Genomic DNA, 72,089 nt, shown 5'->3' with positions numbered 1-72,089 from the left:
ATAAATAAATTATTTCAGAAATAAATTATTTCAGAACTCAGCATTGTGGGAATAATGAGCTCCATGATATTAGACAATGCTGGCACTTTGTAGGAAGAGTTCTGGAAAATACCTGCATAGGTTCCCATATATACTTAACTTTTGTTTTAAATCCTCAGGGCTTTGTAAGTTCCATTTACCAGCTCATATTTTTGGTGCTTATGTGTTAGGATTTTGTAATATTATTTACTCAGAACTCATGCTGCCAGACTGAAATATGTAGGTAGGGAAAAAAAAAAATCAAAACAATGCAAATAAATATATCTCAGTTTGCATGTTAGTGCAAAAGAATTCAGCATATCCATCGTCAACTACAAAAGACTCCAGACTACTGCGTGTAAGGCACACAATCAATACCTTGAGGAACCCAGCTGTGCTGTCTAGGAAAATACAAGATTTTCCTTCAGAAAATTTAATCTAGTAATTAGAAAATTTGGATGTTTCCTGGTTTCACATTGTATACACAAATTTTTGAAGGGAGGATATTTCTGAATTTTCAATTATCCAACATCCATTGCATTTTAAGTGAATGTATGAACTAATCTTCAGCAGTGATATTAGATATTGGAACATTCTCTTAGGATAATGGATGGGATCATACATAACTTATTTACAATTGTATTAATTGTGGAATTCATAACTGGGAGTTTAGGAAATGGATTCATAGCACTGGTGAACTGCATGGACTGGGTCAAGAGAAGAAAGATCTCTTCAGTGGATGGAATCCTCACTGCTCTGGCAATCTCCAGAATTGGTGTGCTCTCATCAATACCCATCAGTGTACTGCTATCTGTGGGTTATTCAGGTTTGTTGACGACTTCAAAAATGATGAAAATAATTGTTTTGACCTGGATAGTGACCAATCATTTCAACCTCTGGCTGTCTACAAGCCTTGGCATCTTTTATTTTCTCAAGATAGCTAATTTTTCTAACTCTATTTTTCTTTGCTTAAGGTGGAGAGTTAAAAAAGTGGTTTCTGTAATCCTGCTGGTGTCTCTGATCTTCTTGTTTTTAAATATCGTATTTATAAACACACATATTGATGACTGGAATGATGAACATGAAAGAAACCTGTCTCAAAGTTCCATTTTGATAAACTTTGTACAATGTTCCAAACTTCTCTATCTCATCAATTCTTTGTTCATGTTCATCCCTTTAGCTGTGTCCACTTTAGCTTTTTTCCTGCTAATCGTCTCCCTGTGGAAACACCTGAAGAGGATGCAGCACAATGCCAGAGGGTCCAGAGACGCCAGCACCACAGCCCACGTGAAAGCCTTGCAAACTGTGACGGCCTTCCTGCTCTTACATACCATTTTCTTATTTTCTCGAGTCATACAAATATCTAGCTCTGAATTAATAAGCAATAAACTTGTCCTTTGTATTGGCCTTGTTATTGGAGCAGCTTTTCCTTCGGGCCACTCATTTGTCCTGATTCTGAGAACCCATAAGCTGAAGCGGGCCTCTTGTTCAGTGCTGTGGTGGCTGAGGTCCAGGTCCCAGGATGCGAGGACCTTAATTAATTTTAGGGATCATTGTGAATATTCTTGAAGAACAAACTTTTACATGTTATAACTTTTGCTCTCCTAATGTTCTTCTATGGTATGTCAATTTTTGAATTTGACAAATATATGTTTGGAATAAGCACTAACCGCATTACAACCTTAGCGGTCCATTTAAATGTATGTATGTTAATATACTTTACACAGGAGCATATCAATATAGACTGTAAAGGTAAGAAGTCTTTATGAAATATTATAAGAAGTATTATGAATTTTTTGTTGATCATTAACCTTGTGGAGATTTTAAAATGAGAAACCTACAACACAGAAGATGTGTGTGTATGCAGGCATATGAGGCATAGTTATTAAAAATAGAATGCTATGATATCATGCAAATAATAGTAAATTTTAATGTAGAAGGTGAACTAAAAGTTTTAGAATAGAAACGAAGAATAAACTGAGACTCTTGGAAATCAGATACTCCAAATGCTTGATTTCAAAAGTACATAAGTTTCAAAACTTTAAAAATCATTCCTCCAAATCATCAGGCTGCTTTATTCCAAGTATCCTACCTATGTGTTATTAGTTTCAAATTAGTTTTGGGGACACGTTTAACATTGTTAGGAATATCTTATTTACATTTGGAAATGTATTAAAATTTTCAATGTATTTTTCTAGTATGTGCCACAATTCATTTTAATTTAAATGCACAATACCAAATCATGGCTGATGATTGTCTTTTTAAAAAGTATCTTTTTATCTTTTACTATAACTGTTAGGGCATTTTCATTGTACAAAATAATGGATTTCATTGTGACAATTTTATACATGAATATAATGTACTTTGATCTTATCCACCCTTCTTGTTTTCTCTCTTCCCCCTTCCCTCCTCTTGTTTCCTTACCCTTCCCTAATAGTTCCCTTTCTGTTTTCATGTCATCCTTTTTAAAAAAAAAATTTCTACATCCTACATATGAGAGAAAACATGCAATACTTGTCTTTTTGAGTCTCATTTATTTCATTTAACATGATGATTCATTCATTCTATCAGTTCCATTTTCCTGCAAATGGCATGATTTAATTCTTCTTTATGGCTGAATAACACTCCATTGTGTGTGTGTGTGTGTGTGTGTGTGTGTGTGTGTGTGTATAAAATATACTACATTTTCTTTATTCATCATCCACTGATTGGTATCTAGGCTGATTCCATAACTTGGATATTGCAAATAGTGCTACAATAAACATGAGTATACATGTATCTCTGTAGTATGATTATAGTATGATGACTTTGATTCCTTTAGGCATACACCCAGAAGTGGTATATCTAGGTTATTTGTTAGATTTATTTTTAGTTTTTTGAGGAAATTTAATACTGTTTTCCATAGTGGCTGTACTAATTTACATTTCCACTAACAGTGTATAAATATTCCTTTCCCCCTGCATATTCCCCCTGTAATTGTTATTTTTTGTTTCCTTGATAATAGCCATTCTGACTTGGGTGAGATTGAAATTCAATGTAGTTTTGATTTTCATTTCCTTTGTGGCTAAAGACGTTGAACTTCTTCTTTTTTTTTTTTTCTTGGTATAACTTGGCCATTTGCACTTCTCTTGAGAAATATCTGTTCAGCTTTTTTGGTCCATTTATTAATTGGATCACTTGTTTTTTGCAGTTAATTTTTTAGTTTGTTATATATCTTGAATATTAATCTACCAGGTAAAGAGCTGGCAAACATTTTCTTCCATTCTGTAGACTCTGCCTCTGTTGATTGATTCCTTTGCTATGTAGAAGTTTTCTAATTTGATATAATCCTACTTGTCATTTCTGGTTTTTATTCCCTGAGCTATTGGAGTCTGTTAAGGAAATTGTCTATACCTGTATCTTAAAGTACTTCCCCTTTGTTTTCCCTCAGAGTTTCAAAGTTTCAGGCCTTACATTAAGGTCTTTGATACATTTTCAGTTGATTTTTCCACAAGATGAGAGATATGGATCTAATTTAAATCTTCTATAGGTGCAAGTCCAACATTCTCAGCACCATTTACTGAAAAGGCAGTCTTTCCTCCAATGTATATATTTGGCTTTCTTGTTAAGAATAAGATGGCTGGAGTTTTGTGAGTTTATTCCTGGTTCCTCTATTCTATTCCTTGGTCTATGCATCTATTTTGATACCAATACCATGCTGATTTTGTTACTATGGCTCTGTAGTATATTTTGAAATTGGGTATTGAGATATCTCTGGCATTGTTCTTTTTGATCAGTATTGCTTTGGCAATTTGGGTTCTTTGTGCTTCCATATGAATTTTAGGATAGTTTTTCCTAGGTTTGTAAAGAATGTTATTGGTATTCTGATGGGGATTTCATTGAATCTGTAGATCACTTTCAGAAGTATACCCTTTGAGCAATATTTATTCTTCCTAACTGTGAACGTAGAATGCCTTCTGTCTTCTAGCATCTTCTTCAATATTTTATAATTTACATTGTTAACTTCCTCCGGTTTATCCCTGAGTATTTAAAAAAGGCTATTGTGAATGGGAATGTTTTCCTGATTTCTTTCTCAGTGAGTTTATTGTTGGTGCACAGGAAAGTTGCCATTTTTTGTTTGTTTTGTATCCTGCTGAATTTGCTTATCAGTTCTAAGAGATTTTTGTTGGAATCTTTACATTTTTCTATGTACAGAATCATATAAACAAAGATAATTTGATTTCCTCCTTTTCTAAGTTTATGCCTTTTATTTCTTTCTCCTTACTGATTGCTTTGGCTAAAGTTTCCAATGCTATTGAGTAAGAGTGGTGAGAGTGAACACCCTTGTCTCATTCCTGATTTTAGAAGAAACACTTTCAGGTTTTCCTCATTTAGTATGATGTGGGCGATGGGTTTGCCATACATTATGCATTTATTATGTTGAGTTATGATCCTTCTATTTATTCATGGTTTTTATCATGAAGGGATGCTTAAATTTATTGAAGAGTTTTCTGCATCTATTGAGATAATTATGTGATTGTATCTTTGATTCTATTTATATGGTGCATTGCAAGTATTGTTTTGCAAATGTTGAACCAATCTTTCATCCCTGGAATGAAACTGACCTGATCATGGTGTATGATTTTTTTAATGTGATGTTGAACTCAATTTGTAAGTCTATTGTTTTCTTTCTTGTGTCCTCATTAGGTTTTGGTATCAGGGTAATTCTGGTTTCATAGAAATGAATTTGGAAGAATTACTTTCCTTTATATTTTATGGAGTATTTTGAGGAGCATTTCTGTTAGTTCTTCTCTAACGATCTGGTAAAATTCAGTTGTGTATCTGTTCAGTCCTTGTGTTTTCTTTGTTGGGAGACTTTTTATTGCTGGTCCAATCTCATTGTATACTATTTATTTATTTAGGCTTTAAACTTTTCATTTCCTCTTGATTCAATATTAGGTCAGATGTTTCAGAAATTTGTCCTTTTTTCCCTAGATTTTCCAATTTATTATTTTGATAATTTTCAAAATATTCTCTAATAGTCCTCTGAATTTCAGTGGTATCTGTTATATCCCCCTTTGTCTCTTAATTAATTAATTAATTTTTTCTATCTTTTTTCCTTTTCCCTCTCTTTTGGTTACTTTTATCTCAGTGTTTGTCAGTTTTGTTTTTCTTTTCAAAGAACAAACTTTTTTTCACTGATCCTTTAACTTGTTCTTTATTCTCGTTTTCATTACTTTCAGCTCTGATCTTGATTATTTCTTTCCTTCCACTGAATTGGGGTTTGGTTTGTTCTTGTTTCTTGAAAGCCTTGAGATTCATCATTGGGTTATTTATTTGAGATCTGTTTTTCCAATGTAGGCACTTATAGTTATAAACTTACCTTTTATAATTGCTATCACTGTGTCCATAGGTTCTAGTCAGTTGTGTTTGCATTTTCACTTAATTCTAATAATTAAAAAAATTTTCCTTTTATTTCTTTTATGTCCTACTTCTTATTCAAAAGTATTACTCAATTTTCTTGTGTTGTATAACTTTGGTAGTTTTTCTTATTGTTGATTTCTAATTTTATTCCATTACAAGTTATTAAAATGCAAGAAATTATTTCAATTTTTTGTATTTATTAACATTTGCTTTATGGCCTAACATATGACATATTTTGGAGAAAGAGTCACATGGTAAAGAAAAGGATATGTATTCTGCAGTTGTTGGGTGAAATGTTCTGCAGATGTCTGTTAAGTCTATTTGGTCTATAGGGTAATTTAACTCTGATATTTGTTTAATTTGGGCCTAGATGATTGCTTTATTGGGAAGAGAGGCATGGTGGGGGCCTATCTCTCTAAGTCCTGTAGTATTTGTTTTATATAATTGGATCCTCTGATGTCCGTTTATGTATATTTACAATCATTATATGTTCTTGATGTTTTCCCCCTTTATTAAATTGTAGTGACTTGCTTTCTCTTCTGATTTTGACTTGAAATCTATTTTGTAGGATATGAGTATTGCTATTTATGCTTGCTTTTGGATTCCATTTGATTGGCATATTACTCTCCATTATTTAATTTTCAGTCTGTGTATATCTTTGCTGATGAGGGTGAGTTTCTTGCAAACACTTTCTTGGTTCCTGTTTTCTTTTTACAGACTACATTTGATTCATTACACAAATGGGTACGACTTCTCATTTTGATGGTTGTACATGCTGTAGATTCATATCATTCCTGTTGGTTCTTGTTTTCTAATGCAATTGACTTGTGTACCTCTTTTAATTGAATATTCAGACCATTTACATTCAAGATTTTTTATTGGAGGAAATGTACTGGTTTCTATTACTTTGTTTTCTTTTTCTTTGGTCATTTTAAAATTCTATGTTCATATCTTTCACTCTTATTCATCTTAGAGTTTTGATAGTTTATCGAAATTATCATTTCTGATTTTTTCTATTTCTTATTTACTTAAATATTCTTTTATTGAGATTTATTCATTCCCATGCTTTTTTTGTGTGTGTTTATCTTGCTTCCTCATCTGCATGTAGGATTTCTTTGAGTATTTTCTGTAATTTTGGTTTAGTGGTCATGAATGCTTTTTATTTATCCTTGTTTTGGAAGATCTATACTTCTCCTTTGATTCTGAAGGATAACTGCTAGATATAGTAATCCAGGTTGCAGTTAATTTCTTTCAGAGTTTGGAACATGTCACTCCAAGCCCTCCTATCCTTTGCATTTTCTGGTGAGAAATCTACTGTTAATATGATGGACTTGCTTTTATAAGTGACTTGGTATATGCAGTAGTTTTGTAGTTTTTGGTTTTCTTAGCTTTATTTTTAGAAGTATAATATGTCAAGGTGTCATGGAGAGGTTCTAAAAATCTCCAGTACCTGGATACTCATGTTATTCCCAAGATTTGGGATATTTTTATTTATTTTTATTTTTTAAAAAAATTTTTACATATTGCATTTTGATTCATTGTACACAAATGGGGTACAACTTTTCATTTCTCTGGTTGAACATTATGTAGAGTCATGCCATTTCAGTAATCATACTTGTATATAGAGTAGTGATGCTTGTCTCATTCCACCATCTTTCCTTCTCCTGCCTCTTCCCCTCCCCTCATTTTCCTCTACACAATCTAATATTCCTCCATTCTTCCCTTAGCTCCCACCCCCTGTTGTGTATCAGCATTCACTTATCAGAGAAAGCATTCAGTCTTTGGTTTTGGGGGATTGGCTTATTTCACTTAGCATGATATTCTCTAGTTACATCCATTTACCTGCAAATGCCATAACATTATTCTTCTTTATGACTGAGTAATATTCCATTGTGCATATATACCACATTTTCTTTATCCATTCATCTGTTGAAGGGCATCTAGGCTGGTTCTGCAATCTAGTCATTGTGAATTGAGCTGCTACAAACATTGATATGACTGTGTTACTGTAGTATGCTCATTTTAAGTCCTTTGGGTATAAACCAAGGAGTGGGATAACTGGGTCAAATGGTAGTTCTATTCCAAGTTTTTTGAGGAATCTCCATACAGCTTTCCAGAGTGGCTGCACCAATTTGCATTTCTACTAGCAAAGTATGGGTGTGCCTTTCCCCCCACATCCTTGCTAATACCTGTTATTGCTTGTATTCTTGATAATAGCAATGATTTAGAATATTTTCAGGTAGGTTTCTGAGTCAGTTTCTGTGAGGTAGCCTGCACCTCTCCTTCATCCACACCTATGGTTCTTGTATTTCATCTCTTAATCATGTCCCATTGGTCTTTTATGTTTTGTTCATTCTTACTTATTTTTGTATTTATTATTATCTAAATAATAAAGTCCATTTGCTAGTTCATCCATGTTATCTTCAAGGCCTGATGTTCTTCCTTCCTCTGTATCTAGTCTATTGATGAGTCTTTCAATTGAGTGTTTCATTTGACTTCCTGAGGTTCATTTCTAAGATTTTTGGCTGATTCTTTTTCAGGATGATCATTTTCTTATTGAATTGCTTTTTCATATCTTGCATTGTCTTCTTCAGTTCTTTATTTGACTCTTCTTTGAATTCATTGATCGTTTTAACAATCAAATTTTTGGATTCTTTGTCCTGCATTTTATCCTCTTCTACATGCATGGATTCAGTTATTGGTGATTTTTGAGCTTTTGGAGGAGTCATGTTGCCTTTTTGTATGTTTGTTTCTGGTGTTTCTATGTTAGGATTTTTCATTATTTTTAGAGTGGCTATCCTTTTCAGTACTATGTGAGGGTCTTAGTGGGCAGCATTCTCTTGATGATGTACCCTGGAGTTTTGGTTTGTTGTGTAATGTTGAGTGTAATTCTCAGTGGATTTCATATTGTAGTTTTCCTGTGGTTTCTCAGACTTGTGCTTGGGGGATTTTGACTCTGTGCATACTGTGTCAGAACCTGAAGGACATATCTTCTCTGTAGGACTTGTATGCTAATTTGGAAAGGTATCAGAGATAGTGAGGTATACTTTCTTTGGTTACTCCCCTCAACTTTTCAGCATTGTACATTATGACAGCGTTTGGGAGCTACTGATGCTTGGGTCCCTCATGGATGTGGTAGCCACAACAGTTGTGTGATTTCCAACAGTTGTTGCTAAGGGAGTGAATGTTCAGTTGAGGATCTCCAGCCCCCACTCCCCATGTGTGTCTATTTGGGGTCAGGTAACTGGGGCTTTTGTTTTCCCTATTCTTTAAGTTGAGGTACTGCCAAGGTTTGAGCAGGATGATATTTTGGATGAAGTAAGATACAATTTCTTCTGAGGTGGACTTGGAGTACAGCTCATTATCAAAGCATCCACTCAATGTGTTCAAAGTTCTGCCAGCACCTCTCTGAGGGGAGACAGCCACCATGGGTAAAAGCAATAACTTATAAGCAAACCAGATGAAAATATACAATAAAACTTTTTAAAACAACATCTACAACACCACTGATAAATAGAGAAGAAAGGAGCAATAATAATGAAGAATAAGCTAAAAAGTTAGACATCAATGGCAGTAAAATTAATACTAAAATAAAAAAAATAATGGGGGAAGTGAAGAAAGACCTAAGAAGTAATGAAAAAAGGAAGAAAGAAACAAGAAAAGAAATAATAATGAGAAAGAAGAAAGACAAATCCAATTAAAGTTTCAAAATACATAAAATTTGATAAAATATAAAAAATAATGAGAAAACCCAACAACAACGAAAACAAAAAAACAAACAAACAAGACCAAAGTTTCCTCCCTGTCTGAGGTATTTGAAATGGAGACACTTCTTCCTGGGTCTTCTAATTTTGAAATCTGCCAAGTATGTTGAGGGTGTAATGAGTTGAAGTTACAGTCTGGTGTGTGCTTTCTCAGTTCCAGTCTAAACAGCCCAAACCAATTAGGGCAATTTTTAGGGTGAGTTTCACCCCTTTTTGATCACTGGTGAGAGCTAAAGCAAAGATGTCCACAGAACTAAATTTTCTCTGGAGCCCTCCATCTTCACACCAGGAGTGGGGACTCAGCAAGAATGGGGGTTGCCTACCATCCCCTCCCCAATGAGTCTGTGGACTAATGGTGTTTGTGCACCCTTTGTCCTGAATGTAGTTAAAGTGACTGAGCCAATAGGATCTGTGCTGGGTTGGGGAAATGTGGAACCCGAGGAACCAACTTCAACTGGTCCATGCGATGGTATGCTCTAGGACCCAGTCTCCTCTTGAATCCACCCTCAGCTGACCTCACTCTTCATAACAGAGGTTGAACTGGCAAAGCATCTTCTGCTTCCCTTCGCCTTGCAGATAGTGCATTTCACTGTGCAGAGTTCTCAACAGATTTGTGTCACAGTAACTTCCCTGGGCCCAAACTGACTTTCCAGCTGGTACCTGCTAAGCCAGTAAAGAGAAGGTAGGTCTTGGATATATAAAAAAGGTAGGGGTTTCTCAACTTCCATACGGCAAGTTCAGACAAGAAGAACCTTCTTAAGATGTCTTCCCTTGGTGGCACAGTGTGAGCATGCTGGGAAGCATGGAAAACAACTCCTCATGCAGAATCCAGCCTGTATAAGGCTCCTGTCTGCTTAGCCTGCACATTTACCCTGTGCACATTTGCCCTTCAGCATGCTGAAGTAACCTTTCCCCTTCCCTGCCCAGTCCCTTGAGCATTTGGTGTTGGTGTGCTCCATTCCTCCTACCACTCTAAATATCAACGTATCTGGTTTCACCTGGTCACTGACAGGTTGCTCTCCAGCGCTTTCCCATGACCCCCACACCATTAAGGTTAAGATTAAGTGAAGTCCTAAGGGAGGAACGCTAATCCAACAGAAGTGGTGAGAACAAGAGAGACACCAGGAGTACACAGAGAAGACCAAGTGAGTTCAGAGAGAACTGGTCCTGAGAGAAGGAGGAGAGAAGGAGGCCTGAAGACCAGTTAGCAAGAAAGGCCTTGCCAGAATCTACCAGAACTGTGAGGACATACGTCTTTGCTGCTTAAGCAGCAAGTCTGTGGTATTTTGTTATGGAAGCCAGAGCACAACATTACAAAGAAAGTAAGATGAAAAGATTCATGCTGAGCAAACGATATGCTAAGTATTCAAAGAAAATAAGTAAGGAATGGGTGTGAATAAAAAGGAATCATTTGATACTTTGTAGTTAAAAGTAAGTAATTACAAAGATTCTACAAAAAATGAACTACACTTTTAAATTGTTCATATTTACTCTACAAAAATCATTATTTAATAAAATTGGTTATTAAAGCAAAAATATACATAACACAAACTAGAAGGTTTGATTAAAGAGGTCTTGAGAGATGCCAGTCTTTGGATTAGGAGAGAGTGATGTAATTCAGAAATGGTTAGAAAGAGAAATGCTGCACATATACAGATGTATGTTACTTAGTAAAAATATAATAAGTAGTCTGCTAAAAAGAGAACCGGGGAAAAGGAATAACAAGTTCATCAGAAAAATAAAAAGCAGATAAGGTGAGTTAGAGAAGAAAAGAGAAAACATGACTGATGGTCACAAGTAGGGACATTCTAATGAGGCCAGTTACCAGAAATCCCTAAGTGAATTATTAAGTCAGTCACTAAAAGGGAGAATCCTCAAATTTAAGACTAACCCATTTTTGTGTGTACATATATGCAATATTATATAAATAAGATCATTTTGTACATTTATGTGTTTTATGTTTTTATCTTGTACATAAAGTGAAGTTTAAAAGAAATAATTAAGAAGGTTGAAAATGTGGGAATAAAGTTGTAAGGATACAAATGGACTATTAAGTGTTTCCAATATTTTCTTTCCTTTTTGGTTAGTGATAACCCCAAGGTCATCATGTGCATTTCGGTGTACAAACAACTAGCTTTTGTTAGATGAGAGGCAGATAAAATTTTATCTCATTAATCACTAAGCTTTTGCTGACTTCTTTAGCTTTGCAATATGAAACTGAATTCTGAACTAACATATCAAGTAGACAAAGGTCAGTGAATCAATGCTAATATCAGATGAAATACTCATTACGTTGAAATGAATCAATATTTAAAATGATACTTCAATGAAAAAAGCAAGCATCACTAAGCGTGATACAGGAATTAAGGCCATGAAGTCTTTAAAAAATGTACTATTGAAATAAATGCATCAAAATTTAAAAATGAACTAATATTAAATCCACATACTATAAAATTTTAAAAATATTATACAGTCTGATACATCAAGCAGAATGAGTAAATTTAAAGATGATGTGAATGGCACACCTAATAAAGTTTATTCTAATAGATAAATATAGTCTTTCACCAACAGACAATATATGATCTTTTCAAAGAAATAGTACCCTTTTGCAAACATGGACCATTAATGAGGCAAAAAATTCTCAGTAAAAAAAAAAGTTACTTAGTTTTATTGTATTACAGACAACTATACTCAGTGCTCTGCATGTATTATCATTTTGCAATCCTGAAAACAATGACACCACTTATGGTACATAAGGAAATGGAAGATAAAAGAGGTTAAGAACCTCAACCAGAAAAGGGAAAAAAATCATAATGTTAGCCCAAGCAATCTGATTCCCAACCTTGCATTGCAAAAGACCTAATAATCCATATACATTGCCATCCTTTATCTATGAGGGATTGATTACAGTCCTCAACACAGGTTACAATTTTGTGATACATAAGTACCATATGTAAAATGAGATTTTATTTGCATATAGCTGAAGCACATCCTCCAGGTCATTTAAAATTATCTGTAGATTTCTTGTATGACCTAATACAATATAAATATTATGTGATCTTTGTTATACTGTACTTTTAAGGAATAGAGACAGGAAAAAGTTTGTACTTGTTTAGTAGTGATGAAAAAAATTGTGGATTATTTTTGATTTGCAGTTGCTTGAATCTGCAGAAATGGAAACTGTGGATTCAGAGGGACAACTGTAATAATAAAAGAAATTAATGATATTGAAGACAAAAATAAAAATTCAGAAAATAAGAAACCAAAGGTTTCTTTTAAAAGTTCAATAAATAGAAAACAAATACAGATGATATTGGAAATATAACAATAATCCATTGTAAAAACAAAAAGAAAAGTGTATAACCATAGTTTTTCAGTTGAAGTAGAATATGATTAATTGGACAGTTTTAGTGTCTGGATTGATAGTACAGGCAACTTTCCCTTGCCAGGCTCCAGAGGTGTGTGGTGGACCACAACACCCAGCTTTTCCCAGAAGCCCCTCAAACATTTTCACCCAGAGTACCTCTGCCAAGACCCATTTTCAGAACCCAAGGGAGGAGGATTTGTGGCCAGTTCTACACAGAAGATTTCTAGCTTTTTCTGGTAGGTCAGCTGGGAAAGCCATGCCTGTGTAGTCTTCATGGAGTTCTTGTTAGACTTAGATGGAGTGTGTGTGTGTGTGCACGTATGTGTGCATGTAGTCTCTTTTTGGGTGCCATGTCTTAGCATTAGGTATAATGGTTGTTCTTTGCTATATCTACATTCTGTACAGTCATTTTTATTTTGTTCCAATCAATCCCTCATTATTCTACCCCCTAAAGTATAATAAAAAATCCTTCGTGTTAATGTTTAGTGGTCAAATTTCCTCACCATTTGTCTCCTGATTGAACTCTGACCAAAAGAAGATGTTAAAGTATCATTTGATTAAATTTTCACTAAATCAGTACGCATGGAAGGAAAAAAATAATAACCCAATAATTGGTGTGTACTAACCAAATACAAGAACAGTATACTTAATGGTGAGAAGTAAAATATGTTATACTAATTCCAGTATTAAGAAGAGCTTTGTATTAGTTATTAGCCAGTACAATTAGGGGAGATAATAAAGAAAAAACTTTTGAAGATTTGAATGGAAATGACAAAATATTTATTTTTGGACAGAGTGTTTTACCTATGAATAATCCAATGAAATCCACAAAGAAGTAGGTAGTAGATTATTAAATAGAATAAATATGCTTAGCAATATTGCTAAATACATAAAGGTACAACTATTCACCAGTAAAGACTATTTAAAATATGGCATTTAAAATTAACTTTTTCATAGTAGCAATGAAAATGAGACAGGGCCTGAAAATAAGTCTCACATTTCAGATTTTATTGAGGCAGTTATTAAGAAAAAAAGAAGATCTGAATAAATGTAGATTCAAAAGAAGATCTGAATAAATGTAGATATAAAAGAACATCTGAATAGATGTAGACGTATATCTTTTAATTCAGTAAATAGGATCAATTTCTTAAGGTAGCTATTGTGTCCAAATCCTAGTGTCCAAAGAAAATCCCAGTGGATTTTCTGAATATTCTCATTAAATATAATTAAATATAAATTAAATATAGTTAGTACAGAAGCCTTTGTAAAAGACTTTAGTGTGAGAGACATACTTAGTAGATATTGTCAATTAAGAAGACTGAGGGCAAAACAAAATAATTTAAATCTCAATAAGTTCTCTGAGACTCATTTTTCATTTTGGAAATTATAGAATAATAATTTGTGTCTTACAGTTCCTTAGAATTTTTTCCGAGACCACATGAATTGTTTGGGTAGTTGTGATTAGTACATGTGTCTGCATTTATGGCTTATGAACTATAAGACACATTAAGTATTGATTTTCAACACCGAAGTTTTGGAGGATTCTACTGGAAGCAAGAAGCTTTTGATAGGAAAACCCTGGAAAGCCTACGGATTTGTTTTTTTTTTTTTTTTAAACCTTTCTACATGAATCTAGTGATTGTGTTGAAATACTCTTAGTGGTGATAAACTGTTCAAGTTATCAACAGATAACCAAGTCCCATCTATCAATTTAGACATTTCCTTCAAGCTTAATTTATTAAAGTTTAAAATTTTCTAGCTGACAGTTAAACTTGATATGCCAGATTATGCATAGGTTAGAGAAGGCAAAAAAGCTGCTAAACTGTGAAAGAGAATATGTCTTCGTTTGCATTTTAGCAAATAAGAATTCAGTTTTCACCCTAACATCTGCTATGAAAGATTGGAGTCTGTGCAAGATCATAAAGTATATGAATAAAAGTTATTTTGATTATTTTGGGAATAAGCGTTTTCCATAAAAACACTGAGCACATCATTTAGCATATTTTGATGCTTTCCTGCTTGATATTGGTTAAGAATATGAAAAAACAACAGAAAGATATCATGCTTTGAGATTTTTTTGTTTTCCAGATTTAAGTTTCACTACTGAGCATCATTCCATTCAAGTAATGGCAGAGTTTGCTTTTGGAATTTTGCAGAGGTCTTCAAAGCACTGGTGAATTGCTATGGCTGGGTCAGGAGACAAAAGATCCCCTCAGGTAATTGAATTCTTCCTGCCTCAGTTGTCTCCAGAATCAGTTTGTGGTGGAGAAGTTAATATACTGATACAAAACAAGGGGATAAGTAAAAATTATTGTTCTTATTGCTTGGACAGTAACCATTTTAGCACCTCACTTACTATAAACCACAGCATATTTTATTTGCTCAAGATTGTCAATTTCTCCAACTTTGTATTTTTCCACCTGAAGAGGAGGGAGAAGAAGGTCATTCTAGTGATACTGAGGGAGATGATGGTGGTTTTGTTTTTCGTCCTGCAGAGGATACCAGAGAGGAGACCATGTGGGTGAACTAGTAAGAAGGAAATGGGAGTGTGAAGACCAAACTGAGGGACATCATAAACCTTTCAAATCTGACCGTATTCATTCTAGTAAACTTCATCCTCTTTGTAAAATCCCTGGTTTGTTTTGTGTTGCTAATATACTCCCTGTGTAAACACATAGGATGATGTAGTTCCAGGCAAAGGATACCACAATCCCAGCACCAAGATTCACATGAAAACCTGACAAACTGTTGTCTCCTTTCTCCTGTTTTTGCCATGTGCTTTCTGTCAGTACCCATACATGGTAGGAGTTTTAATAGGCTGTTAGATGAACCAGTTCCCTTGTGCTGCCAGGCCACTGGCACTGTCTGTCTCTAAAGCCATTTGTTTGTCCTGATTTGGGGAAACTAGAAGCAGAAATAGACCTTCCTGATGGTTCTGTAGCAGGTGAGATGTCATCTGAAAGACAGGAAACCTTTAAGTCCACAGATCAATAACGGGACATGGCGTGACTTCTAGGGAAATCAAACCACTGTAGTCTGTAATGGTTCATGCTTCCGCCACTTTTTCCATGTGTATGAATTTGAGTAATTTCTAATGATATTCCAGAAAGTCTTTTCCCTATGTTTATTAAGTAAAAGGATATAAGGTTGTGTGTTTGTGAGTGGGTATGAAAAGAATGAGAAAGATTAGCCATAACATACCCTTAATTTTTTTTGCAAATAACTAAGTTTTACAAAATATGGTGGGAAATATTTCAAAATCATGAAGCCATGTGTCTTTTACATACATATTCTATTTTATCCTCCATTTAAAGCATTGATGATTTGTATTTAAGCATTGTATAGAACTGTCAGCTTATCTCAAGAATCATTGCTATCCTCCATTGCAGTTTGTAAGACACATATGGATCACAGTATACTTAGATTTCATGCTTTGAACTTGTAACTGTTCTGGATGGCAGGAATGCCCAATTCTGAATCACAAATTGAGGAAGTATGTTAGAGGTTGATTTTGTTTTATCATGAAGACTTACTTCATGCTTAATGGAGAGTAGACAGAATTGTTATTAAAATATACACAGAATAAAATTCAAGAGTGACAAATATACTCAGAAGAAAGTTAGCAAATGAGGCCCTAAGCTGTACTAAAGAAGAGTAGATTTAATACAAGCAGGTGAAAAACCTAGAAAAATAACATCTCCATCATTGGCGAAGAAGATAGGGACATGATCATGTCCTTTATCAATGCAGTTAGGAAGGTATCCAATTAAGAAGGTTGTTTCTTCTATTCTTGTCTTGAGGAACATCTTTTATGAAGTCAAGATCTCATTTTTAATATTTCTGTTTTCTCCTCCACCACCTGTTGGTTCTTGAGTTGCTGAAAATCTCCATTTAAAAATTCCAATCTCCCTAATTTAAGAAGAAACAAATAAACGTAAAAGTAGAGTAGAAATCATTATATAATTCAATCATTCTTTTTACAACTATTAAAATAACATCTATGAAATTCATGTGATAATAAGGAATTTCTTATAAATATCTTTTATTATAATTGTGTAAAATGTTGAAATAGAAGAAAGTGTGGGCATCATCATTAATGGTAAGTTCTAATCTAAGAATAAAATATATAGCCTTATACAAAACTGAATTGTACATTATTATATATATTCTTTCATTATGAAATCTTAGCATTATTGTATAAATCTTTAGATTATCCCCACATCTGATTTATTTATATATCATGCATCCTTGCCAGTGCCATAGAAAGACCATATGGGATGAGATAATATCTATCTTGTTTAATATTGACTTCTAGCATAAATAGACATAAATTTACCAAAATAATTTATATGCTTTTAAAACTATTATATTGGGATGTGTCTTTAGGGTTATCTACTTTTAGCATTCCACCTCTCCCCACCTTCTATTTCTGATAAAGTTGCATCAGGGCTATATTCTAGTGGTACTTTCTCTAGAATTGTGAACTAGCCAGTCTTTTACTCTGAGATATGCAAAAGCTGACACACCGAATATTTGGTGAATAGTGATATTTTAATCAATAAAGTAATGAATGCATGAACTATATTAGGACTGACGAATCAATGAAAATGCAACCTATTAGCAATATGCAGGATGCACAGATTTCCAGGTTCTAGTTTTATGTTGAGGATACAGCCTTATTCAAATTCAAGAATGTCTCAGAGCAAAAGACTTGCTAATCCACAGTTCTAGGGAAAATATCACTAAAATATAGCTGTGATGTAACTACGTCAGGAATACAAGTTGAGGGACGTAAATGGCTAAAACGCATCACCAAACAATATTTTTTTAAAGGCATATAAAATATTTTGGTACATTTAAGTCTCTTTCTGTTGTGAATGATGTATTATTGTTATGATAATTTTAGCTGCTTATTTTGCACACAAAAATGTCATTGGACTGTTTGCAATCTAATCAGTAATCAACTTCCTTCCTAAAATGCTATTTTAGTATAATATTTTCCCGATACTGTTTCTAAATTTTTAATTACCATATTGTCAACTCTTGGGGAAGGGAACAAATACCAATGCAATTCAAAGAACAGTTGAGCCTGGGTCTTCTAAAATCTGAGTCAATGCCAGGGATTAAAATGGTGACATTTCTTTTCAAAAGCAAGTCTTATGCAGAAGTAGGGAGGATATATAGGAATTAAGTTAAGAAAAGATATGAAACAATGTGTTGTGGTGTGTGATTTTGTTGGAAGTCACTTGGCAATGAGCTGAGATAGCGAGTTGCTCAACACATGTGTTTACTTGGCCCCAAGGGCTATTCTGGGAGAGTCAAGGTGAACCAGATCTGGCATTAGTCCATGGAGGAGAGGATGAGCAATTTATCTTCCCAGCTCTTCTATTTCCCACTGGCTGGGGTTGATCCAAGGAGAACCAGCATCTCTACTTTTCTGCCTTTCATCATCCAACCATATGGGGGCCACTCTGAAGAGCAATGCTCAGAGTGGACTTCCACTCAAGTTCAAAGTGGAGAAATAATTGCTGACCAAGAGACTAGGAGATGGTCAGGGAGTGTGAGGACTTACACAAGTTTTTTTCTGATATTGTCTGCCCCTTCTGTCACTCAGGGGTATTCACACCCTCCAAGAGTGGCTGGCTTTCTGAAGACATGACTTATGCAAGTTAATGGGACTTTGTGCTCAAGGGAACTTAGCCTGGTTTAATGCTCTACTCTTATTGTTTTGTCTCACAGACACAAGGCACACCTATACTGCAGAGGGGATGCTTTATACTAATTCGGAAGGAATTCTGTCTCTGCTTGTCCTGTGGATCATGTCAGATACATGCACAGCATCCCTTTTTCCAAACAGGCTCATTTTACTCGCACTGTGGAATGGCAGTCATTGAAGCAACAAGTTTGCAAAAGAAAGTTTATACACATGGTGGCTAAGCCTGTGGACTGATTTCAAATTCTCCTCCTAAGGAGGGTTGTCTAAGGCCTGGGAAAAGGTGACTGGAGAAGAGAAGGAGATGGTGCTGTGCACGCGTATCACTCAGCTTCATGGCTGAATTGGCACGATGAGCAGAGCACATAGGACTAAAGCATGCACCAATTTTAGAACCCTCTTTTGCCCTAAGGTCCACTAGAAGTCAGAAGCCTCTTGGAAAACTCCATAAGTGGGTCTGAGTAATGTCCTCAAATGTGGTAAATGTGGACTTCAAAATCAAAAGAAGGCCAACAAACACTGGTACCTTTCTAGTGATAGAAAATAAAGGATAGAGCATGCTCTTTTCTTTAGAAAAGATGTTTGCATATGTAGATCAGACCACTGGATGTCCAAAAACGTCACTCAGTTATATGTCCTGAATTTTTTCAAGTTTAATTTTCTTCTGACATTTTATTCTTGTTTAATATTATGGTATTTTATGATATTTCAGGAATTTTCTATTTCCTGCTTACAGGTACCAATTAATATAATGCCATTAATAGACTGAATTTGGTGTTTTGTAAAGTGTCATTAAACTGAGAGCAGTGGCTAGAGGTAGGTGTAGTTCAGGGTTAGAAACAGTGCTCAGCATGAGTGAGTCCAGATTTCAATCCCCAGTGTGGGGCACACACACACAGCCTGAGAACAAGAGAAATGATGTAGTGCTGACATAAAATATTGAAATGTTATTATTTCTAGAACTTAAGTGTAAATTAGTTTGATTTTTTCCTCATAATAAACATAGATTAAAAACATTCACCAATTTAATAGCTACATGCAATGTGTTAGAGGTGATGTTTTGCTCAGTCAAGATATTGCTTTCGGGATGGCATCTGCCAGTGCAATGTAAATTTATGGTAATCTGCATTCATCCTATACCTCAGCTGGTTCTGGCAGAGTCCAGATACTTTAATTTAATAGGGATGTGAAGAGGAATATCACTCACTGTAACTTTCACCAGTCCTAGCAGATAATGACTTAAAATAAATAACCACATTCTTAAAGGAATGGAACACATTATAGCCACCACAAAGTTTGAGTTTCAGAGGCTCCTCCTTTCTCCTGCTTAGAATAATGTCACTTTGCAAACATGAGTTTTACCAGCTGCCTAATCTGAACATTTCAATAATTCATTCAAGAATAAGTAAATAACTACAAACCTTGGCATAAACATAAGACAAAACTCTAAGGAGCATCTAATATTCAGGAGTTCTCAGCCCCTGTAATAGAACAAAAGATCTATTTGGTCCCCAGATACTGGAGTCAGTTTAGGATCCATATTTGAAAGTCTCAGAATGTAGATACTTATCCTCCATCTGGGCATGATTTTCTGGTACATGGCTACAGATCTTTGAGAAAGCACCACATAAACACATCCCCACTTTTCTTGTGGTGCATCATGTGTATTTTTTCAGGGTACTTAGATCCCCTCAGTCACTGGACTCTGATTCTCTCTCTTGGTTCAGTGCTCAGAGCTGGGTGAGGGTTTTAGACTTCTTTCCTCAAAGGCTAAGCTCAGTAATCAAATGTTCAGCTCTCTTTCCCTTTTGGTTTATAGTATTTAGCAGACTACAAAGCTCCCTCAACTGCTGTCTTCTGAACTTGCTCCATGAGGGTGTTGCTCTCAGGACTTCCCTGAACCTGACCTCGCAAGGTCTCCAGTGAGTCTGTGCTGCCAGTGCTCAGCCTCAACCCGCGTGGGAATTTCCTTGCTTCGAGGACACCTCTCTCTCCTGGTTATACCCCTGTTCATTAAACACCACTTTCAATCTCTTGCTAGTAATTCTTCTTCTCTCTAAATATTAAAATCACATTAATCAAGGGTTCAATTTTTCAAATTGTAACCAGCAAGGCTGATCTTGCTGGCGATCTCACAGAATCTCCTTGCTGAGAGTATAATTACCCAGTTCCTTAGAGATGAATAGGCTGATTGTCCCAATCTCTTTTTCTGCCTATCCATGATCTCTTAGTGGAAATCATACTTTTTCTTTCTTCAGATGTCAAAAATACCTTAAAAGTAACATAACTAAAAATCTACTGAGAAGAAGGAAGCTTCAGCAATGTTTGTGCTTGGACACCTGCTAAATCAGAATGATGGTGATCTAGAACTTAACGTAGTTTTTAAAAATGTAATTTTAATAAAGCCATAAAAACTATATTTTACTTAGGTTTAATATTAATTAAAATATATTTTGATATTATTTTAATATTAAGTATAGGTATTGATAGAAATCTTTATGACATGCAAGCATCATTACAAATATAGTGATTTAAGTAGACAGAAATGTAAGATTATGATAGATTCACTTCTTTTTGATATCTAGCACTTGTTACAGACAGTACATAAAACTTTTCAGAAATGGAAGAATTAAATGCATTGTACAAACTGCTCAATATTCTTAAATGGATGGAGACACCGTTTCTTTTCATTTTTACTATATGGATGAAATGTGTGGGAATTATTCTGGGCACCATTCTCACCTTGTCTGGAAAAGACTGTCCTCTCTAGAGGATGTTGTTCAGGTGGAAAGCTAAAGCATTTCAATCTGGAGTGAAAGGTGCAGGCTTAGAGTATCTGGGAGAGCTGTTGGTGGGAGGTGAGGGCAGGTGAATGAAACCTGAAGGAGGTCTCTGGTGCTGGTGGAGAAATGGTCCCTACCGGTCCAGGGAGAAGCAGAGAATGAGGATTCTAGCTGTATGAATGAACTCATTTGTCTCAGTGACTGCTTCGTGGGACCACAGGAAGATTTCTACCTATTTTCATATGCACAGATGGAATAGTTCAAATTTATTGAGTATTCACAATGCTCTGTAATATATGCACAAAAGCATTTTAAACATTCAGGAATATAAGCATATTAATAGAGATTTTAAGCCCTGTTACAGTACTAAGCATGAGATAGATGCATAATAAATATTGGGTGAGTAACCTAAAATTAATGAAGTGAAATAAAGGAGATTTAGATCTAAATAAATGTGTGTTTATGCAAGAGTGTGTGTGTCTGTGAGTGTGTGCCTGCATTGGTAAAAAGTAAAATGATAAATATTATTGTCCATACTGAGTTTTTGAGAAATAATGTAAGATTAGCAAGTAATAGAATTTGTAGGAAATGTTTTGGACAATGTGTGCATAGCTCACTGAACAGACATAATTTTAGCATTTAAAGAACTTCAGAGTTTAGTAAGAACCTTATAAAAATGTTCAACATCTCTAGTAATAAGAGAAATGCAAATCAAAACCACCCTAAGATTCCATCTCACCCCAATTAGAATGGCAATTATCAAGAATACAAGCAACAACAGGTGTTGGCGAGGATGTGGGGAGAAAGGTACACTCATACATTGCTGGTGGGGCTGCAAATTAGTGCAGCCACTCTGGAAAGCAGTGTGGAGACTCCTTAGAAAACTTGGAATGGAACCACCATTTGACCCAGCTATCCCACTCCTTGGCCTATACCCAAAGGACTTAAAATCAGCATATTACAGAGATACAGCCACATCAATGTTCATAGCTGCTCAGTTCACAATAGCCAGATTGTGGAACCAACCTAGATGTCCTTCAATTGATGAATGGATAAAGAAACTGTGGTATATATATACAATGGAATATTACTCAGCCATAAAGAATGATAAAATTATGGCATTTGTAGGCAAATGGATGAAATTGGAGAATATCATGCTAAGTGAGATAAGCCAATCTCAAAAAACCAAAGGACAAATGATATCGCTAATAAGTGGATGATGACACATAATGGGGCGTGGGAGGGGTTAGTGTTAGGGTTAGAGTTAGGGTTAGGGAGGGGGGCAAGAATGGAGGAAGGAAGGACTGTATAGAGGGAAAAGAGGGGTGGGAGGGGTGGGGGGGAAGGGAAAAAATAACAGAATGAATCAAACAGCATTACCCTATGTAAATTTATGATTACACAAATGGTATGCCTTTACACCATGTACAAACAGAGAAAAACATGTATCCCATTTGTTTACAATAAAAAAATAAATAAAATAAAATATAATTCTTTCATAAAAAAATAAAATATAATTTGTTCATTAAAAAAAAGAAATTCAGATGCTTGTTGCCTTCTGTATACAGAGAACTTGCTTAGAACTCAAGTAGCCAAATTAAAGTATGTAGATAAGGAAAAAAATCAAAATAATGCAAATAAATATCTTTGCATGTTAGTGTACAAGAGTTCAGAGTTTCCTTCATCATGAAATAGAAAAGGCTCTGGGCCACTGTAAGGCACAGTATCTGGATAAAGCTCAGTTGGAGGAAAATGCAAGATTTTCATGAAGAAAATCATGAAATCAGTCATTTCCTGATTTGACATTATATGGGTGAGTTCTTAACTGGGAGAATATTTTTGAGTTTTTGAGAATCAAATATATATAAAATTTTAGATGATTCAATAAGAATTCTTCAGCAGTGATATTAGATATTGGGGAATTTCAGACAATGAGTGGAGTCATACAGAACACATTTACAGCCATCTTAAGTGTGGAATTCATAACTGGGAATTTAGGAAATGGATTCATAGCACTGGTGAACTGCATGGACTGGGTCAAAAAAAGAAAACTCTCTTTAGTTGATCAAATCCTCACTGCTTTGGCACTCTCCAGAATTGGTGTACTCTGGTTAGTATTGTTAAATTGGTGGTTTTCTGTGCTTCACCCAGCTCAATCATGGACTGGAAAAATGGTAAAAATGATTTATATTACCTGGATAATAATTAGTCATTTTAGCGTCTGGCTTACTACAAGCCTTTGCATTTTTTATTTTCTTAAGATAGCCAATTTTTCTAACTCGATTTTTCTCTATCTGAAGTGGAGAATTAAAAAGGTGGTTTCAGTGACACTACTGATGTCTTTGTTGCTCTTGTTTTTAAATGTTGTACTGATGAACTCACTTATTGATGTCTGGATTGACAGATATAAAGGAAATATGACTTGTCATTCTAGTTTAAGGAATCTTGCAGTATTTTCCAAACTTCTTTTATTCACCAACTCTATGTTCATATTCATACCCTTCACTGTGTCTGTGACAACTTTTCTCCTGCTAATCTTCTCTCTGTGGAAACATCTGAAGAGGATGCAGCACAATGCCAGAGGGCCCAGGGATGCCAGCACCACGGCCCATGTGAAAGCCTTGCAAATTGCCATCGCCTTCCTGCTGCTTTATACCACGTTTTTCCTGTCATATCTTGTACAAATTTGGAGCTCTGGGTTTCTGGATAAAAGTCTGATCCTTTTGTTTTGCCAAACTGCTGGAACTGCTTTTCCTTCATGCCACTCATATGTCCTGATTCTGGGAAACAATAAACTGAAAAAGGCCTCTCTTTCTGTGCTGAGGTGGTTGAGGTGCAGGTTCAAAGATGTGGAACCACTGGGTTCATAGACCATGTCAGAGATTGTCTTGTACATTCTAGAGGAAAATCAGAGCATAGGAAATTCCTGTGTTTATGAATGTATACTTTCAAATATCTTCGGTCATATGTAACCTTGTGAATTTTGTGAAAATATGTTTGGAATAAGTACTATTCAAACACATTTTAATCTTTGCTATGCACATTATATATATGTACATATATACCCACACATAAATAGACATGTACACAGAAATCTATCAATGCAGACTACTTAAATATATGAATATTTATAGTAATAATATGAATATTGTGTACTATTAACCTTTTTCTGACTATAAAATGAGAAAACAGTAAGATGTATGTATACAAGCAAGATAAGATTATTAAAAAAGAATTTTATAATTTTGTACACATAGAATACATTTCTAATGTAAGAGATGTGCCTAAAATATCAGAAAAAAATTAAATGTGAATTATGGGCTTTTGTAAATTAAATTTACTAAATCTATCATTTTATATGTAAGACCCAACTGACAAATTTTTAAAAAATGTGTGAAACATATAAGACTGCTCTCTTCTTATTTTCTATCTACATCATTAACTTCAAATTTGAGAATTCTTGGGATATGTTTATCATTATTAGGAATGTACAATTCACATTTGGAAATGCCTTGTATTCTCCAATGTAGGTTTCAGGTATGTAGCACAGTCTATTTAAATTATAATGCACATGATTCTAGATCATGGCTCGTGGTAGTCATTTAATTGAACATCATACTGGAAAGTCGATGGTTTTGTTATACGTCATGTCATCACGTACCCATTTTTTATTGGGGTGGAAAACAACCATGTTGTTATAGGAACAGAAATTTAGAGTTATTTTAGAGTTATCAACACAATTATAATTACCATAATTTTTTCATTATCTTTCCGTGTTATTATATTGATTGTATGTCAGAAAAGAAAGATAAACAAGGAAATTGAAAGAATTTATAAAATATGTTAAAAATTTTAGGATAAACTAGGTTCAGGAGAGGAGAAAAAAGGGAAAGGTATTCATATACTGGTGTTTTCAGTATGATATAATCCTGGGTACAGTTAGGAATGAAGAATTCTTTACTCAGGATTATTCTCATAAAGAAATTTTTTCATAATCCTGGTTTTGTGTGTGGAATTGATTTTTAAATCTTTCTAATATAGTTAATTCATTTATTTATTTGTGGAAAAAATTATATTGTAAACATCCTTCCTATGTGTCTTTTGGAAACATTTTAATAGAAACAGATTCTATGAAATAAAAAGTGGGTTTCTGTAATAGCCATTAAAAAGAGGATATTATAATATTTATGCAGTTGGTAACCTGCATATCTCATATCTATTAGGACTGACGTGTAATATTATTTTTCATGTGAGATAACCAATATTCCAAGATGTTAAAAGACTTGTCCAGTGGTGTGTGAAGATGCCAGCAGAGTTAATAATCCCAGCAGAGGGAGCTCACCCCAAATTTAGATGAAGTATCAGTAGCAAGAGGTGTTCATAGTCACATCTGGAATTTGGTGGAAAAAACCTTGTAAAATAATCTGAAATTTTGTGCTTATATTAAATGGTCTTGATTTTTCTATTATATTTGTTCCCTGTTAGCATGTACACTGAAGGTAGAGTACTAGTTTTTTATATTTTTGCTAATTAGAACACAGCTGCCTTTTGAACTGTCAGATGTGCTTTGTGTTTCAATATCATTCTCTTTGTGTTTGCAGATAGACTTATTCTATCATCTGCATGTAATTACTTATAATGATTATTTCACTTCTTCGCCCTAATTTTTTATGATTCTTGTTTTTCTTTGGTGCTGGTTACATCATGAAATGACTCAAACATTCAGAACATTAAATAGTTGTGGTGATAACTGACATTTCTATAAATGGAGAGTTTCCTATTGTTTCATTCATAAGTGAAAAACTGACTTTGACTTTGAGATAAATGCCTTTTAAAAATCATCTTTAGAGAGAAGCTTTCTCTTCTTACCTTTTCTGATAAAAGCTGTACTAAAAGCATCAAATGTGTATTATTTTATTAAATTTTTAAGATCATCATTTATTTCCCTTTCCTCTGACCAAAAAAAAAAAAAAACAAAAAAAAGAAGACACAAATTAGAAGAGGTTCATAAAAAATGGCTTGTCTTCTAGTATGTTAATTCTGTATGTAATGAAATCTCATATAAATAGTCACATTTCTAGGTATCATTAATAAATTTGCAAAGTGAAATTCAGAATGTTAGAGGAAAAGTGAAATTCAAAATATTTACAAAGTAATGACAGGTAGTACATTAAGCAGAAAATAACTAATGTGAATCACATGATAAATCTTTTCCAAAAAAATCACGAGTGATTCATATTTTCAAAGTGGGTAGGAATGTAACTATAATTATAAATTCTTGGCCTAATGTATGTCCTTAGATATTTAATTAACACAATTTCATATTAAATAGCACCTCCTCAGTGAAAATGCTCTATTAATGGACATACATCAGAAGAACTTTTGTGGACTGGTTTGTTAGGTCCCAAATCCACAGTTGAAGACCTGTTTTTGGAGAAAGGGCATTTATGGGCATCATTAGGGTTAAAGGAGGTAATAAGGGTGACCCAAATTCACTAATACTGGTGACTTTATGGGAAAAGGAGAGACATCTGGCATCTGAGTGCACAGAGAAGGCAATGTAGCTTACAGAGAACAGGCTCGAACAAGTCCTGTGAGAGGGTGTCCTGCCGACCAGCCAGCAAGGGAGGCCTCACTAGAACCAATCCTGCTGACTTCTAAATATTGGAAATCCAACCTCCAGACTATGAAGAAATCCATTTCTGTTGTTTAAATCACCCAGTATTTGGTGTTTTGTTGTGGCATGCTGAGCACATTGATACAAAGATTAAAAAAGAAAAAAAAAAAAGGGAAAAGCAATGAGTAATATTGTACAAATGCAATGTTAAATACACAGAGAAAGCAATTGTTGAATTTTTTCATTTAAAACAAATTAATAAATTATTAAGATTCTATATGAAAAGAATTACATACTCAATCATATTCAATTTTCTGCTCATCTTTTTCTTTAATAAAGCTAATGATAATAAAAAAAATAGGAAGATAGGGAAGAAGAGAGTTACTTTAGATTACGTAGAGAGGAGTGAAGGGAGGGGAAGGCGTATGAGGTAGGAAGGATAGTAGAGTCATACAGACATTATTCCCTTATGTGCATGTGTGACTGCATGACCTATGTGAACCTGCAACATGTACAATCAGAAAGATGAGAAATTATTTAAATTATTAAAACAAATAAAAAAAGAAATGTCTTGGAAAATGGATACCCAAAAAAATAACATATGCATACTAACACATAATGGATGCTGAATAAATTACTGCAATGGTTATATACTGAACCCAAGCCTAAGTACAAATTCACAGTGTGTACCCCACCCATTTAGAATGGTAGTTTATCCAAGGGAATAATCACTCACACAATGGTGTTCTTAGAAAAAGCTCTTGGAAAAACTTGGGCAGCTCTTTTTTCTTCTAGATTTCCCCAACATTAGTCAGCAAAGAGATCTGCAATCAAAGCACCATAAATGAGCTGAATTCTCACCCTGTCTCTAATAGCTGCATGACCTTGGCTGAGTCACCTCATCAGTGAGCTCCAGTTCCCTTAACTTAACATGGCAAAATCAGCAGAGAAGACTTACTTCTAAAGTGCCTTTGGCTCTACAAAAGTCTGTGATTCTCATTTGACCAGGAGCTGGCAGACATATACCTAGTCTGCCTTACATGATTCTTTAATAAGTCTGTCAGGTAGAAATTACTTAGAGAGGCTAATGGTCAGTTATCATTTAAAAGCCCATTTCCTCATTCTCTGTTCCAGTTTATCAGGAATCTTGTCATTGAAGCACACGTAGAAGCTTGGCCAGAAAAGTCCCTACAATGGAGCTGCTTTCAGTCAAGATGGGTTGAAACGCACCAAAGAGGTTGATGATGAGAGATAACTGCTGGTCTGCATGGATTGTAGACCATGTGCCTCTCCATGTCAAATTAAACATTGAAAAGGCTCTTTGAACAGCAAGAGTAGCTTTTTTGTAGTTTCATTATCTGCCATCAGGAAACAAAATTAACCATCTGAGGGTCATTCAATAAAGGACTCACCCTCTGTTGCATTTTGTCAGGTGGCAAGGGAAGATCAGCAACAGCAAGTGTCTAAAGCAGGAGACCTAGTGTTCTCTTAAAGGGACACTATAGTGCCCGCTGACTAAAGCTGAAAGCTAGCAGCATTACTTATTAAAAATTATCTTGGCTCCTGATTAATCCTCCTGGCTTATATGTTTTCAATCTAAAAATGTGAACATATTTTTAAAAGTATGATTCAAAAATTCAAGTCAATAAATATGAATCAATTATCACCTATTTGCCAGCGCCTAAGTTATGCATTCTGGGGACAGAGTAAAGAAAAAATGGATGGTACATGATGTCCTCCATAAAGAAGTAAATGGTTCTACAATTTCCCTAATGTGAAAGTATTTTGGGCCCTAAGAGTTAAAAATGAAAACTTAGCTAAGAAATTTTTTAAAGGATCAGAATATTTTTTTCCTAGAGTTGAAGAAAGCCTAGGCCATTGGAGGAGTGTTGAGGGGAGTGAGGGAGGAAAGTCAGTCCCTCCTCATTCTCTATCCTCTTCTGTCAAGTTGGTTGGTTCTTCCCATGTTTCTTTGGGTTCTGTGATTCCAACCAGAGCATGGAGTAGGGCATGGAGTAAGGCAAGGGTTGGACAAAGTTGGAAATTAGGTATGTTGTCTTTTGCAATACCATTGGACCCATCCTGATTTATATACATAAGAATGATTAAAAGATTAGCAAAAAAAAATTGTAAGTAAATTGCTGAATAACTATAAAAAAAGAATAATAACAAGCCATTAATCTAAGATAAAGCAGACAAGGAGAGTTAGAGAAGAAAAGAAAAAGCAAGACAGACAACAAGGATTAAATTAGAAATGAGTCCCACATTATCCAAAATCCCTAAATGAATTACATTGGTCATTAAAAAGCAGAGACACTACAATTTATATTGGCACATATTTATTATCATATCTTTGTGCTGATTATTACAGAACATATATTGTATATAATATAATTGCCTATTTTTCTACATGTCTAAATTTTATAAGATTCTATTTCATTAGTACATCTTGTATATAAGACTTACACTTAAAATATATAAATAAAAAATGGTTGAAATTATTTTACCAAAAATGTAGAAAAACAAATAGTCAAAGTTTTGTTGGATGCTTTCTAATATTCATTTTTTCCATTTTTGGTTATTGACTGAGACCCAGTGTTCTGTTGTGGATGTTCATGTCCAAAATCTAATTTCTGAACACCCTTGTTGATGAAAGATAAACTTTCAGTTAATTAAATTACTATGTTTTTACAATTTATTTAGCTTCATAATATGAGGCTGATTTGTGTACTAACATACCAAACAAATAAAAGCTGTTAGAACAATACTTGTATCAAATGAAATACTTATTTTGGTGGAATGTATCAATATTTAAGGAGAGCTCTTTATAATAATAAAAGGAAGAATAATTAATAAGATAATAATTAAGGTCATGGGTGCTTTAAAATATACTACTGAGATAAGTGTATCAAATTTTTAAAAATAGAGGAAATACTGAATCCATGTACAGTAAAACTTTCAAATATTTCATAAGCTGATAGGTCAAGCAGAATTAGTAATTATAAAGAGAATGCAAATAATACAACTCAGCTAAGAGATAAATGTAGAATCCCTTACCAACTGAGAATACACAACATGCCAAAGAAACCTTTAACTTTCACCAACATAGACCTTAAATGAACCAAAAAACTCAAAATATTTCAAAGTGATGCTTGCACAGAGTATATTTTCTTAGTTCCACTTTCAATAATACTTAATATTATTACAAAATAATACTTTTAATAATATTCTAATAAACAATATCCTTATATAAATTGGAAAGAACATTACACTCTAATTCTATGAACTCAAAAAACAACTCATAGTATCACTCGCAAATTTACATGTGAAAGATACGGACAACACCTCCTAAACTGAAGTTTGAAAATTTCAGACTAATCTGGAAAATTCATAAATATGAATTCATTTCATAGAAACAATGTTAAAAAGATGAATGGGTTGAATATTTAACACAAGAAGATAGGAACAAATGATATCTTATAAAAGGTAGAAAGAAATAAGGAGGAAGTAGACTAATGTCTACTTAGTAGATTGAGATTTATTTTGAACAGACAACTCTACTCAGTTCTCCATATGTATTATCATGCTGAATGCTGAAAAGAGTGAGTACTCTTTGGTGTATAAGAAAATTTAAGGATAAAGAGGTTAAAGACTTTTCCCAAGGTTGCACAACTAGTAAATGAAAAAAAGGAGTGTTAGCACAAATGATATGATTCCACAGCTTGCATTTTTAAATACTTCACAATCTACATATCCAGGCACCCTTTGGCATCTGCAGGGGCTTGGTTCTAGGATGTCCCATGGCCACTAAGATAAGTGGATGCTCATTCGCCTCACAAAAGATGGAATAGTATTTGCATTTAAGCTGTGCACATCTGTCCTCACTAGCCAATTATTTCTAAACTGCTCATAAACCCTAAAACAATGTAGATGCTGTAAATAATAGTTGTTATACTGCCTCATTTAGGAAATAGGGACAAGAGAAAAAGTCTGTACATAATCAGTAGTGGTAAACTGTATTTTTTATGATTATTAACAATCTCTAGTTGGTTGAATACAAAGACGTGATACAGAGGACTGACTGTAATAGCCAAAGAAGAAATTAATGACACAGAAAACTAAAATAAAATATACAAGTATTATAAACCAAAGGTTTCTTTTGAAAAACAATAAATGAACAATAAACATATTCATTATTAGAAACCCAGTTGTAACTCATAGAAAAACAAAAATTAAGAGCATACTTTTTTGCCAAATTATAATATTCAGAAAAAGTGTGTATATTTATTTCTTGGGTTCAAAGCATGGGCAGCTTCACCACACCTGTCCCTGGGTGCATGGTAGATCACAGCACCCAACCACCATCAGCTTTTCCCAGCAGCTCCTCAAACAATTTCATGCAAAGTACCATTGGCAAGATGTCTGCCTCTGAATAGTTTTCCCAGCACCCACAGGGTGGAATGCTGGAAAGGTCTAGGCAGTGCATTTCCAATCACAATTATTTCTGGTGGCTTTGTTAGGTGAGCCAAGGCTGCTTTGTCCAGAATGGAGTCTTGCTCTTAACCTTGGGATGATGTGTGTGGGGTGTGTGTGTGTGTGTGTGTGTGTGTGTGTGTGTATGTGTGTGTATGCACAGGAGTACTGTAGGCTTCTTGTTAGTTGCCTTGTGTTAGCTCTAGGGATGCTTGTTCCTCTGATAGCAGTTTTTATATTCTGTGGAGTCATCTTTACTTCTTTCTTGTCAATCCCATGTTATTTCCCATCCTCTTATAGTAAATAATTCTTTATATTAAACTTTCCTGCTCAAATTTGAATGTGTTCTGTCTTGCATTTGCACCTGACCACTAACAGATTTTGAAATATTATAAAAGCAAAATTTCAACTGAGCCCTCAGAAGTGGAAGGAAGTCATAACCCAATAAATGATTCATGCTACACATTTGCAGAAACATTATGCTTAATGGTGAAATGTAGAATCTTTTACTGATTCCAGAATTAAGAGTTGTTTTATGTTGTGGTTATTAGTGAAATGCGGAAAAAAAAAAAAAAAACTCATGAAAATTTGAATGCAAATGACACAACAGATTTATTTGCCAAATACATTGTATTTTCCTATGGATAATCCAACATACTCCACAAAGAGATAAGCAGCAAATTATCGAGCATAATAAGTAAGTTTAGGAAAATGACTAGACATGATATTAAGGTATAACTATTCATCAGTAATACATAATTAGAACATTACTTTAGAAACTGTACTCTTTCCCTATAACAAAAAAAAAAAGAAAGAAAAAAAGAATGGTGCCTAAAAATAAGTCCCATCCATCACATTTCATTAAGACATTTGTTAACTTGAACTAAAAGAAAACCTAAAAAAACAAAACAAAACAAAACAAAAAGCCTGAATAAAAGTAAATATGTAGCATGTTCTTGGGGGGATAGAGTCAGTTTCCTCAGGTAGCTATTGTGTCCCAATATTTCTTTGCAATATAATTCCAATGAAAATCAAAGTGTGTATCAAGAATGTCTATAATATTCCTGAATATTTTAAGGAACAGTGAAATATTAAATAGTGTCAGGAGGGAAGCACTTGTAAAAGGCCTAAGTGTGAGAGGCATGCTTGATAAAGATTATGGGCTAAGAAGCCTGATAGTGAGGGAAGAGGATTTAAATCTCTGAGACTCATATTGGAAATTAGAGGATAATGATCCATGTGTTTTGTTTTCTTAGAAGTTGTTTAGAAACCAAATGAAATGTGTAGGCAGTGTTGGTGAATGTGTGTGGCTGTGTTTATGGCTTGTGAACACATGTTATGTGTCAGTATTAGTTCTCAGCACTCAGTTGGAGGGCAGACTAGCTTTCACTGGGGCTCTTGGAAAAAGCTAGGAAAGTTTTAAATTTCCCTAACTAAATCCAATGTTTTAAAATAAATCCTTAGTGATAATGAACCATTCAGATCATGTCCACATGACTAAGGTTCATTAATCAATTTAGGCATTTCTGGCATATTCTATGTATTAGGTTTTAAAATTAAAATTTGAAATTTTACTAGCTGACATTCAAATTGGATGAATCCAAATTATGTAGAAATAGACAAGGGAAAAAGTTGAAAAATCATGAAAGAGAATAAGTCTTCATTTGCATGCTAGCAAATGAGAACTCCACTTTTCCTCAACACCTGCTATGGAAGATTCCAGTCTGTGCCAAGGACATAAATTAAATGGATAGGAGTTATTTTGAACTGTTTTGGGTCTAACAATATTTTCCATAAAAACATCATTGACTCATCCTTTAGCATCCTGTCCTGCTTTCTGCTTGACATTGGTCACAGAATGTAAAAGAAATAAATTTTAGTGCACATACAGAAACCAGATGTTCGTACAACTTCAGTAAAGAACATTATAAATCACAATCAATGTATTAAATGTGACTTTCAGCCAACACACTTGATAAATTTTCTACTGAGCATCATTTCCATCCAATTAAAGGAAAAAGTTGTTAGAATTTTTCTCTGTATCTTCATAGTACTATGAAATTCAGTTATTGAATGAAGAGACAAAATTTCCCTCAGTTGAGCTAGTTCTCTCTGCTTTTGCTGTATTGAAATACCCAACCATAAAGAACACTGAAATTATAGCATTTACTCACAAATGTATGAAACTGGAGAATATGTTAACTGGAGAATGTTAAGTGAAATAAGCCAGACTCAGAAAATCAAGGGTCAAATATTTTCTATAATGTGTAGAGGCTAGATTGAAGTATGTGAAGAAAAGGGGTAGGAATTCCATGAAAATATTAGGGAGATCAGAGGAGTAGAGGAAAGGGATTTAGGGGGAGGGAGAGAAGGGATAGGTAAAGGGAGAAACTGTGGAATTAAATTGACTAAATTATGCTAGGTATGTACAACAATATACTACAGTCAATTCCACCTTTATGTCTATCTACAAAGGCCAATAAAAAAAACAGTAAATAAATAGAAGGAAGACCAGTGTAGTAGAGGAAAGGGAATATGGGGAGGGTGGAAAGGAGGGAAAAAGGAAGCACTAGGGACTGAAAAGGAGCAAATTGTATTCCACGCATGTTCGATTATGTCAAAATTATATATACTGTCATATATAATTCATTAATAAAAACATTAAAAATAAATACAATAAAATAAATCCATGACATGGAAAAACAAAACCTGTGATCAACCTAGGTATATATGATGGATAAGTAAGAGTTATTGTAGTTATTGCCTTTGTAGTAATCAATCATTTTGGTAACTGGCTTGCTACTAGCTTCAGCATATTTCAAATTTTATTTGCTACATATGGCCAGTTTCTACAAAATACTTTTTCTTAACCTGAAAAGGAGATATAGGAGTGTCTTTTCAGAGGTTATTTTAAGAATGTTGACTTTAAAAAAATTCTACCGTTGTAAACATTGAAGAGACCAAGTGGGTGAATGACCATAAAGGAAATAGGACTTTGAAAACCAAATAAGGAACATTACAAACCTTTCAAGTTCACCAGTGTGAACTTATTACTTAACTGATCTTGTTTTTGCTATTAATCTAAACACTATAAACATCTCAGGAAGATGTAGTTCCAAGGCATATGAATCCAAGATCCCAGCACCAAGGTCCACATAAAGACTTTGCAAACTGTGGTGTCCTTCCTCTTGGCATTTGCCATATGACCATCCGTACACATATCAGTTTGAAATTCCAAAAGATTGCAGAATAAATCCATTCTCTCTCTCATTCAGAATACTAGCATCATCTGTCCTTCAAACTTTCATTTGTAGTTAGTTGTAGAAACAAGAAACTGAAACAGGCCTTTCTCTTGGTTCTGTGGCAGGCAAGGTGCATGTCGAAAGAGTAGAAACTTTTAAATCCATAGATCAACAACAGGGACGTGTTGTGAAATCTTGCAAAAATCAAACTGATGGGGTCTGCAACATTATGCTTGTTACCCCCTTTTCCAGCATGTGTATCTATTATGGTTTAGATCTGGAATGTCTTCCAAAGTTTCATGTGTTTAAATCTTGGTTCCCAGAGCAAAAATATTCAGAGGTGGGGATTTGGGAAAGTGATTAGATCCTGAGACGTTAATTAATTCACTGAGAGCTAAATGGAGTAGTGGGAGTCCGGACCCAGTTGAACAAATTAGGTCACTAATTTAGAAGGGGTTATCCTCTCCCCAGCTTCTTCCTCTCCCTCTTTTTCACCTCCTGGTTGCTCTGAGCTGACAGCTTTCTTCTGCCAAATTCCTCCACTCTGATGTTTCTGCCTTGGATTGGCTGACTATGCACTGAAATCCATGAAACCATGAGACAATAGTAATCTTTCTTTCTTTTAGTTGTTTATGTCAGGTATTTCATTCATAGTGATGACAAGCTGACTAACACAAAATGTTTGTGGCAGGAGTGGGGTCATTTCTGTGACTATACTTGACCATGTGGTTCAAAACCCTTTGGTACTCGTTTGTGGGAGAAGTTTGGAAATATTTGGTGATGCAGGCTAGGGAAACCCTATAAGGGAGGTTAGTGAGCAATTCTGATGTGAGTTCAGAAGAATTGAATGCTGACACATCAGCAGACCAAAAGACCATGCATCTGAGGTTTCAGGTGGGAATGAGGATCTATTGGGAATTGGACTAGAGGTAACGTGTTACCTTCTGGTTAAGAATTTATCTACATTTTTTCCATGCCCTTAGATTTTGGGTAAAACTGATTTTAAAGTGATGGACTAATTAATTTGGTGGAGGAAATTTCAAGACTATGATATTCAGGCCACGGTATGGTGATACTGGTTGCCTTTAACCAGATTTACTTTGAGAATTGGAATTAAAGACAGCAGAAATATTTGAAAGTCTTTGATCAGAAAAGCATATGCAAAATTGGGGCTAAGGAAGATGTGGTTGTAGCAGAGATGAGCCCTACTAAAGAGAAGTCAAATACTTTGCATGGAAACAATAAAAAAGCTGTCTTAGGGACATCTCAGGAATCACCAAGACCCTACCCACCACAGGCTTAAGGAGTAAAAGTAAAAACTCCTTTGAAAGACAATCCTTTGAGAAGAAAGGCTTAAGGAGTTCTGGCCCCACAGGGTCATCCAGGATGTTGTTTTCCAGGATTCATTTCACCATTTTCAGTCAACAAGGCAATCAGAGTCACTGCACCCATAGTCAAAAGGGGATGGAAACTACAGTCTCAGCAGAACTTGACACCATCCAAGTGGTGCTGGTTTTGCAGAAATAAAGAACACAAGAGTTAGGGGGATATGGAAGCTTCTACCCTGATTCTACCAGAAGACCTGGGGTAAAAGGCAACATATGGCAGTCCCATGTATGGCAGGGTCTGGGTCCCTGCAGGCAGCACTATGTGAGGAGGACATGTGTAAAGCTTTGATAGTGAAGCTGGACCTGCAATGGAGATGCCAAGAAGTTAGAGATGCCAGAAATATGTAATGTCTTCCAAGGAAAGCTATAAGCAGTAGGCAGAACTAGTTCAGGACAGAGGCCATGTGGGTTGAAACCAACAAGACCATAGGAACAGGACTGGACCGCTCTTAGGGACCCACAATCTTCTATCACATGCCCCAGATGCCAGATGTGGAACTACAGAATTTAATGTTTTCCCTGCTGTGTTTTCATCCCATTCCTTCTTTCTAGATCCCTACTCCTGTTCTTTAGACTGGGAATGTTTACTCTGTCGCACTATATGTTGGAAGTATATGACTTTATTTTTTATTTTCATAAGAACAGATAAGGGTCTCCTTTGAGGAAACTTTGGACATGAACTTTTGTGCAATGTTGGAAATGTTAAGGCTGTGGGAACACTTGGAGATGGACTGAATTTATTTTACTTTTTAAGATGTGAATGAACCTTTGGGGAAAAGGGTAGCATATTATGGTTTGGATTTGGAATGTTCCCAAATCTCATGTGTTGAAGGCTTGGTCCCCAATTATGTAATGTTCAGAGGCAGGGATTTGGGGAAGTGATTAGATCATCAGAGCTCTTACCTCATAAGTGGATTAATCCATTGATACTGAAATGGACTACTGGAAGGTAGAACTTTGTAGGAGGAGATCAGTCATTGGGGATGTGCGCTGGAGGAGTTTTTATTACTGGTCTTTCCTCTTTCTGTTTCCCAGCTGCCATGGGATGAGCATCTTTTCTTCACCAGACCCTTCCACATGATGTTTCTGACTTGGAGCCAACTGACCATGAACTGAAACTTCTGAAAACATGAAGCAAAATATAACTTTCTTCCTTTCAGTTATTAATGTCAAATATTTTGATCATAGCACTGAAAAATTGAATAATACAATGTTTTTGAATAATTTCTAAAAACATATGCCAAAAATTTTATGTAAGATTATTAAATAAAAGGACACATGAATGTGTGTGCTTTCTGTGTCTATGGCATATAGGAAAGATTCACAATAACATATCTTTAAAAATTTTTTTGGAAAGTAACATAGTTATGAAAAAAATGATAGGTGGTTTTTTAAAATTATGAAGTTATGTCTGTTTCCCATACGATCTTTAGGTTATCTTCCACTAGAAAAAAATATGATTTATGTTATACAGTATGTAAAGTCAGCACTTGTAGGGAAATCACTGGCATTTTTTTTTGGTAATGTGTACCACATATATATATATATTAGTGTGTGTTTAGATTATACTGTTTGGATCTTCAACTTTATTGGATACAAAGACTATCACATATAAGTCACATTTTATCTGTTTTATTTGAGATAGATTTATTTTATCATGAATTCTTATTAAAAATATAGATTATTATTTTATGTTTAGTATCTAGTAAAATTATTATTATAAAAATATGAACACAATAAGTGAAGAGTGCCAAAATATACTTTTGGAGTCACTTTTGTTTATGTATACTTAGTACAGTACTGAAGAATATTAGATTTAGTACAAACACATGAAAAACTCAGAAAAAGATTTTTTCCATAATGGAAATTAAGAAGAAAAGTCCTTGATCATGACCCAATTTTGAAGCTGTTACACATTTTCAATTGCCATTAGAAAGTCATTTCTTTCAGTTCCTCAGTTAAGGAAGACCTTCTTGAGACTGAGATCTGATTTTAAATGTCAGTTTTTGTCTAAGGACTTTTAGGCCCCTATTAAATTATTTGTTTATTGGTGCTATATAATTATATGTAATAGAAGAATTCATTATACCATCATCTCTCATTCTTAAAATATCTTTCAATTTATCTTGAGAGTACTATAATTTTAATATCATAAATGTGTTCATTTAAATAATGGCATAAAATTATTGTAATTACTGTAATAACTCAGCAAACTTTTCTGAAAATATTAAAATATCACTTACAAAATCCATATAACAATTATAAGGGCTTAAGATCTGGTTTCTTATAATCTTGTATAAAATGCAGAAACAAGAATATGTTGACATTAATGGCAAGTTTTATTAAAAGAAGGAAATGTATAACCTTGTTCAACAACTGAGTTTTATGTGACTATACTAATTTTTTCGTACATTTTAAATGGAATAAAATTTTAACAAAGTTGTTAAACCTTCAGATAGATCATGTTCCCATTTTTCATCTGTTTGCTGAAACTGGCATGATTGAACCCTAGAAAGTGGTGAGGGGCAGCAGGGGTTTAAGAAAGACACACAAATTTTTACAAAGAGAAAGCTGGGACCAGGTGGGACACTGGCCTCTGGTGGAAGAACAGTGACCCAGGGCTAGCACAGCATGTTATAGGTTTTTATCATCAAAAGGTTATTTGTGGGAAAGTTTCTGCAAAGCAGGCAAACCTGAAGTTTGCAGCACTTGCAAGATATTGTGGGTTATCTTGTTATGCTCAGAATTCTCTATCCCTGGCAGTTGGTGTCTGAGCTCAAGGTCAAGACTGTTATTGTATTGTACCTTTGCACAGAATTTCCTCAGGCAGGTCATTACCAAAGCTCCTTGGCAATCTCATCTTGAACCTTTGCACAGAAAGTTCCCAGGGCAAAGTGCAGACACAGCTCCTAGGCAGTCACAATTTTGTCTTCAAAACAGTTCACTCCTTGTGCCACTCAGTGAGACTGTGCCCTGCAAAAGTGCCTGGCTTTATAAAGTGCCTGGCTTTATAAAGTGCCTGGTTTTATAAATGTATGACTTGTGTAGTCATGAGGGTGACGTGCTCAGAGGGCCCTAGGCTTGCTTTAATGCTCTGCTCTTCCATTTTTGTTCTCAGACACAGGGTACTCCTGTGCGGAAGAGGGGATGGCCTTGCAGCATTTCAGTAGGAGTGTGTCCTCTTTCCCTATGAGTCCTTCAGAGCCACATAGTGGCCTTGATCACCAAGAATCTCTCCATCAGCTTTGATCAATGACTTGAATTTGGTACAGCCAGTATACAAAACTTGTCACAAATGAAAAATTAAAAGAAATACTTTAACCTTATTTAAATGCACTCACATACAACATTGACATGGAAATGAATGCAGTTGCTGTTCCTCTCTTGTCATTTTGGTTTACGGATGAGAAGTTTGGGAATTATTCTTTTTTCTATTGTTACCTTGACTGGAAAAGATTGTCTTTTCCTAGCAGCCGTTTTTCAGGTGGAAACTGAAACTATTCCCCACCCAGAGAAAAGGTACAGGGGTGGGGCCTCAGAGAGAGCTGCTCAGGAATCACTGCAGTCCTTGCTGGGACCCAAGTTCTGTCTCTTTTCTGAAAGTCCACAAAGTTCCAGTACCAGCACCCGCCCCCCACAACCTCACTCCTGGGGTTGCTTGCTTTTCTCTTTGTCTTCTTCCCAGGGCTCTTTGCTATGTGGAAGGAGCCAAGTCAGGAGACTTTCCTGCCTTTAGACTGACGGTATGTTTGCACTTCTGTTCTTAGGAGCTTTTCATTACAAACCTCTCATGCTGGGCAATGGACCTTCTGTCAGTCTGTCTCCTTCTTAAATGTTGGGCATTCGTGAATTTTTCCATTATGTTGATTTCATTTCTTTGTTCAGCACTGTTTCAGGTGCCTGGGGGTGGGTTCAGTCCTGCACACTGTAATTCCCTATCTTCCCTCTGCCATCTTTAAGGCTTATGATACACTTTTCTGCCGACTTTGGAAGTTGTTGCTGTATCTGTGTCATTAGTCACTTGTTTACTCTTTAATTGTCCTGGACAATTTTGTCATGCTATCTTTTTCCCACCTCTCCCTGGCAGCACATCATCCTCCATCTACCTTGCTGCCTTGGTGATGAGCATGGAAGTGAGTGGAGACTGGATAAAACCCCAGAGGCCCCTGGTGCAGTTGAAGAAGTGGTCCTACGAGGCCAGGGGCAGGTAGTGAATTAGGAAGATTCTTTTTGTGTGGATGAACTCATTTACCTCAGTGACTGCTTCGTAGTTCAACAGGAAGATTCTCACTGACTTTCAGATGCAAGGATAAAATAGTCCTAATACTGCATCAATACCTGAAAACATTTTGAAACCATGTCTTTATGACTATCACACAGTACTAAGTAAGAGAAAGATTCCTGTGAAATGTTGAATCAGTGAAAAACCTGAATTTTGGGATTAGAAAAAAGGGTATCTGAATTCAAACAAATGTGTGTTTCTGAGTTTGTGTGTGGGCATGCATAACTTTGTAAAAGGTAAAATGATAGATCTGTACATTTTTCTGTACCAAGTATTTGAGTCATACATGTATATGTGATTATAGGATAACTCTCATGCTTTGAAGAGCATTGGAAAAATGTATGTATACGTTCTTAGAGACCTAATTTTGAAGTGTTTAAAACTTCTGTGACTAGGAAGTTCTGCATACCAGTTTAGAATCTAATTATAAGCTGCATGTGTTAGCATTTTGTAAGGTTACTTGCCCATGAGTTAAGTAGTCTGACTGAAATATGTGTTTAAGGAAAAAATAGCAAATCAATGCAAATAAATGAATCTATTTGCATGTGAGTACCTGAGATTTCAGCATTTTCTTCAGGATCAACTGCTAAAGGCAGCTATGTGTAAGACCCACAATATCAGGATGATGCTTAGCTGTGCTGTCTGGGAAATCACAGATTTTCATGAAGAAAGCTGTGAACCAACTCAGGAACAAATCTTGATGTTTGCTGGTTTGATCTTGTAGATGGAAGTTTTTCAAAGACAGTATGTTATGAATCATCATGAATTAATTATACATAGCCTTAGATGGATTAACAAATCTGCAGTGATTTTAGTCATTGGGGTTTTTCTAACAGACAATGGTTGGTGTTGAACAGAGCATATTTTCAATCATCTTAAATGTGGAATTCATAATGGGAAATTTAGGAAATGGATTCATAGCACTGGTGAACTGCATGGACTGGGTCAAGAGAAGAAAGATCTCTTCAGTTGATCAAATCCTCACAACTTTGGCACTCTTCAGAATTGGTTTTATCTGGATATTTTTTCTAGATTGGTGGGTACCTGTGCTGTATCCAACTTTATGGACAACTGGAACAATTATGAGAATCATTTATATTACCTATATAGTAATCAATCATTTCAGCATCTGGCTTGCTACAAGCCTCAGCATCTTTTACTTTCTCAAGATAGCCAATTTTTCTAACTCTGTTTTCCTTTACCTAAGGTGGAGAGTTAAAACAGTTATTTCAGTGACACTGATCATGTCTCTCGTCCTCTTGTTTTTAAATATTGTGTTTATAAACACACTAGTTGATTTCTGGGTTGATGGATATAAAGGAAACCTGTCTGACAGCTACAGTCTGAGTAGAGATGAACAATTTTTCATATTTTCATCATTCACCATCGCTCTATTCACGTTCATACCCTTCACTGTGTCCCTGGTGACTTTTCTTCTGCTAATCTTCTCCCTGTGGAAACACCTGAAGAGGATGCAGCACAATGCCAGAGGGTCCAGAGATGCCAGCACCACAGCCCACGTGAAAGCCTTGCAAACTGTGATCGCCTTCCTGCTGCTGTATGCCGTTTTCTTTCTGTCCTTTCTTTTTCAGTTTTTAACCTTTGAGTCCCTGAACAGTAATCTGATTATGTTTTTAATTGAGGCTGGTGGGATAGCTTTCCCTTCAGTCCACTCACTTGTCCTGATTCTCGGGAACAGGAAGCTGAGACGGGCCTCTCAGTCAGTGCTGGGGTGGCTGAGGGGCAGGTCCAAATGCTGAGCCACCAGGTCCACAGACCATTTTGGGATCATTATGCGTATCCTAGAGAGAAGTAATTTAACACAAAATTCTTGTAAGTCTGCACTTTCCAAATATTCTTCTATTAATATAGCTTTATGTGTTTTACAAAATTATATTTGAAATATATAGTAACTCTCTATATTGCAACCTTAGCAGTACATATACAAATTGTATATAGTATATTTATATATGCAAGGATATCAATACAAACTCATTAAAGATAATAAACTTTATAGTAATAAATAATATGAATTTTCCATCAGTCATTAACTTTTTAGATTATAAAATGAGAAATGTAAAATATAGAATACTTATGAATCTTTGTGTATGAAATATGGTTACTAAATCTAAAACTTTAATTAAACACAAATCAGTTCCTTAATTTATAATAAGTGCCTAAAAGAGCAGATAAGAAATGGAAAATGAAATATAGACTATTAGACAGCTATATACACTCAATTCATCACTTCAAATATAAGACCTAATTTACAATGTTTAAAAAAAATTCCTCATAATCATAAGTTAATGTATTCCAAGTATCTTATTTTTTCAGTTTCTGATTCATGAATTCTTGGAAAGTATTAATCATTATTAGAAATATACATTTATATAAGAAATCTGTGGGTACTGCAATGCATTTTACAATGTATTATATAATGTACAAAGGTTTTCAAATATGTCTCACAAAACATTTCAATTTTAATGCATAAGATCGTTAAATTTTGACTGATAATAGTCTTAATGTATATTACTCTGAAAAATTAGTGCTTATGTTAACTTTATTTCATCATGTACTTGTATTTTACAAATAGGGAAAAGAGTCAGTTTGTCATAGAAACAGAAAATTAGAGTAACTTATGGATTAAAACCATATCATCAACAGGAACTTTTGTTATTCATATGTGATATTAATATTGATTAGGTGGCAAATCAAAAAGTGAGCTAATAAACAGGTGAAAGTTTTAAAACAAATTAGGTTGATGAGGTGGCTAAAGGACAGGGAATCATTGTTATGTGACCTGTGCTGATTGTTGTCAAATCTTCAGCGAGATAGAATTCTGTGTATTTTTTAAGTTGATGGATTCTTTATTCATGAATAGTTTTCCCAAACACATCCCTTCAAATTGCAGGGATTGTATTTGGAAAAGAATTCCTCCCTAAGAAAACTTGGAATGGAACCACCATTTGACCAATTATCCCACTCCTCTGTTTGTACCAAAGGACTTAAAATCAGCATACTACAGGGACACAGCCACATCAATGTTTTAGCAGCTCAGTTCACAATAGCTAAACTGTGGAACCGATCTAGATGCCCTTCAACAGATGAATGGATAAAGAAAGTGTGGTACACATACATAATGGAATATTACTCAACCTTAAAGAATAATGAAATTATGGTATTTGCAGGTAAATGGATATAACTAGGGAATCTCATACTAAGTGAAATAAATCAATCCCCAAAAAAACCAAAGGCCAAATGTTTTCTCTGATAAGTAGATGCTGATCCATAGTGGGGATTGGGTAGGGAAGAATGAAGGAACTTTGGATTGTGCGAAGGTGAGTTAGGGGTGGGGTGAAGTGGTGGGATGGGAAGGATGATAGAATGAGACAGACATTATTACCCTATATACAGGTATGATTACACTACTGGTGTGACTCAGCACCTTGTACAGTCATAGGAAAGAGACATTATGCTCCATTTGTGTGCAATGTGTCAAAATGAATTCTACTGTCATGTATAACCAATTAGAACAAATAAAAAATAATAAAAATGATTTTCTCATTCTCCTATTGTCATTCATTCATATAGTCATTGAAAAAAAATCTATGTAGAACACCTATATGTCTTTTGGAGACATTTTAATGAGAAACATATACTATAAAATACAAAGTTGGCTTCTGAAGAAATAGCCACTAAAAAGAGGACATTGTGATATTTGTGTGGTCAATTATCAGTAAATTCATAAATTTGAGGTACTATTTTTCCTGTGGAGAAACTGATGTTCTGAGGTATCCAGACTCATCCAGTACTGTGTGAAGATGCAGCACAGAGGTAGGATGATAACTTCCTGCAGACTCCCCCCACCAAGTTGCTATGAAGCATCCACAGGAGGCTGATCACCCATATCCTGAATGTGGTGGGAAAAAATGTAAAAGAATATGCAATTTTGGTGCCAATGTAAATGTTCTTAATTTTTTCTATGATATTTGCTCCTGACTAGTGTGTCTGCAAAAGGTTGCGTATTGTTTTTCCTTGTTTATTTGTTGAACTGTAAGACAGCTGCTCCACTCAAGTATCACAAGTGCTTTGGTTTAATCTGAAATCTTGTCTTTGGTAGTTACAAAAGAGTATCATCTGCATACAATTATTTATAGTGATTATTTTACTTCTTCCTTGTAATTATTTCTATACATATTTATTATATAATGAAAATTCTCAAATATTCAAAATGAATGATAGTGGTGATAACTGGCATCTCTGCTTATGGATTGACAATTTACTAGTGTTGCACCTGTAAGTGATAACACTTTGAGAAATACTTCATAATCTTCCTACATAAAGAAAATGTGATATATGTGTGTGTGTGTGTGTATATATTATATGTTGGAATATTATTTAGCTTTAAAGAAGAATGAAATTATGGCATTTGCTGGTAAATAGATGGAATTGGAGAACATCATGCTAAGCGAAATAAACCAAACCCAGAAAACCAAAGGCCAAATGCTTTCTGTGTTATGCAGAGGCTAATTCACAATAAGGTAGGGGGTCACTAGGGAAGAACAGAGTTACTTTAGATTTGGTACAGAGGAGTGAAGGGAGGGAAAGGGGTGTGGCTTTAGGAAGGATAGTAGAGTGAAACAGACATTAAGCCTCATGTACAAATATGACTGCATAACTGATGTAATCCTACAATATGTACAATCAGAAAAATGAGACATTATATTCCATTTATGTATAACTCATAAAATGTATAAATGTATTCTGCTGTCATGTATAACTACTCAGAACAAATAAAAAATAAAAAAATCATCCTACAGAGCATCTTTCTCTTCCTTAGTGCCTGTGATACTTTAATAAGACCTATTAAAAGTATAAAATGTTGTACAGTTCTGTAAGTTTTAACACAGGTATAAATTCATGTATATAACACTAGAAATGGGACTTAAGCATTTGCAACTCCCCTAATAATCCCATATACTTCCCCTTTGTGATCAAACCCTCCATGAACCCCAATGCCTACAAATACTCATCTGTCTTCTGTCCCCATAGTCCTGCCTTTTTCAGAATGAGACAGGAACAGGTCATATGGGATGTACCTGGAGGTTACCTTCTTTCACTTAGCTTACATCTTTGCTATTCATCCACACTGATGTCTAGCACATGGGTAGTATTTCATGTACAGATATACCATGGTTCATTTGCATTCACCCATGGAAGGATATTTGGTTTGTTTCTAATTTAAATGAATAAAGTTGCTATCAACAAAGTGTCAAGTGTGTTCTGTTATTTATTAAGGTGATCATAAATTTCCCTTTCCTCAGATCAACTAAAATACATGTTAATAGTGGAATGCATATCTTTTTCAGTACATGGTCCATGATTATTGAAATATCATATATGACATATTCACACTTGTATATATCATTGTAATATGGAACCATCAGAGGCAAATAGAAATTCAGAAAGTATATGCACATTATGGGGGGGTAATCTCAAAAGGGTAAAATACAAATTTAATCACATGCAAAATCTAAAAAAATTATATACCAGAAGATGACATGCATATTTTCAAAGTCCTATGATGGCAATCCTGAATATTTAGCTAAAAATTATATTCTAAGAAATAAATTATTTACTATACTTTCCAAATAAAAATAAGTAGTGCTATTTCCAACATACACCTCTTCACTAAAAATCCTGCTATGGGTCAGCTTCAAAAGACCATTATGGGATGAAAGATTTGCTTCCTCCAAACCCTTCCAATCCAAGTATTGAATCCTTAACTCATTGTCTGACTTGGTTAGATGAAAGGCCTTAGGAGATAAATAGAGAATTAACATCAAATAAATTCATGAGGTGTTCTCAAGTCAGTAACACTGGTATCCTTATGGGAGGAAGAAAGATATCAGGAGTCTTTTTTGCACAGAGAAGGCCAAGTTAGGAAGGTCCTGTGAGAAGTGACCTGCCTACAAGCCAGCAGGATGGGCTTCAGCCTAATCTAAGGCCAACCTTGCTGGTCACTTGGTGTACAATTTCCAAACTCCACAACTGTGCAGAAATAAATTTCCACGTTTAAGTCACTGAACCTGTGGTATTTTATGACTGACTGAGCACACTAATACAAAGACAAAAGTTTAAGAGGGAAAGAGTGATGTTGAGCAAATGAAAAATTAAATTTATGGAGAAACAGAATTGTGCCTCCTAAGTTGTAACAAAATGATATTCCATAGTTTAAAACACATGGTTGCTAAAATTCTATATGATATAGAATAGGTTGCAATTCAAAATTACTTTGTTTTATTTCACATAAAATTTTGCTTAAATAAAGTTTAATGAAACTTTAAAGTTTAATAAAGCAAGTATATCTATATAACATATCAGAAGGAGTGACAAGTGAAACATGATTTAACTTGAATTTAAATGAGACATTGATATAATTCAGACATTATTAGAGAGAGAAGTGTTGTATATCCCAAGAGTGTATGTTATATTATAAAACAATAAAATAAGTAAATTGCTAAATAGCTTAGAAGATAAAATTTCCTTTAACCCAAGACAAAGCAGATGGTGAAAGTTAAAGAAGAAAATACAAAGTATGATTGACAACAACCATGAATGAGTCCTAAATTATAGAAATCACTAAGTGAAATACATTAGTTTCTAGAATATGATTCCTCATCAAAAGCATGCTATTGTGATTCTTTTGGTCGATCTCTCCAATCTGATAATTTTTTCCTACAAGAATAAAACTCAATAATCATGCTACACAACAGCTGTGGTCATTCAATGTAGTAGGTGGCCACCATTTCCCCTGCATTCTTCCTAACATATAATCTGTCCCTAGGAACACATTCTCTCCTCCAATACAAACCCCAGGTCCCGAAGGTATTGGTGTGCTCTTCAGTGAGTTAGTAGAACATTCCTTACCTACTTCCCATGCTAGTCCACTGTGAGGACCAGAGTGTGTAGAACACAGTAGGCAGAATGACTGACACCATAATTTTGCATCATGCTCAGTCTCTTCCAAATACTCTTTGGCATAGACATTAAATATTAAAGCACAGTGTTCTCCTTGTTCAGAAACATGGACAGCAATGATTCTCATTTCATGATGTAATGCCTTTCCTCCCATGGTTTCCTTTCTGGACACCATTACGAAAGGCTTGTAAAGAATATCTAAAATTCATAAAATAGTAAGGTAGACTTTGCAAGAAATCTCAAAAATGGGATGTTTCATAACTTGAAGATAATTGGAAAATTTTCAAACATCCCAGTACTTTTGACATGCCAAGAGTTTTAACATATTTTTACCATAGCTTGAATGTAGTATAAAAGACCAAAAGTTAATCTTGGAGAAGTAGAGACTTATTTGTTTGTCCTATAAATTCTCTGATATAGAGTATAGCATGAGAATTGGTTAAATAATTTATTAAATAGCATTTACCAGTTATTACTTCTGAAAGATTTCTCTTCAGGGTATCTTATCTGTTGTATACTGAGGTCTGAATTCATACTAAAATAATTGCAACCCTTAGTACATTTGTAAAATTTTTCTGCAGCATGAATCCAGTGGTGGATCCTGATGTCAGACTTTCACCTTGAGGCCTGGGTCACATCCAATGCATTGCTAAGATTTCTCTCCATTACGGACTAACTCAAGGTCACTAAGCCTTAAATGAACCTAAAGGCTGTGCTCATTCATTAAACATAGAAGGTATTTTTTTCAGTATGAATTCTCTGATAATGTTCTAGGGATGACTTTAGGCTGGATACATTTTCACATTCATTATCTTTGTACATTTCTCTCCAGAATGGATTCTATGATGAAATTCAAGGTGTGAATTGCGAGTGAAAACGTTGTCACATTAATTTCTTTTGTAAGGATCCTTTCCAGGATGCATTCTCCAGTGTTGTGCAAGGTATGAAATGCAATTAAAGACCTTGCCACAATCTTTACATTTGTAGGTTTTTACCAGTATGAATTATTAGGTATTGTTTATTATGTTTGAAAGAATTATCTCCAGTGTGAATTCTCTGATGTTGTGTGAAGTGTGAAATACAATTGAAGACCTTTCTACATTCTTTACATTTGTCCAGTTTCTCTCTAATGTGAATTCTAGCATGACTTGTAAGGTTCAATTCTGGATTGAATATTACCACATATGTCACAAAGAAATCATGTGTATCCAGTGAGGACTATTTGATGCAATGTGAGTCTTGATTAAAGGATTTGCCACACTCATTACATTTGCAAGGTTTTGGAGTGAGGTATGTTTCTTGTACCTGTCTGATAATAAAGTATTATAAAATAATTTTTATATTTATGAGAAATGTTTATTTTGACAAAGGAATTATTTGGTGATGTTGAAAGTAAGAAGGCATCGTTGACAGACTGCTCACTGTAATTCCATTTTTAAAAGTTCCTAGCATCTTTAAATAGCTGCAGTTCAGGCAGATGTGACTGAGTGGTGATTCAAGCAGAATTTTAATGTTTCTTTTCCATATTCCTTCTACCATGTTTATCTTTCTTTCCATGAGATTTTCCTTTTGGATCATACAAAATCCTGTATAAAAGGCAAAAGATTTATATAATCCAGAAGAAAAGTGGAAATAATTGAGAATGATATTGGTCAAATTATATTGTTATATTGTGTGTATCCACAAATATGTAACAATGAATCCCACCATTGTGTACAAGTACAATGTACCAATGAGAATGAAAAAAAAGAATGACAAAAATGTTGAACACTTTTTTATATATTTACTGGCCATTTGTACTTCATTTGAGAAGAGTGTGCACAGATTAATTGCCCATTTTTTAATCTGATTACTTGTTTTTGATGTTAGGATTTTTGAGTTCTTTATATATTCTAGATATTAATCCTCTCAATGAGTGGCTCAGATTTTCTCCTATTCATAAGTTCTCTTCATTCAGTTGATGCATTCCTTTGATTGGCACAGAGAATCTTTTTAATTTGATGTAATCCCATTTTTCACTTCTTGCTTTTAGTTCCTAAACTTTTGGAGTTCTGTTCAGGAAATTGTTCTTGTATCTGTATCTTGAACTATTTTCCTTATCTTTTCTCCTAATATCTGAAAAATTTCAGGTCTCACATCAAAGGTTTTGATGGCTTTTGAGTTGATTTTCTATAGTGTTAGAGTTAGGAATCTAGTTTTCATACTCTACACATGGATGGCTAGTTTTTCCAGCTCATTTGTTGAAGAGGCTGTCTTTTCTCCAGTATTTTTGGCACCTTTGTTAAAAATCACGTAGCTGTCAATATGTGGGTTTATTTCTGGGTATTTTAATTTATTCTATTCATGTACACGTGTGTCTCTTTGTCAGTACAATCCTGTCTTTGTTATTGTGGTTTCTGGGGTACAGTTTGAAATTGGGCATTGTGTTGCCTCTAGCGCAGGCTTATAATTGCTTTGGTTATTTGGGGTCTTTTGTGGTCACCTATACATTTTTGGATTTTTTCTAGTTCTGTAAAGAGTATAATTGATATTTTGATGAGGACTGTTGACTCTCTACATCCATTTTGGTATTATAGTCATTTTAACAATTTTTTTTTCTCTCAGTCCATGAACACGGGAGGTCCTTCCACCTTCTAGTGTCTTCTTCAGTTTCTCTCTTCAATATTGTACAATTTTTATAATAGGTCTTTTGACTTCTTAGTTTTATTCCTAAGGTTTTTAAAATTTTTTTCTTCCCAGGCTATTGTGAATGGGAGTATTGTCCTGATTTCTTTCTCAGTAAGTTTGTTATTGGCCTACAGAGAGTATACTGATTTTTGAGTGTTGATTTTGAATCTTGCTACTTTGCTGAAAAAAATTTTAAATTTCTTCTAAGGGTTTTTTCATGGAGTCTTTAGTATCTTCATAGCATAAAATCATGTCATTTGCAAACAGGGATAGTTTAAATTCTTCTTTTCCTATTTATATCCCTTTTATTTCTTTCTTTTGCCTGATTTCCCTGGATAAAAATTCATGTACTATATTGAATAAGAGTGGTGAGAGTGGACATTCTTGTCTTGTTCCTGATTTTTGTGGAAATGGTTTTAGTTTTTCCCCACTCAGTATGACTTTGGTTGTGAGTTTGTCATATATAGCCTTCATTATTTTGAGATAAAATTATAGTTTCTTCAGGATGTTAAATTTTATCAAAATTCTTTTTCTGCATCTGTTGAGATGATCATGTGATTTTTATCCTTTATTTACGAGTTGTTGTTATAGTTATTAATTTGTCTGTGGTGCCATCCTTGTATCCCTTAAATGAAACTTAGTTGATAGTGGTATATGATCTTTTAGTTGTATTGTTTAGTTTAATTTGAAAGTATTTTATTGAGGAGTTTTGAATCTATGTTCATCAGGGATATTGGTCTATAGTTTTCTTGTTGTGTCTTAATCAGGTTTTAATATCAGGGTAATATTAAATTTATGGAATGAATTTGGAAGGCTTCATTCCCTTTATACTTCATGAAATGGAATGGGAAGCAATGGTGTCGGTTCTTCTTCAACAATCTGGTAAAATTCAGCAGTGAGTGTACCTTGTACTGGGTTTTTCTTTGTTGGGAGACTGTATTTATGTTTCAATCCTATTACTTGTTATTGATCTGTTTAGGTTTCATATATATCCTTGGTTCAGGTTTGGTAGGTCACGTATCCAGAAATGTGTCCATTCCCTCTAGATTTTTTTTTTATTTTATTGGAATATAGTTTTTTAAAATACTCTTTAATGATCTTCTGAAATTTAGTGGTATCTGTTGGAATATCCAACTTCTCATCTCTGATTTTGTTTATTTGGGTCTTCTCTTTCCTTTGGTTAGTTTAGCTTGAGTTTTGTTAATTTTACTTATCTTTTCACAGAACCAACTATTTCATTAATTCTTTGAATTGTTATTTTAATCTCTATTTTATTTAGTTCAGCTCTGATATTTATTATTTCTTTCTTTCTACTCATTTTGGTATACTTTGTCCAAGAGAAGCATGATCTGAAGGAATTCAAGACCACTAAAATAGCATTGCAGAATATTATTAAACAAATCCTACACATGAAAGAGGAAGCAAGTAAATACAATCCTAACAGTACAGGAAAGAATAAATTTCACTAGTAGAGTAGATAAACAGATGAGAATTAAGAAAGGATTTAACATTATTAATTCAGTAAACTGCCAAACCTCAAAGATGAATAGAGGAGAAAAAAAAATGAACAGATTATTTGAAACAACAAGATGGAAAACAACAAAATGTCAGGAATTATGCATTCAGAATTATGAAGCCATGTGTTTTCACACATATATTCTATTTTATCTAACATTAGAAGTATTTATGATTTATATTTATGCATTATGTAGAACTGTCTGCTTATCTCAGGAATTCAATGTCATTTTCCATTGTAATTTTTATAACACATAAGTACCTCTCCTGGTTTATAACCTTGGTCATTGAGCACAGCTTCTCTGTCTCCTTTGTTAACTGCTCTCTTCTATCTGAATAGAAAATGTTGAAGAGGCCAGCTGCTCAAATTTTAATTTCTACCCCAGTTATACTGATCTTGCTGGTGATCTCCCAGAGTTTCCTTACTGAAAACATAGTACATGGTTCAACAGGGATGAATAAGGCTGATCATTGAAAACTACCTACTTGAACATATATTTCACATTAGAAAACGAAGTTTCTATTTTTCTACAAATGTCAAAATTACATTTAAATGTAACACTACTTAGAATTTAGGGGAAATAAAGAGCTTCAATAAATTTTTTTACTTTAATTTCTACTAAATTACAGTGATGATGATCTAGAACTTAATTTAGTTTATTAAATAATATAGTAGGTATTGGTACAAATCTAACAATGGGATTATCATTATAGATATAATGCTCAGTTGATTAACACTTGTTTGATTTCTTCCATTTGGTATGGTCAGTATATAAAACTTGTTGTAAATGAAAAAAATTAAAATGAAATGTACTAACTTCTAAATATACATACATACAGTATTGACTTTGACATGGATGAAGACACTGCTCCACTCTGAGGGACTGCCTCATTATTTTGCTTTGTGGATGAGATATGTGGGAAGTAACTTTGGTGCCATTTTCACCCTTTCTAGGAGCTGTTATTTAGGTGGAAACCTAAACTGTATCCCATCCAGAGTGAAACTTGCAGAGTTGGGGCTTCCTGGATAGCTGCTCAGGGTGAGGATAGTCCTCACGGGAACCCAAGTTTTGTCTCTTTGCTGAAAGCCCTTGAAGTTCCAGTAGTTGATTGTATTGTTCTTTGTCTTCTTTCCTAAACTCTTTGCTTCCTGGAAGGAGCCAGGCCAGAGAAGCCTTCCTACCTTTACAATTATGGTATGCTTCCGGTATTCTTAGGAGTTTTTCATAAAGATCAACCCATGCTGTCCCATTTTGCCTTCTCCATGTGTCTCTGTAGGTAAGGCAATTGTGAGAAATGTCCAGATACTAGATTCACTCTTTTTGCTCAGTGTTTTTTCAGGGGACCAAGGGTGGGGTCAGCCCTATACACTGGGTATTCCATGTCTTTTTATGTAATCTCAGTAGTACATGAAGCAGTTTTTTGGAGGTCTGGGTAATTTTCTGAATTCGTTATTACAATCCATTACTTTTTCATTAGCTATTGAGGAGGATTAATTTTGTCGTGCTGCTATTCCCCATTTTGACCAGGCAATGCATTATCTTTCATCTACTTGGGTGCCTGTAGTGATGTTCATTGAGCAGATGCTAGTAGAAGGTGAGGGGAAGTGGATGAAATCTGGAGATCTCTGGTGTTTATGGAGAAATGGTCCCTGCCGAGTCAGAGAGAGGCAGAGAATGAGCAGGATTCTTGCTGTGTGGATGAACTCATTCACCTCAGTGTCTGCTTCATGGTACAGCAGGAAGATTTCCACTTGTTTTCACATCCGTTGGTGAAACAGTTCATTTTATTTATTTATTTATTTATTTATTTATTTGGTTCAAAAGATTTTTACTTTATTGTTTTCCCTGCCTATTATTTTTTAAAAAAATTAAATTTGTTCTAATTAGTTATATGTGACAGTAGAAATGAACTTATGCATTTTGATAAATCATACATAAAGGAGTCTAATTTCTCATTTTTCTGATTGTACATATTGTGGGATCACATCCATAATTCAGCCATATATATACATGAGACAATAATGTCTGTTTCACTCTACTTTCCTTCCTACTCCTATATCTCTTCCCCTCCCTTCACTCCCCTCTACCTATTCTAAAGTAACTCTATTCTTTCCTAGCGCTGCCCCCCACCACACTTAATGTGAATTAGCATCAGCTTATCAGAGAAATCATTTGGCCTTTGGTTTTTTGGAATTGGCTTATTTCGTTTAGCATGATATTTTCCAACCCCATCCATCTACCAGCTAATATTCCATTATATATATCACATATTCTTTATCCATTCATCTGTTGAAGGACACCTAGGTTGGTTCCATAGTTTAGCTACCATGAGTTGAGCTGCTATAAACATTGCTGTGGTTATGTTACTATAGTATGCTGATTTTAAGTCATTTGGGTATAAACTGAGGAGTGGGATAGCTGGATCAAATGGCGGTTTCATTCCAAGTTTTCTGAGGACTCTCCATACTGCTTTCCATAATGGTTGCACCAATTTGCAATCCCACCAGCAATGTATGAGTGTACCTTTTCCCTGACATCCTCACCAACATTTGTTGTTGCTTGTGTTCTTGATAATTGCCATTCTGATTGGAATGTGATGAAATCTTAGAGAAGTTTTGATTTGCATTTCTCTAATTGCAAGAGATGTTGAACATTTTTTCATGTATTTGTTGATCAATTGTATATCTTTTTCTGAGAACTGTCTGCTCAGATACTTAGCCCATTTATTGATTGGGATTTTTGGTGCCTTTTGAGTTCTTTATATATTCTAGAGATTAATGCTTTATCTAATGTGCATGTGGTAAAGATTTTCTCCCAATCTGTAGGCTCTCTCTTCACATTATTATTTCTTTTGCTGAGAAGCTTTTTAGTTTGAATCCATCCCATTCATTGATTCTTGATTTATTCAAAAGCATTTTTTAAACAATGTCTTAACAAATACCACAGTTGTAAGCATGAAGCAAGTGCATAATAAATGTTGAGGAAGTGAATAACCAGAATTATTGAGAGAAAAAAGGGGAATTGGGACCAAAATAAATATGTTTTAGGGTGAGTGTGTTTGTGTCTGTGTATGTAGGTGTACCTGTGTAAAAAGTAAATGACAAGCTCAGTGCTGTGGTGCATGCCTATAATCCCAGTGGCTTGGGAGGCCAAGATGGGAGAATTGTAGGTTCAAAGCCAGCCTCAGCAAAAGTGAGGCCCTAAGCAAATAAAATACAAAATAGGGCTGGGAATGTGGCTCAGTGGCTGATTGCTTCTGAGTTCAGTCCCTGGTACCAAGAAAAAAAGTAAATGACAAATAAGTATTATTCTTAGTATTGAACTATTATTTATTTATTTTTGTTTGTGTACCAGGGATTGAACCTAAGGGTGCTTAACCACTAAGCAACATCCCTAGCCCTTTTTATTTTTTATTTTGAGACAGAGTCTCACCAGGTTGGTTATAGCCTCACTAAGTTGCTAAGGCTGGCTTTGAACCTCAGCCTCAGCCTCTGGAGCCACTGGGATTGCAGGTGTACATCACCATGCCCACCTTAGTACTGAACTTTTAAGAAATAATGTAATAGTAGTATATAAGGCAGAGTCTGTAGGAAGAGCTTTGAATAGCATATGTGTAGGTCATTGTTCAGAACTAATTTTGAAGTCTTTATAAAACCTCAGTGCTTAGGAAATTCCATATACCGGATTGGAGTCTTGTTACCTACTACACGTGTATTTTGTAATGATTCTTGACTGGAACTGAAATAGCCAGATTAAATTCTGCAGAAAAAGAAAAATAGGAAAACAATGCAAATAAGCATGTTTATTTGCATGTTAGCAAATGAGAATTCAGTGTTTTCTTCATCATCTGCTACCATGTGCAACCTTACACAGTATTTAGATGAAGCTCAGTTGGGCTGACTGGACAAATTCGGAATTTTCATGAAGAAAGCTCTGAACTGAGCCATTAGTAAATCTTGGTGTTTGCTGTTTTGACATATAGGAGAGTTAACATGGACAATATCATTACTCTTTCAAGAATCAGATATACATAACATTTTTTGATGAATGCATCAAGAAATTGTCAGCAATAATATTATAAATTGGGACATTCTCCTACAATGGGTTGTGTCATACAGAGCGTACTTACAGTCATTTTAAGTGTGGAGTTAATAATTGGAAATTTAGGTAATGGATTCATAGTAGTGGTGAACTGCATGGACTGGATCAAGAGAAGAAAGATCACTTCAGTTGAGCAAATCCTCACTGCTCTGGCAATTTCAAGAATTGGTGTGCTCTGGTTAGTATTGCTAAGTTGGTGGATATCTGTGCTTTACCCAACTTTACGAATACCTGGAAAAATATTTAGGGTAGTTTATATATCCTTGAGAGTAAGCAGTCATTTTAGCTTCTGGTTTGCTACATGCCTAGGGATCTTTTATTTTTTGAAGATAGCCAATTTTTCTAACTCTGTTTTTCTTTACCTAAAGTGGAGAGTTAAAAAGGTAGTTTCAGTAACATTGCTGGTGTCTCTGGTTCTCTTGTTTATAAATTTGATACAGATGAACATATATATTGATATCTGGATTGATGGATCTAAAAGAAACATGTCTTATAATTCCAGTTCATGGAATTATGTACAATTTTACAAAGTTGTTTTATTCACCAATTCTATGTTCATGTTTGTACCCTTCACTGTGTCCCTGGCAACTTTTCTCCTGCTAATCATCTCCTTGAGGAAACACCTGAAGAGGATGCAGCACAAAGCCAAAGGGTCCAGAGATGCCAGCACCACAGCCCACGTGAAAGCCTTGCAAACTGTGATCGCCTTCCTGCTGCTGTATTCCGTTTACTTTGTTTCATTTCTTCTACAAGTTTGGAGTTTTGAATTGCTGGAGAAAAGTCCAATCGTCTTGTTTGTCTGGGCTACTAAAATTGTTTTTCCTTCAGGCCATTCATATGTTCTGATCCTTGGAAACTGCAAGCTGCGCCAGACCTTTCTTTCATTACTGTGGTGGCTGAGTTGCAGGTCCAAAGATGCCAGACCCAAATCAGGTCCATAGTCCATTTTGGGATCATCTTGCATATTCTACAGAAATATCAATTCAAAAGAAATGTTTGTATGTTATAAATTATATTTTCTCAATATTCCTTTGTTGTTTTCATCTTTGTGAATTTTACAAAATTTAATTTTGAACAAGTACTGTCCAAACATTTTATTACATTAAGAGTACATATACGAGCTTGAGTATCAGAAGAAATGAAGAATAAAATATAGATTGTTGGAAACTGAATATGCTTAATTCATCCTTTAAAGTATAAGATTTTTTTTCTGTTTCTCCTTACAATTTATTTACTTATTTATTTTAAGATCTAAAATAAATTACATTTAAATAAAAAATAAAATAAATACATTTAAATAAAAAATTCCTCAAAATTTTTGGGCTGCCATAATCCCAATTTCCTTTATGTTTTATTATTTTTAAGTTTGAGAATTCTTTGTACATTATATCATTATTAAGAATGTATAATTCTCATTCTGAAGTACATTGCATTCTTTCAAGTAGTTTTAAAGTATGCACTACAGCCCTTTTTTAATTTTAGTGCAAAAGAGCAGCAAATCACGACTATAATGGTCTTTTAATGAACATTATCGTTTATGTTATACTTTCTGTTATTATGTACCTATTATGTTATTATGTTCCACTAAGGTGGAAAACAATCACATTGTCATAGGAACAGAAATTTAGTACCTGGTTAATGTGTACACACAAAGATAGAATGTTTTTGTTTATTTGCACATCAAAAATCACCTGCCTTACTGAGCTGCCATTTGTGCTTTGTATTTATTTTAAGCTCATTCTCTTGTCTTTTGTAGATAGAAAATCACACGGTCTGCATATAATTATTTATAATGATGATTTTATTTCTTCCTTCTAGTTATTTGTTATCCTTATTTGTGTTTGTTATGTAAAAAAATGGTTCCAATATTCAAAATGTTAAGTAGTTGTGATGACTGCAAAATGTGATGCACAAAAAAAAATGTGATGCACATTTTTTTGCAAATGGACTCTTTTCTACTATTTTACCAGTAAGCATAACAATGACTTTAGCACTGAGATAAATTTTTTTGCCTTATCTTCAGAAAGAATCATTCTCTTTTTATCTGTTCTGATAAAAACTGTGTTAAGAAGTGCTAAATTGGTCATGTTAATTATGGAGATGATTATGTACCACTTTTCTCTGACCAATTAAAATAATGACAAATGTTAACAGTTGTGTCAAAACAATGGTTAACCTTCTAATGTATCTTATATTGATGAAATATCATATAAATATTCACATTTGCATGCATTGTAGGCAAAGTTTCAACTATCAGAGTTAAATTGAATTTCAGAAATTACCTACAAAGTAATGGCAGAATAATATCCAAAGGGGGAGGTAACCCATTTGAATTACATGAGAAATCTTTTTCAAGAATTATATGACAGAAGACTACAGATTTATATTTCACAGTACTGAGGAGTGCAACTGTAATTACAAAGTCCTGGCATAAATTCTGTCCTAAGGAATTTAAATTAATATTATTTCATATAAAAAACCTAGGACTATTTTCTACACACAATTTATTGCAAATGCTATTAATGGACATACAAGAAAAAGATGTTTATGGACTGATTTGTTAGGCTCCAAAATCCAAATGTTGAAACCCAGATCCCCAATGTGCCTATGTTTGGAGATAGAGCATTTATAGATGTCATTAAGGTTAAATGAAGTCATAAGTAAGGGTGAGGCCCTAATCCAATAAGACTGGAGCACCTAAGAGAAGAGGGAAGATATCAGGAGTTCCTGTGCACAGAGGAAGGCCATGTGAGATCACAGAAGAGAGGTCACAGAGTAAAGGTTACTGTGAAAAGATAACCTGCCTAAAGTCAACAAAGAGGGCTCACCAGAATTTAGCCCTGCTGGCCCCTTGATCTTGGACTTCCAGCCTTCAGAACTATGTGGAAATAAATTTCTATTGTTTAAGCAATCCTCTGCAGTACTTTGTCATGGTAACCCAGGCAAAGTAAGTCAAGGAGAAAAATTCAAGAAGGAAAGAGAGATGTTCAGGAAATGAAATGTAAAGTATGCTAATAAGCACTGAGTTTATATATGTTGTAATAAAGTTGAAATTTTTTATTTAAAGCAAGATATTAAGATTATACCTAAAATGAACTTCATGTTCAAGCCTATCCTTATTTTATTCTTCATAAATTCTTCCTTAATAAAGGTGTTTATTAAATATTTACATGACACATTGGAAGGTATGACTAGAACCAGGAGATTTGAAAGCATGTTAAGACCTCTGCTTAGACTGAAAGGAGGCAGTGAGGCAATTCAGATTGTAAAAGAAAAAGTGTTATATGTATTAATAACTGTGTATTACCTGATACAAAGTAAAAAATTGAAAGGAAACTGCTAAGTAGATAGTTTTGAAAAAAGAATAATAGTGATTCCATTAATTGAAGACAAAACAGATAAAGAGAATTAGTGAAGAAAAGAGAAACCATGACTAGAGTTCAAGTCATCAGGAATTCATAAGAGGATTACCTTAGTTACTAAAAAGTAGAAACGCTCAGATTTCAGATCGGCAGATACTTAGTTTACAAACTTATGTACAATATTACATATTGTATATTTTATATAATATATTCATATATTCTACTTTATAAATTTTATATACTTTTATTTCATGTATTATATATTGTACATAAGAATCATTGCTAAAAGAAATAAATGAAAAATGGTTGAAAATATGTGAATAAAGATATAGGAATATAAATAATGAAGGGCTGCTAGATGCTTCCCAGTATTCATTTTTCTCTTCTTGGTTATTGACAGAACCCAAGCTTATTTTCCAAGCTACCCAGATTTAGACATCCTTGTTAAATGAGAGATAAACTTTATCTAACTAAAGCACAAAGTTTTTGCTAATTTATTCTGCTTTGTAATATGAAGTTGAATTTTGTACTAACATGTCAACCAAATAAAAGCTGGTGGAGAAGTACAAATATCAAATGAAATACTTATTAAGGTGAAATGTATCAATGGAAAATATTCAAAATGTTAGCATGAAAAATCTGACTCCCAAACTTATGTTCTTATTTACTTCATAGTCTTTCTATGGGCATCCTTTGCTCTCTGTGAGGGATTGGTTCCTGGCCTCCTCGTGCACAACAAAATATGTGGATATACAATTTCCTTATGTAAAAGGATGTAGTAATTGGATAAACTATGCTTTAAATCATTTCTAAATTATCTATAGTACTTAATATGTAAATGATGTATAAATAGCTATTGTGTTCTACTATTTAAAAAAAAAATGAAAAAAATTCACATGTTCAGTATATACAAAATTATCTTTCCAGTTATTTTCCAAAGAGGAATCTTTTACACTGCTGCCTGGATTAGTAGGTGCTTTGTATAAGAGTTATTAACCAGTGAAATTAGAAAAGACAAAAAATAAACTCATGAAAATTTGAAGGCAAATGGCGAGACAGATTTATTTTTCTAGCATGTGGTGTTTTGCCTATGGATAATCAGTGTAATCCATAAAGAAATAAGTGGTAATTTTGTCAGGTAAAATGAGTTAGTTTAGGAAAATTTTCAAATTTGATATTAATGTATAACTATTCACCAGTAAAATCTAATTAGAATATGACTGAACTATTTCATGTTATAACAAAAACTAGAGGTGCTTAGAATAAGTCTCATATGCCATATTTTATTAATTTATTAAATTATAACAAAGCAGAAAGAATGTTCTTGAGCAGAAAGAATCAATTTCATAAGGTACTTATTGTGTCTAAATCTTTGTGCACAATAAAATTCCTATAAAAATCACAATGGATTTCAGGAATGTCTATAAAATTCCCAAATATTTGAATTAAACATTTAACATTTAAATATTAGGAGAAAAGGCTGTGTAAAAGATTTCAGTATGAGAGGCATGCTTGATAATTATTATGTGTTAAGAAACCTGCTTGTGAAAGATGGGTATTTAAGTCTCCTCAAGTTCTCCAAGATGCATTCTTTCTGCTTTTTCATCTTGAAGATTACAGAAGGGTTCATATCTTACTGTTCCTTAGAATTTTTTTCAGACACCACATGAAAAATATGTGGTAGTGTCATGTGTTCACGAATTGCAAGCAAAGCTATGTGTGTGAACTACTTATCAGCAACCTAATGAAGGGAGGACTAGCTTTCCTGGGAGTTCCTAGGAACTGGAAGGAATTGGAAGGAAGAACTTGGCAAATGTATACATTGTTTCCTTCAATTTTTTTACATGGATCCAATGTTTAAAATGAATCTTCAGTGATAATGAACTATTCAGGTCATATCTATGTGATAGTTTCATCTATCAATTTAGGCATTTCTTGCATATTTTATGTATTAGGTTTAACATTTTGCTGGCTGACAGTCAAACTGAATGGACCTGTATTATTTAGAGATTATCCAAGGCCAAAATCTGCAAAACCATGAAAAAGGATATATCTTCATTTGCATGCTAGCAAATGAGAACTCAGTTTTCACTTCAACATCAGCTATGAAAGATTATAGGCTATGGCAAGAACATAAATTAAATGGACAGGAGTTTTGAGAGTTTTGAGAGCAATTTTGAGCTGTTTTGAGAGTAACATTGTTTCCCATAAAACACCTTTGCATTCATTCTTTTATCAGACTGTGTTCATTTTCTGCTTGACATTGGTCACAGAATGTTAAAGATAATAAGAACTTCACTATGCATTCCAGAAAACAGTTTCTGATGGAACTTAAGGTCAGGAAATTATAAATCACTACCAAAATATTAGGAATGGATGCCTTCTGCCATACCCCAGATTTGATAAGTTTACTGCTGAGCATAATTTCCATCCAAGTAAAGGCAGAATTTGTTTAGGAAATTTTGCTCTTGTCTTCATAGCTTGGTGAACTGTAGAGACTGGGACAAGAGATGAAGTATCTCCTGAACTGACTGAATGGTCTCTGCTTTGGTTAGCTCCAGAGTTGTTAGATTTGGGAAAGTTAATACTGATATAAAGCTGTGATCCACCCGGCTTCATATAGGGAACAAATAAGAATAATTGTTCTTATTTCCTGGGTGGTAACCCCCCATTTTATCCCCTCATTTACAACTAACCTCATCACATTTTATTTGTTCAATATATACAATTTCTCCAAACTTATTTTTCTTCACCTGAAGAGGAGAGTTGAGAGTGTCATTCTAGTGACATGATTTGAATGTTGTTGGGTTTCTGGTCTTTTGGTGGTGAACATAGAAAAGACCACAAGGTGGATAAACATAAAGGAAACATGATTTTGAAGACCAAATTGAGGAACATTGTAAACCTTTCAACTCTGACTGTATTCACTCTAGTGAACTTCATACCCTTTATTGCATAGCTGATTTGTTTTCTACTGTTAGTCTACTCCTTGTGTAAACAAGTAAGGCACACGCAGATCCATGTCAAAGAATTCCATGGTCTTAGCATCAAGGTCCACTTGAAGTGCTTGCAAACTGAAGTCTCCTTTCTCTTGTTACTTGCTGTGCACTGTCCTTGCAATCATGATGGGTTGGAATTCTAATAGGCTTCTGAATGAGCTGGTCCTCTTGCTTTGGCTACTGGCATCATCTAAACTTCAGGTCATTCATTTTTAATAATTTGTGGAAACAAGAAGCAGTAATAGTCCTTTTTGTGGATTTTGTGAAAGGCGAGGTGCTGGCTGAAAGAACTGAGACCTTCAAGTCCATAGATCAATAACAGGACCATGCTGTGACTTCTGGTAGAAATCATGCTGATGGAGTCTGTGACATTTTGTGTGTCCTAATACATTTTTCAGAGTGTATGTATTGAGTAATTTCTAAATATATATCCAGAAAATATGACCTGTTTATTAAACAAAAGGATGTATGAAAGAGTATGTTTGTGTGTGTGTGTGTGTGTGTGTGTGTAACATTACAAAGATGACAATAATGTAGTTATGCAAAATGTGATTGGAAGATTTTCAGGATTATGAAACATGTCTGTTTTATATACATTCTTGGTTATCTTCAACTTGAAGAATTTATGATTTATATTTATTCATACATCTTATTTTTGGAAATTTGTTATTTTATCATAAGTTGTACCACACATACAGTATCCCACAGTATATTTGAACCTCCAACTTTATGAAAGGCAAGGATATTCAATTTCAAATTAGAAGTTTGTATTCCTATAGCTATTCATGAGATTTTTAGTGGAACACAGTTTAATTACTTGGAAATAGTTTGTTTTTTTTATCATAAGAGTTTGTTGTTTATTATTTTTGTTGTTGTTTCTGTTATTTTAGTTATTTATTTTGATTCATTGTACACAAATGGGGTACAACTGGTTGTATACGAAATAGAGTTGCACCATTTGTGTGATCATACATGTGCAAAGGAACAAAACAATGTTAACTCCGAACCAGTAAGGCAAAACTTTTTGTGTATTCTGCCCAGCCCCATGTAAAAAACAAGGTTTTCTACTATTACTGTTGTTGGACAGGAAATTTTCCCCACCCTTAATGTTTGCTGAATACTCTTTCCTCCAATCCTCTTGTTGGTTCTTTCCCAGCCTTAGGAAGTGTCCTCACAGGCATGTGTCTACTAGTTATGTGCTGAACACTTGTTGGGGAACTTCCACTTACCTCTGCAGTTATCTCTCCTTTTGGTACTCTTTGCTGCAGATTCTAGCAGGCTTGGTCTCCTTGATTCTCAACTTTTCTCAGCTTAACTGGGCTACTCTCCCTGTATCATGGCTTAGAAACTATCTCAAGGCCATTGAATGGAGCAATCAGAGAACTCACATAATTTATTTTCAATTGCTTAGAAATCACTGTCCTGATTCCTCTATCAGGTGGCTGATTGCAGACACCATCTTGGCTGTGCTACAGGACAGTGAATACAATGTGGATTTGCTACATGTGTCTACGAGCAAAGAGAATAAGTACAGCTCTGCTTAAACATCAGGAATTTATTTTCTTACAATTCTAGAGGCCAGAAGTCTGAAATCAAGATATTAGTGGGGGATTCAAAATGACAGATTACAGAAACACTGCATTTCCAGTCTCACAATTGCTAGGGAATCAAGATGTGAGTACTGCTTCTCAGTAAGATGCACAAAACTCAACATGGACTACAAGGAATATGAAAAACCAAGGTAATATGATACCTCCTGAAGTGCTTGGGATTACAGGCATGGGCCACTGTGCCTAGCTACAAAGCAACTCTTAGCAAATAAGAAAGATTGATATAATGTCTTGCAATTTATCTTTTCACAATGGAATGAAATTAGACATTGATACCAAAAATACTAAAAAAAAAATTGAACACATGGATACTGAGCAATACACTTTTGAATGATGAATAAGTAATAGAATAAATCAGGGAGAAATTTTTAAAAAATGTTGAATAGTATGAGAATAGTAATATAATATACTGAAACCTCTGGTTATCATGAAAGCAGTTCTAGGAGAAAAGTTCATAACTGTAATTGCCTATGCAAGAAAACCAGAAAGATCCTGAATAAACCACCTAAGGATGCATCTTAAAGTCCTAGAAAAAGCATAACCAATAGGATAGAACACCTGGAAGACAGAACCTCAGATATTGAAGACAAAATATTTAACCTCGAAAACAAAGTTGAACAAACAGAGAAGATGGTAAGAAATCATGAACAGAATCTCCAAGAACTATGGGATATCATGAAAAGGCCAAATTTGAGAATTATTGGGATTGAGGAAGGCTTAGAGAAACAAACCAAAGGAATGAACAATCTATTCAATGAAATAATACCAGAAAATTTTCCAAATCTGAAGAATGAAATGGAAGATCAAGTCCAAGAGGCTTATAGGACTCCAAATACACAAAATTACAACAGACCCACACCAAGGCACATTATAATGAAAATACCGAACATACAAAATAAAGACAGAATTTTAAAGGCTGTGAGAGAAAAGAACCAAATTACATTCAGGGGGAAACCAATACGGATATCAGCAGATTTTTCAATCCAGACCCTAAAAGCTAGAAGGGCCTAGAACAACATTTTTCAAGCTCTGAAAGAAAATGGACGCCAAGAAGAATCTTATACCCAGCAAAACTTACCTTCAAATTTGACGATGAAATAAAATCATTCCAAGATAAACAAAAGCTAAAAGAATTTACAAAAAGAAGGTCAGCATTACAGAACATTCTCAGCAAAATATTCCATGAGGAAGAGATAAAAAACAAAGAAGCAAATCAGCAAAGGGAGGAAATATCCTAAAGGATCTGTCAAATAAAGGAGGAAACAAGTTGTGTCAAAAAAATAAATAAATAAATAAAATTTAAAAAAATGAATCAAATGACCAGGAATACAAATCATATCTCAATAATAACCCTGAATGTTAATGGCCTGAATTCATCAATCAAAAGACATAGACTGGCAGATTGGATTAAAAAGAAAGATCCAACAATATGTTGCCTGCAAGAGACTCACCTCATAGAAAGAGATACCCATAGACTAAAGGTGAAAGGATGGGGAAAAACATACCATGCACATGGATTCAGCAAAAAAGCTGGAGTATCCAATCTCATTTCAGATAATGTGGACTTCAAGCCAAAGTTAATCAGAAGGGATAAAGAAGGACATTTCATACTGCTTAAGGGAAGCATAAATCAGCAAGATATAACAATCATAAACATCTATGCCCCAAACAGTGGCTCATCCATGTATGTCAAACAAATCCTTCTCAATTTTAGAAACCAAATAGACCATAACACAATAACACTAGGTGATTTTAACACGCCTCTCTCACCACTGGACAGATCTTCCAAACAAAAATTGAACAAAGAAACCATAGATCTCAATAACACAATCAATAATTTAGACTTAACAGACATTTATAGAATATACCATCCATCGAAGAGTGAATACACTTTCTTCTCAGCAGCACATGGATCCTTCTCTAAAATAGACCACATATTATGCCACAAAGCTAATGTTAGCAAATACAAGAAGATAGAGACACTACCTTGTATTCTATCAGATCATAATGGATTGAGGTTAGAAATAAATGAAAGAGTAAAAAACAGAAACTACTCCAACACCTGGAGATTAAACAATATGCTATTATATGATGAATGGATAACAGAAGATATTAGAAAGGAAATTAAAAAATTCTTAGAGGTAAATGAGAACAAAGAAACATCATATCAAAATCTCTAGGACACTATAAAAACAGTACATAGAGGAAAATTTATTTTGTGGAGCGCATTCAATAAAAGAAGTAAAACTCAACAAATAAACGACCTAACACTACAGCTCAAAGCCCTAGAAAAAGAAGAACAGACCAACACAAAAAGTAGTAGAAGATAGGAAATAGTTAAACTCACAGCAGAAATCAACAAAATTGAAACAAAAGAAACAATACAAAAAATTGACAAAATAAATAGTTGGTTCTTCGAAAAAATAAACAAAATTGGTAATCCTTTAACCACACTAACAAAGAGAAGACGAGAGAAAACCCAAATCACTAAATTCGGAATGAACAAGGAAATATCACAACAGACACGAGTGAAATACAAAACAGAATTAGAAGCTATTTTGAAAATCTATACTCCAACAAAATAGAAAACCTCGAGGACACCAACAGGTTTCTAGAGACATATGAATTGCCTAAACTGAACGAGGAGGACATACACAATTTAAATAGCCCAATTTCAAGTAATGAAATAGAAGAAGTCATCAAAACCTACCAACAAAGAAAAAAGTCCAGGACCAGATGGGTTCTCAACCGAGTTCTACAAAACCTTTAAAGAAGAGCTCATTCCAATACTTCTCAAAGTATTCCAGAAAATAGAAGAGGAGGGAACCCTCCCAAACTCATTCTATGAAGCCAATATTACCCTGATACCTAAACCAGACAGAGACAGATCGAGGAAAGAAAATTTCAGACCAATATCCTTAATGAACATCGACGCAAAAATTCTCAACAAAATTTTAGCAAATCGCATACAAAAACATATTAAAAAGATAGTGCACCATGATCAATTGGGTTTCATTCCAGGGATGCAAGGTTGGTTCAACATCCGGAAATCAATAAATGTCATTCACCATATCAATAGACTTAAAGTCAAGAATCACATGATTATTACAATAGATGCAGAAAAAGCATTTGATAAAATACAGCACCCCTTCATGCTCAAAACACTACAAAAAATTGGGATAGTGGGAACATTCCTTAACATTGTAAAGGCCATCTATGCTAAGCCCATGGCTAATATCATTCTAAATGGTGAAAAACTGAAAACCTTCCCCCTAAAAACTGGAACAAGGCAGGGATGCCCTCTTTCACCTCTTCTTTTCAAATATCGTCCTTGAAACTCTAGCCAGAGCAATTAGACAGACCAAAGAAATTAAAGGGATACGAATAGGAAAAGAAGAACTCAAACTATCCCTATTTGCTGATGATATGATGGTATACTTAGAGGAACCAGCAAATTCCACCAGAAAACTTTTAGATCTCATAAGTGAATTCAGTAAAGTAGCGGGATATAAGATCAATGCACATAAATCTAATGCATTTTTATACATAAGTGATGAATCTTCAGAAAGAGAAATTAGGAATACTACCCCATTCACAATAGCATCCAAAAAAATAAAATACTTGGGAATCAATCTCACAAAAGAGGTGAAAGACCTCTACAATGAGAACTACAGAACACTAAAGAAAGAAATTAAAGAAAACCTTATAAGATGGAAAGATCTCCCATGTTCTTGGATAGGAAGAATTAATATTGTCAAAATGGCCATACTACCAAAAGTGCTATACAGATTCAATGCAATTCCAATTAAAATCCCAATGATGTACCTTACAGAAATAGAGCAAGAAATTATGAAATTCATCTGGAAGAATAAAAAACCCATGTTGAGAGCAGGGTGGTATCTGTGCTGCTAACTGTCTCAAGGACAAACAGGACTGCTGGGCCCCTGTGCTTACCAAGGTTGTTAAGAGACATTTGTCCGAGGAATGTGCAGTTGCCTGGAGACCTTATCCGTCAAGGACGAGAGCAGGGCCTAGCCCCGACTCAGCTCCTGAATAGTTCACCCCTTCCCTCCTCCCTTCTTCCTCTAGGACCGTCCAGTTCTGGCCGGACCCAATGAAAATCAAATAGATTGACCGGACCCAACCAGGGGAGGTTTAGCTGTTCGAATGTTAGCCAATTAGAAGAACACTGTAAAACTGCTTGCTTTTCCTTATAAAAACCCTGCTGACGAGGGCTCAGGGCCTCTCTCCTAGCGTCGTTGATTAAGGACGCAGAGGACCGAGTTCGAACTCGCTAATAAATGACTCTTTGCTGCTTGCATTGATCGTGGTCTCTGGTGGTCCTTGTGGGGTCTCAAGCCTTTGGGCACAACATATGGGGGCTCGTCCGGGATCCCCAAGCCCACCCAGACACCTGATCATAGAGTCATAAGTGACATCTTCCACCGGTGAGTAAGGCATTGCCGTGTGTTTTCTGGTCTGAATTGCCTGCAGGCTCTGGTTCTGGGCTGGCACAGTCCTGGCGGACGCGCTATAGGACCCCAGCAGGGTCTCGGGAGACGTCCCTCGACCCATCTGGTGACATTTGTCACATCTGAGCAACGGGTGCTGCATTCTGGCGATTCGTCGCATCTGGTGACATTATTGTCACATCTGAGCAGTGGGTGCTGCATTCTAGCGATTCGTCGCATCTGGTGACATTATTGTCACATCTGAGCAGTGGGTGCTGCATTCTGGGTGAATTTGTCACTTCTGAGCAGCTTGTGCTGCACTCTGAGCAGTTTGTGCTGCATTCTGGGTGAATTTGTCACTTCTGAGCAGCTTGTGCTGCACTCTGAGCAGTTTGTGCTGCATTCTGGGTAAATTTGTCACTTCTGAGCAGCTTGTGCTGCACTCTGAGCAGTTTGTGCTGCATTCTGGGTGAATTTGTCACTTCTGAGCAGCGTCTGCGCTGCTTCTGAGCAGCTTCAGTATTGCATTCGGACGACTGGCCGCATCTGGTTAACTCTTTGTCCCATTTGGGCTTTGTGTGGCACCTGGGAAACTACAAAATACCAGCTAGCCAATTTTTGATTTAGCATGCTACGTGTCTGTCTGTTTGTGTATTGTACTATATGGTCTTTACTCTTGCCTTCTATTAAATTCTTCATTGTGTTAATCCGATCTTAGGCTTAGGGATACTCATTGCAGGGTACTTTTACAGTCCTTCTCCTTGTTCCTGAGAGATTTGTTTACTCCAATCCCTCTAGGCAGAGAGCTCAGCAGCTCCATTCCTCAAAAGTAGTGAGAAATGATGTTTTGTAATCTTCTGCATTCAAACCTAACCTGATTTCTCAACCAGGAAGAAAAAGGGTTAAAAAGTCCTGGGTAATCCTCCCTCCCCTCTGCCTGGCCTTGCCAAAACGTGCATTGGAATGTAAGCTGCAGCAGTCTCAGCGGGAAGGGGCGGGTAACCTGAAGAAAAGAAAAAAAAGTGTCTGTTTTAAACTTCTGGGCTGGTACCCAGAACTAACTTATTTTCTAGGATTCTTCGTTTGTTTTGTTTTTCTTTAATGCTGTATTTTTGAGCTCATAATTTTGATCTTGCATACCTAGGTTAATGATTTTTTTTGATCAGTTCTATTTTTTATTCAACTAGAGTTTTTGAACATCTGTTACATTGCAATGGAGATAAAGTTACAAGGTCTTATCAAAACTGAGCGCTCCTAAAATTAAAATTTAAAAATGGATCCAAATACTTTTATTCACGTGATTTAAAGGTTCAATTCAAATTGGGTAAACTAATAAAAGTAAAATGTCTTTGAAAATAACTCATAAGTCTCTAGGTGGTCAAACTAATGGAATATTGATGTTAATAAAATGTCTAATATCAATTGTTTCTAGGACTTTTCTTCAACAGGAAAAAGACAGCAAATACTGTTCAGGACACCTGCCTGCTTTCTTGGTTTTTACAAAATAAGTGAATTAGAGTTAACATGTATGGGATTACTCAAATGTGTTTGTTGGTGACATCTGATTAATTTGCAAAATTAAAATGCTCATTGTTAAATAACATCAAGTACTCTTAACCCCTCAAATTCCATGGGGCATCATACTTAAACATTATTGGTGTTTTCATAGGTTGGTAAATTAAAAAGAGTTTAAAATTGCTTTGTGTCATTACTAAAAACAAGGTTATTAGGAGTTATGTTCTAACAGATAAAACCTCAACTCGGAGAGTGAGTGTTCCATCTGCTCCCTTACCACTTCCCCCTGCTCCCCCTCCAGTTCTGCAAAGCTCCAAGGAGCTCTTAGACTTGGATTTAGAGCTACCATCTCCCCTTTCACTGTGTTTCAGTTAGAGTTGTTTCAGAATGTGAACAGAAAGGGGTCAACAGGTAGGGAAGAGAGAATAAAAGGTTCTGGGTTTGGAAATATATTTAATAAAAAGGAAAAAAAAATGTTTCTGGGTAAGAAAGTGCCTGTGTGATGGAATACATGAGGGTCTAAGTAAGTGCTAAGAAAGTCTGTGTGTAAGTAAAGGGCAAGTTTCAACTAGTCTGTGTATAACTAAATTGGTTATATGTATGTAAAACAGCTAAAGCTATTTAAGATTTTTCCTAAGGTGAAATACTAATGTTCTGATATAAGCCAAAGTTTAAAATATATGGTAAAATAACAAGGATTTCTTAGAAAAACTAATTTACTCTTAACTTTGTGTCTATTAAGTTTTATTTTTTAAAACAATTAGTCTTAAAAATTGGGGTTTATACAATTATGGTTAAACAACTGTTAAGAGTATTGTACTGTGTTACAGAGTCTACATTTTTCTTTAAAAACTAAATTTGGTAAGATAAAAGTGTCAAGGTAATTGTGAAATGGTTTCTAGTTGTATATTAAATGTGTTCGTGTTTTTCAGGTATACAAGTTTTAAAGCAAGGAATTTATCAACCTGCTATTCTCCAGATAAACTTGTCTGTAATGGTAATATTAAACTTAAAGAGTAAATTTTAATTGGGGATTTATTTCTATCATTTAATGTTCTATTATGGGACATATTATCAGTAAGGTATATGTAAAATGGGTTACTTATTTCACTGAGATAAAAATTTAAATGTAAATATATATCTAAGAGTTAGTGACAGCCTGATTTGTTTAAAGGTTCATATTGTAGAAGGTAAAAACATTTTGCTACACAAAAGAAAAGTTAAAAGCTCTCTCAGCCTTTCTTTGATTGATTCCTGTTCTGGATATAATGTTAGACTGTGTTAACTAATATTCATAGGGACTCAGAAATCAATATATGTAAACTTCTTAAAATGACATTTAAGAAAGAGTATAATGCATTATAGCAAAAATGGGACAACAATGACTGAGATTGGGGTCCCTGACTTCATGACTGTAGCATGCCTGGTGCCTGGAAGTGTTCCTGTGTAGGAGCACAAGATGCCTAACTGCTGTGGCAGTAACCTCCCTGGGGAGGCTCTGTACACGAGTCCTATCAGCTCTTACATTGATATCAGGCACACAGCTCCTGGGCAGAAAGAAATTGTTTTGCTAGATAACCAGTGTTTCATCAGTTCCCTTCTCTAGTTCCTGCCCACCTTACAGTAACTTTGGACAGTGGACTTATTTGAGAGCTACACAGAGTTCCTAACATTGCACTTTGCAGTTGTGGGAAAAAGTTGCATAGATGGTCTAGTCTCTGTAACTCTCCTAAAAACAAAGAATAATACTTACATAGTCTCTAAAATAATAAGACATGTATAAAGATTGCTAACATAACTCTTTAGATCTGCATTTCCATCAGAGAACAGAGTTCCATCTGATCTCAGTTTAATCTTCAAAATCTGTGTTTATAAACCTTTATTTTCTAATACTCCTTTGACCCTCACTGAACTTGAAAATTTGGTCATGCTGGTCATGACAAAAGGGGCAAAAATTAGTTTTAGGATTAGAACATTTTACTTAAGACTTGTGAAGAGCCCTGCCTTACCTGAGATAAGGCTCTGCCTCACCCTGCTACATGTTAGAATGACTCCAAAGTAAGCCAGACTTTAACTCATTTAAAGTTGTACTCAAAAGTTTGATGTTTGTTGTAAAGATTACTGTGATCTCAAACAGGGTATATAATGTAGAACTCAGTCAAAATTCAAGATAACTATTATACAAGCTAAATATGTTTTTACTCTTGCTAATTTCATTTTGTAAAACTGTTGCCTGTTACTATTTTGCAGAAGTAGCTGCTTCCAGAACATACAACCTAGGTAACTTGTGATAATAAGCCATCACCTAACAGATAGTGGTAACAAATACCAGAACAGATAGTAGTAACTTCCACTACTAATGCAGACTCCAGTTAGATAAAAGGGTAAATAACTGCAAAGTTATGGACATTGAATTTAAAGCCCAGTACTCTTACTTTATGACTGGTGAAACTGGCTTGCTGGATGATTAAGATCAAACTTAGAGATTGGAATTAAATACAGAAGGCAAGATAGGCCAGTATTTGGATCTTTTGTCCTCAGTCAGCCTGAACCCACGAACAAGAGAACTTCTCTAAGGAGCTTTGCAACTCTGTGTCACACAACCTCCTGATCAAGGAGATTGTTGAGACTAGAGGATGAGAATCACTCAGTGCATCTGCTGCAGAGGAGGGTCATGGAAAAAGGGAGACACCCCTTAATGCTTCCAAAGGAAGTCACCTCATCAAGGAGACCCTGCCTAACCAATGGCACTGGTGGAGCTAAGAAGCTGCTCTTAAGTTCTCTACGAGTGGCCCCTGTGGGAACTCAGCTGACTCTTTAACAAGACAGGAACCAG

General features: G+C 34.8%; 3 protein-coding genes across 3 annotated transcripts; all 3 read left to right on the top strand.

The window, feature by feature from the left end:
• Positions 1 to 22,979: 22,979 nt before the first annotated feature.
• Positions 22,980 to 23,918, top strand: LOC124982800 (taste receptor type 2 member 14-like). The gene has a single exon (XM_047549719.1). The coding sequence runs from the start codon at positions 22,980 to 22,982 to the stop codon at positions 23,916 to 23,918; it is 939 nt and encodes a 312-aa protein (XP_047405675.1).
• Positions 23,919 to 40,889: 16,971 nt separating this feature from the next.
• On the top strand, positions 40,890 to 41,810 carry LOC124982799 (taste receptor type 2 member 14-like). The gene has a single exon (XM_047549718.1). The coding sequence runs from the start codon at positions 40,890 to 40,892 to the stop codon at positions 41,808 to 41,810; it is 921 nt and encodes a 306-aa protein (XP_047405674.1).
• Positions 41,811 to 55,315: 13,505 nt separating this feature from the next.
• Positions 55,316 to 56,257, top strand: LOC124982798 (taste receptor type 2 member 14-like). The gene has a single exon (XM_047549717.1). It carries the CDS (start codon positions 55,316 to 55,318, stop codon positions 56,255 to 56,257), a length of 942 nt encoding a protein of 313 aa, XP_047405673.1.
• Positions 56,258 to 72,089: the final 15,832 nt, after the last annotated feature.

Source organism: Sciurus carolinensis, chromosome 4 (assembly GCF_902686445.1).
Source record: "Sciurus carolinensis chromosome 4, mSciCar1.2, whole genome shotgun sequence".
Lineage (NCBI taxonomy): Eukaryota > Metazoa > Chordata > Mammalia > Rodentia > Sciuridae > Sciurus > Sciurus carolinensis.
This window is presented reverse-complemented; position numbering and strand designations above follow the sequence as displayed.

Coding starts and splice junctions, on each gene's coding strand:
- LOC124982800 (XM_047549719.1), top strand. CDS start 22,980: ATGAGTGGAGTCATACAGAACACATTTACAGCCATCTTAAGTGTGGAA.
- LOC124982798 (XM_047549717.1), top strand. CDS start 55,316: ATGGGTTGTGTCATACAGAGCGTACTTACAGTCATTTTAAGTGTGGAG.
- LOC124982799 (XM_047549718.1), top strand. CDS start 40,890: ATGGTTGGTGTTGAACAGAGCATATTTTCAATCATCTTAAATGTGGAA.